Source organism: Erpetoichthys calabaricus, chromosome 12 (genome assembly GCF_900747795.2).
Source record: "Erpetoichthys calabaricus chromosome 12, fErpCal1.3, whole genome shotgun sequence".
Taxonomy (NCBI): domain Eukaryota; kingdom Metazoa; phylum Chordata; class Cladistia; order Polypteriformes; family Polypteridae; genus Erpetoichthys; species Erpetoichthys calabaricus.
Window position 1 is genome coordinate 17,456,910 of NC_041405.2, and position 69,043 is coordinate 17,525,952.

At 40.9% G+C, this 69,043-nt stretch overlaps 2 protein-coding genes across 2 annotated transcripts; both read left to right on the top strand.

The window, feature by feature from the left end:
- Positions 1 to 3,157: 3,157 nt before the first annotated feature.
- On the top strand, positions 3,158 to 20,344 carry LOC114662971 (tripartite motif-containing protein 16-like). The gene is made up of 6 exons (XM_028816720.2): positions 3,158 to 3,794; positions 5,562 to 5,657; positions 7,464 to 7,697; positions 13,064 to 13,223; positions 13,327 to 13,386; positions 17,615 to 20,344. Exons 1-6 carry the CDS (start codon positions 3,207 to 3,209, stop codon positions 18,175 to 18,177), a joined length of 1,701 nt encoding a protein of 566 aa, XP_028672553.2. The 5' UTR covers positions 3,158 to 3,206; the 3' UTR covers positions 18,178 to 20,344.
- A 10,318-nt stretch (positions 20,345 to 30,662) lies between these two features.
- On the top strand, positions 30,663 to 59,674 carry LOC114662977 (tripartite motif-containing protein 16-like). The gene is made up of 6 exons (XM_028816727.2): positions 30,663 to 31,540; positions 35,149 to 35,244; positions 40,317 to 40,550; positions 40,645 to 40,804; positions 40,937 to 40,999; positions 59,012 to 59,674. The coding sequence occupies exons 1-6, from the start codon at positions 30,950 to 30,952 to the stop codon at positions 59,536 to 59,538; spliced, it is 1,671 nt and encodes a 556-aa protein (XP_028672560.2). The 5' UTR covers positions 30,663 to 30,949; the 3' UTR covers positions 59,539 to 59,674.
- The last annotated feature ends 9,369 nt before the right edge of the window (positions 59,675 to 69,043 follow it).

Below are 69,043 nucleotides of genomic sequence, written 5' to 3' on the forward strand. Positions count from 1 at the left end.
TGTTCCTTCACTGAACTGGAGGTGCAAACCGAGTTCCAGGTCTGGATCTCAGCTTTGAGATTCTTCCTGAGGTGACACTTCATAATGCTTCTACAATCTGCCTTGTACTTTTCCAACACATTTTTATTACCAGCCCTGCTTCTCACAGCCTACTTAGGATCAGTGGCAACTCAATCTGCTACCCAGCTCCATGAGCCTAAAGCTCTGCCGGTGTCTGTGCACCCAGGGTAACAGACCTTAGCAGATTTAGAAGTGGTGGTGGTGGAGATGCAGAGGGAGCAGTCTCTCAGCTTTCTCCCCTCCTGTACTGCTGCTTCAAAAAAGCAGATTACAGATGTGAGCTTCAAAACTCTCCAGCAGCTCCTCCGAAGAACCAAGCAAGTCCATTGTAAGTCTACAAGTCACTTGGCACTCTGCTAAGTCAGAGTGTAGGTCGGCTCATCCCACTGCTGACACCAGTGCAGTGCCTGTGCCAAGCACCACTACGGATAGACTCCCAGCTTGTCACATTGCTCTTTGAGGTGGCTCACTCCCTTAAAAGGACTGCTTGCCTTTTGCCGCTGTAGTTGGAAAAGCATGCGACTTTGCAAACTCGACATTCATATTGGCACCTCAGCCACTGGTGATCTAATACCAGCACATACTTGGTTAAATCATCTCTGGATAGCAAAACTTGTCAGCACCATTACCATATGAATCATAATTGTCTCTCTGTAAAGTGTAACATGTTTCCCAATTAAGTACTGTAGAAAATACAAAAGAGTTGATATTTGTCAGTCATTATGTACCCATTTAATCTTAATAACCAAATTAATCCAACAGTCATCAAAGCATATTTAATACCTAATAAGAGGAGGAATGAAATTTGCAAATAATGTTTCATCTCAGCACAAACTTCAAAATAGAGCACAGGCACCATATAATTCATTTTGTGGAAAATCTCATGTCAGATGTGGAGAACACTCACAAAAGATACTATTAAGACACTTCAGCATGGAAGACAATGGCAGCATCTTTCAATGTGCTCTTTGTGAACCGAAACCCAAGCGATTTCTTAATTAGGGAAATAGAGTCTGCCTCTTTTTGCTGAAGATTAATGGTTAAATGTACGTTGATCCATATTTTTTTATATTATGCAAAATAAATATTTCCATGCATCACTTGTATTTTTCTGTGGCACTGAGTTAAATATATTTGATTCAGCAACATGATGTACTTCAGTTCAAATATACATATGAAATATTGTTTCCAGATTTTGTCAATGGCATATTTGTGCTTATTTATGTCCATAATAGTCTTTCTGATGCGTGTGGGATTTATTTTTTTTTTTATTACAACTGCTCATAAGGTGGTCTATGCCAGTTTCACACAAAAATAAAAAGAAAATTGATATTACAAAAAAAGGAAAAGTTCTTGTATAAGATGTTTAAGGCTTAGGTATCTTGCTACATTTCTTTAATTCCAATCCTACATCTGCAGGACATAGAATAGGTCAGGACTTACATTGATATGTTGATAAAATGGTCAGAAAAGTTTATGCCATAGTTTTATTTTTAACCTAATCTAACCTAACAATCCACATGTTTATCAGACAGGATGTGTTCCAAACTGGCTAAGTAACATTCTGTTATTACAGATACAGCTGAGACAGTCCCATTACATATTAGCTTACAGGGGGTAAAAGATTATACCATTATCTAAAAAAACTAGGTGAAACTTTTATTCTATTCAAATTAAGCAAACACATGAATTTTAACATTAACATTAATCTCACTAAGATTAACTGCTACAAATCTGTTAAACTATTATTCATTTACATCTTAATTCTCTCCATCCATGTGAAGTGTCTTCTGTCCTAGCAGTGCAGGGCTGTCTTAACATATGGGCACAATGGGCACTGGCTGGGAGCCCCAGGAGTACAGAGGCCCACAATGTTTCTGATGCCCATGTATGTTTCTGTTTTGCTATTAAAACAGGGGCCCCAGTGCAACACTTTGCCTGGGGGCCTATAATGCTATTAAGATGGTCCTGACTTCACCAGTAAGTTAATTCTTGTGTTTCCAGTGTTAAGATACCATCTAAATCAAGAAACAGTGAGTACGTCATGCAACAGAAGGGCTACTTCAGCTTGGAGAAATATACTGTTGTAGTCAGAATGATACTATTGTTATATTATACATCTGAACCATATTATATTGAATAAATTAGACTCAGTATTTAGTTATTTATGGTTTATTTCACCTATGTTAATGAACACATCACCACCAAAAAAAAAAGTTTAGTAATTTTCAAATCCTCTTAACATCATAAAGAAATTCTCTCATGTCATTCTCCAACTGACTAAGTCCAATTCAAAGTCGTGATGGGGCACAGCCTATCCAAGCAGCACAGAGCGCAAGGCAGGAAAGAGCCCTGGATAGGGCATTAGCCCATCACAGTGCCCCCTCACAAGCACACCCATGCTTATATGGGGGATAATTTGGAACACCAGTTAGTATAAAAAAACTGGTTTTGGAAATGTGGGAGTAAACTAAGAGCAACTGGAAGAAAACGCATACAAACTCACACACCTGCATACACACGCACACACAATGTGAAACTCTATGTAGACAACATGGAGATGCACTATAAAAAAACAGAACAAGTAAAGCAACAGTGCTAATCATTACCATACAGCTCATGAATTCAAATAGCTTACTTAAAATTATGTTTTTGAAATATCCTAAAATATGTCTAAAATGTCAAACTTTAAAACTGATCATCTGGGAGAATTACTTTGCATTTGGTAACTTCTAGAAAAATCCCTTTACTAGATAGATAGACAGGCACTATATCAGAGATAGATATTAATTTTATTATAGCAGGAATTATAGTATAGATAGATGGATATTCATTTTAGCATAGCAGGCATGGTAGATAGATAGATGGGCAGTGTATCAGAGACACAGATAGGCATTGATTTTAGTATAGATAGATAGATAGATAGATAGATAGATAGATAGATAGATAGATAGATAGATAGATAGATAGATAGATAGATAGATAGATAGATAGATAGATAGATAGATAGATAGATAGATAGAATTCACTTTTCTCTGCAGTGTCAGGAGCTCAAACTCCTCCTCGAAATCCAGGAAGTGACGGATGGTAATTTCACTTTCGGATTTTATTAGGTTTCCGTCACGTTCTTCTATTCACCATTCACAATGGCAGAAGGTAGACATGCTCTGTTTTCAGATAAGTTCACCTGCTCGGTGTGTCTGGATGTGCTGAATGACCCGGTCACTATCCCGTGCGGACACAACTACTGCATGAGCTGCATTAAGAAATATTGGGATCGGGAAGAAGCAGCGGGGATTTACAGCTGCCCTCAGTGCAGACGGAAGTTTGTTTTAAAGCCAGAGCTGAACAGAAATGCCTTGCTGGCTGAAGTTACAGAGCAATTTAAAGAAATGACGCCTAATTTACCACTGTTTAAATGTTACGCAGGACCCGACGACGTGCCTTGCGACTTCTGTATTGGGAGGAAACTGCGAGCCATAAAGACCTGCGTCACCTGCCTTGCCAGCTACTGCGAGACGCACTTCCAGCCTCACTTAGTCTCCGACGCTTTCATGGCTCACAAGGTGGAGGAGCCGACAGGAAACCTCGAACAGAAACTCTGCTCAAAGCATCGAAAAGTGCTGGAAATTTTCTGCAGAACCGATCAGACCTGCGTCTGTTTGCTGTGTGTAGTGACAGAGCACAAGAACCACGACACAGTGACGCCTGACGTGGAGAGAGTTGAGAAAGAGGTAAGTATGAAGCAAATTAGCTAGAAAGCGCCTGTGGAACTAATGTAGGCATTATGTTTTGCATAGAAGTAAAAAAAGTACTTGAATATGTTACATGGATTCGTGCTGCTATGTCTCACAATCTCTAGAAACTGGATCCCAATGCCAGTTCAGCAATTACAAAATACCGTTACATTAACGAGTTGTTAGACTTACATATTGGAAATATGTTGGAGCGCTTCACAATCCAGGGCAGCGCAGTGGTAGGTAGTAAAATACCAGGTGGATCACAGCTTCCCCTCTGGCTTTGGCACTATGGAGCCTTTTAATTACCACAGTGATCTCAGCCACAGTGATGGACCCAACCCAACTCAACCTATTTGAGGCCAACCAAAAATCATTCTTCATGGCTACTTTAAACTCCACCAACAAAGAGGCCTTTGCTTTGGCCATTAATGAAGCATTGATTTGGCTTGTTGGTACCTCTTATTCATGACCTCTGGAGTCCCTGCAGCTATCATTGCACGGAAGACCTCCTTCTTTAACTTGAAAGTTTTCTCCACTTCCTTTGCGGTCCACCACTGAGTCCTTGGATTACCACCATTATATGCACCAATAACCAATTGACTACAGCTTCTTGTATCCTCTTCTAGTACTAATGTCTTCAACTGGTTTCATTAGGTTTTTTACAATTCTGATCTCTCCTCTGATAAAAGCAAACATATGCTCCCACTATTTATTCCCAATATACCCTCACTATAGTTCTACCTATCAGGCCTTCCATTTATCTGACCCAGATCATCACCTAATGGTAATCAGTTGACAGTTTGATACTTCTCTTTACCCATGTGACTGGAACATACGGCGTCAGGTCAGATGTACCAGGTACACTTATGAGCAACGTTCTCTGTTGCTTGTTATTCGTTATGGATAATCCACAAATTGCTCAAACATCCAACAATTCACCGCTCAGACAGACAGTTCCACCCTGGTATCTTTTCATTGAAGTCAGCAGTGAGCACTGAAGTCTTCCTGTTAGGGCTAGAGAGTCAATAGTTGGTCCCCTTTTGAGCACTCAATCCAATTACTCTAAAAATGCCAAGTACTCTGAGTAGTTATTTGGGGAATAGACATTTGGTTCCATGCATACAGAGGTGAGTCCAACTCGGTGTAGCCATTTTTTTTTTCACCTTTCCACATATAGTACCTATAGAAAATATTAACCCCTTGGATATTTTCACATTTTATTTTTATACAATATTTTGTCACAGTGGGGCTTTTGACACTGGTGAACAGAAAAAGACTTTAAATTCAATGTGAAAACAGATCTCTGCACAGTGTTCTAAATTAATTACAAATATAAATAAAACTAAATAAAAGAGTCATCCTCTTCAGGTCAGTATTTAGTCAATGCACCTTTGGTATGCATTTGTGCAAATGCAGTAATTGTTCAATGTATATGCCATGCAATGGACAGACAAATCATTTAAGATTCTCTTCCCATTTTATACCAGGGATGGACTCTGGCCTCTTGCTACCCTATTATCGTTGAAGTAGGTTCATAGATTGGATGGATGAATAGGTTTGCATGCATGGACATACTTGCACATGGTGTTTGTGTCTGTCGTTGAGGGTCTGGGTGATGTGAGCATTTGGAGAAGACCATAAAAAAGTGTGTGTGTGTCATTAGTGCAATCTCATTTTATTCATGAAAGTCATGATGAAGTGAGTAAAATTGTATGTTACTCTCGGTTAAGACTTCCTTCGTCCATTCTGTCTCCTCAAAAGGGTCATCTGGAGATTAAAAAAATAGAAGTGAAACAGAAAATTCATCAAAAACAGAAGAAACTTGAAAAGATAAACCAAACTGCAGAAATAATTAAGGTAAGTCTCAAATTCTTTTACCAGTACGCTTGACCTAGTATTAAATTAAAAATTTGCAGCATCAAGTGTGTGTAAAGAAGGTAAAAAATGTAATAGTTCATCCCCATCAATGTTTTAGAACTTCATTCTGTAACAATTCTAGCTTATTGACAGTACCACTTTACTGTGAAAATGATGTTGTAAATAGCATTTATTTGCACACAAGCATCAAAGGCAAGCTAAACCAATAAGGTATTGATAATGCTTTATATACAATTATCACCCATTTGAGGCACTCTTATTCTATTTTATAGCAAAGATATTTATTATACTGTAACAAAATGACTCCCAATATGACAAACACAAAAGCAACTCTTATGTGTACCATGTCATAAGTTTAATTTGTTTAACATTTAGAATTATACAAAGGTGAGAACAAAAAATCTGACTTGCTTTATCATTCAATACAATTTTATAATAATCTCAGTTTGTTCCAAAACTGGCTTTACACCTTCTTGATTACACGTTATTGTGTATTGGTTGAAGACACCACACCACTCGTGTACTATTTACCAACTTTGAGTGGTAAAACCCATAGAAATATTCATGATTTTTTGTAGCATAATACTATATCAATAACTAGATGGCAGCAGAATATTGTCCTGATGTTATTCGGACTTAACACTGCAAAGTGGATCATAACATGTCACCCAAGTGTGTCTCGGGCTTAACCACATTTACATAAAATAGGTGTCTCAGACCCAACCCCAGACCACAACAGCATGACCCAAGTGTCTGATTCAAGTAAGACATTCATTTTTCTTTTTTCCTTTAAAACCAGCTTAATTTCCACAATATTAATCCATCCATCCATCCATCCATCCATCCATCCATTCATTATCCAACCTGCTATATCCGAACACAGGGTCAATTCCACAATTTTTTTTTACCTTTTTCTCTACCTATTTTCCCTTCCTCCTCCACAACCACTCCAGGTGAGCTTTGTCCTACTCCACTCATACTGTGACTCAACTGACTGAAATACAGAGACTCATTTTAAAATCAGACTCATGACTACTTCCAGCACTTTAGAGGTGTAGCTTTGAAGGGCTTCTGGATCAGACTGAGCTCCTGGATACAGGGAGATTCCCCTTCCAGTAGTTCACTCTGGGGCCTCCAATGGACTCTAACAAAACCAAATATCATGACTACAACTTCCATGTAGCCCAGCCAGTATCCACATGATAGATGATAGGGATGCTACCAGCTAGTGTAATGGGAGTGTATGTCCTTGAAAGACAATCTTCCATCGTCCTTTCTTCATTCTGGCCTAATGACCAAGAAAGGGAACACCAACTGTTCCAATTAGAAATCCCATTAATTCAAGTTGTCCATTCATTATAGTGACCTCCTGGCTGAGTAGCACATCTTCATCAATCCACCCTTGCTTTCTGTTACAACATCTACATTTAATTATTGATCAGCTTTGGGATAATTAATGAGCCTTAGTGAGCCTTGAGCAGGTGTAAATGTGGACCTCACAACAGAATAGTTTATTGGCCTGAAGGTGAACCCAACATATACCTGTTAAATGCAGGGATTCATCATAGCTCCCCAAAACTCCACATAAAATCAAACAAACCTGTGGAAATCAATGAATCTTGAATGTTTTACTGTATAAACATTATTATGATGACAGCTTTATTTACATACTACTTTTATTTCATATTTATTTTTTTTCATTAATAGGTAGCAGTGCCCTTCTTTACCATCCTTGCAAAGTAAATAATGTATATCTGAAAAGATTTCTAATCTTTTTCTAATCAGAGCACTGCCAATGCAAATATTGAAGAATATCATGAGATCTTCAATTCTCTAATTCAGTCCATTGAAAGGATGAGGTCAGAAGTGACTGGGGTTATTACAGGTCATGAGCAAAGGGAAGTGAGAAAGGCTGAAGAGTTCATACAGCAATTGGAGAAGGAAATCAAGGAGCTGAAGAGGAAAGATGCTGAGCTGGAAGAGCTCTCAAAGATAGAAGACCACATCCACTTCCTACAGGTAACTTCACTGCTTCACTGGTTCAGGACAAATTGAAAATAAATCTTGAAAGTTTTCACACACATACATCGTCCACCAAGGCAGCTCTGTTGAATGCTGTCAACAAGCTATGTACATCTTGCTAGAGCTATCAGCATGTCATCCATCTTCATCATTCTTGATCTTTCCTCATTTAACACAGTTAACCATCAGATCCTCCTTGCCAACCCCTTTCACTTTGGCATCACCTGGACTGCTCTCAGGTTTTAATCCTACCTCTCAGGCAGATCCTGCTGTGTGTCCTGGCAAGGAGAGATGCCACGGGTGTGTCAGCCAAGCATTGGGGTGCCCCAAGGATCTGTGCTGGGTCCTCTCCTCCTATTGTCTCTGTTCACTACTTTATTAGGCCCTGTCATCTGGTCTCATGGATTCTCATATCAGTATTATCTAGATGGTATGTAGCTGTACCTGTCATTCCCTTCAAAGGACCACATGGTGTCAGCCAGATTCTTGGCATATCTTATTGATATCTCTGCTTGGAAGCAGGAGGTCCTTCTCCAGTTCAACCTGGAAAAGACTCTTCTCCTTGTGATCCCAGCTTGTCCATCTATTCCACACCACATCTCTGTACAGGTTACCTCATACAACAACAAAATTTATTTATGTAGCGCATTTTCATACAACAATGTATGTGAAACTGCTTTTCATCCATCCATCCATCCATCCATTGTCTCCCGCTTATCCGAGGTCGGGTCGCGGGGGCAGCAGCTTGAGCAGAGATGCCCAGACTTCCCTCTCCCCCGGCCACTTCTTCTAGCTCTTCCGGGAGAATCCCAAGGCGTTCCCAGGCCAGTCGAGAGACATAGTCCCTCCAGCGTGTCCTGGGTCTTCCCCGGGGCCTCCTCCCGGTTGGACGTGCCCGGAACACCTCACCAGGGAGGCGTCCAGGAGGCATCCTGATCAGATGCCCGAGCCACCTCATCTGACTCCTCTCGATGCAGAGGAGCAGCGGCTCTACTCTGAGCCCCTCCCGGATGACTGAGCTTCTCACCCTATCTTTGTGAATTATAATGTGAATTTCCCATTGGGATTAATAAAGTATCTATCTATCTATCTATCTATCTATCTATCTATCTATCTATCTATCTATCTATCTATCTATCTATCTATCTATCTATCTATCTATCTATCTATCTATCTATCTATCTATCTATCTATCTATCTATCTATCTATCTATCTATCTATCTATCTATCTATCTATCTATCTATCTATCTATCTATCTATCTATCTATCTTTAAGGGAAAGCCCAGACACCCTGCGGAGGAAACTCATTTCAGCCGCTTGTATTCGCGATCTCGTTCTTTCGGTCACTACCCATAGCTCATGACCATAGGTGAGGGTAGGAACATAGATCGACTGGTAAATTGAGAGCTTCGCCTTGCGGCTCAGCTCCTTTTTCACCACGACAGACCGATGCAATGCCCGCATTACTGCGGATGCCGCACCGATCCGCCTGTCGATCTCACGCTCCATTCTTCCCTCACTCGTGAACAAGACCCCGAGATACTTGAACTCCTCCACTTGGGGCAGGATCTCGCTACCAACCCTGAGAGGGCACTCCACCCTTTTCCGGCTGAGGACCATGGTCTCGGATTTGGAGGTGCTGATTCTCATCCCAGCCGCTTCACACTCGGCTGCGAACCGATCCAGAGAGAGCTGAAGATCACGGCCTGATGAAGCAAACAGGACAACATCATCTGCAAAAAGCAGTGACCCAATTCTGAGCCCACCAAACCGGACCCCCTCAACACCCCGGCTGCGCCCAGAAATTCTGTCCATAAAAGTTATGAACAGAATCGGTGACAAAGGGCAGCCCTGGCGGAGTCCAACTCTCACTGGAAACGGGTTCGACTTACTGCCGGCAATGCGGACCAAGCTCTGGCACCGATCGTACAGGGACTGAACAGCCCTTATCAGGGGGGCCGGTACCCCATACTCTCGGAGTACCCCCCACAGGATTCCCCGAGGGACACGGTCGAATGCCTTTTCTAAGTCCACAAAACACATGTAGACTGGTTGGGCAAACTCCCATGCACCCTCCAGGACCCTGCTAAGGGTATAGAGCTGGTCCACTGTTCCGCGACCAGGACGAAAACCACACTGTTCCTCCTGAAGAAACTGCTTTTCAAGATGAAGAAAAGAAAGTTACAAAAAAAGAAAAACAAACTTTAGCAAAAAAAGAAAAACAATTAACATTAGGCAATAATATTAAAGTAGTAACAACAAAACAATGTAAGGTCAGATGGCTAGGAGGACAAAATCTGCAGGGGTTCCAAGGCCAAAAGTCATTCCTAAGTCAAACCTCTTAGTTTTCATGCTTCACATGATAGGATTTGATGAAGATGGTCTCATGGACAGCTGAGACACCCGCCTTCATTCCATCATCTCAGGGGGCTGTTGTCTTGATCAGGAATAGTAGAAATTAGTACAGATTGTGGATCCCTGAAGAATATGATAATTCTGTGTCCATATAGTCAGTTAGGAATACAACTGAAAAGTAGCTATGAAAAAGCCAAATTGAAATAATGGATTTTTAGCGGGTTTTCAAATGATCCACATTATTATCCTGGTGAGTTTCTATTGGTAAAGTATTCCAGATTTTGTGTTCATAACAGCTAAAGGCTGCCTCACCACTTCTTTTAAATTTGGCTCTTGGAATTATAAACAGACCTCCATTTGAAGTTCTAAGGTTTCGACTTGGAGTGTAGGAGCGAATCGTTTTCGCACCGAACTGGAATCGTCCCCGCATAAATCAAAGTCATCCAGACGATCTGGATCTGCATAATTAGATCTGGACCACCCTGTATAGGACGAAGTGAGATTATTTAAGGCTTTATAAACCATTAGTAGTATTTTAAAGTCAATTCTGAATGACACGGGTAACCAGTGTAACAATGCTAAAATTGGTGAGATGTGCTCAGATTTTCTTTTTCTAGGTAAGATTCTTGCTGCTATATTCTGCTCTAACTGTAATCAATTGATGTCTTTCGTAGGTAGTCTTGTTAGGAGTGCATTACAGTAATCTAGTCAACTAAAAACAAAAGTGTGAATTAATTTTTCAATTTCAATCTTTACAATTTTTGTAAAGTTGCAAGAGGTGTAACTTTTGCTATATTCCTTAAGTTAAAGAATGCAATCTTCTTAATCTGGTTAATGTGTGATTTGAAGTTTAGGTCAGAGTCAGTGATTACCCCTAAATTCTTTACCTCTGCCTTAATTTTTAAACGTAAGGGATTAAGTTTATTTCTAATGTCCTTGCTATATCTACATTTGCCAATCACTAACATTTCTATTTTTTCCTTATGTAGTTTAATAAATGGTAATCATTCAACCTTTGGGCTGGTGAATGATGACCAGCTCTCTTTCACTAACCAGATTGCAACTGTGTCTTGTTTCATGCAGATTCACTCTGTATAACATCCACAAGATCAGACCATAACTGATGGGAGTATGCCGCTAACTCCTGGTCCAGACACTGGTCTTGTCAAATCTGGACTACTGAATTTCACTACTGTCAGGAATATCTGCATATGCTGCCAAGACTTTGCAGATGATTTGGAATGCTGCGGCATGTCTCGAGTTCAACTAGTGGAAGCAGACACATGCCACTCCTCTTTACATGTCACTACATTGTCTCCCTGTAGATTCAAATCCTTGATGCCTGCTTCAGAGTACAGTAATCCCTCCTCCATCGCGGGGGTTGCGTTCCAGAGCCACCCGCGAAATAAAAAAATCCGCGAAGTAGAAACCATATGTTTATATGGTTATTTTTATATATTTTAAGCCCTTATAAACTCTCCCACACTATTATAAACATTTCACGCACAATTGTACAGCATAAACGCTTTGTATTCTTTTAGATATTAGGTAAGATTCGTTGAAATTATGTATGTAAACACAGTTTACATACAGTAAAACCTAAATATTATTTTAAAGATATCGAGCGTCTCCGATATCACATATGTTACAGCCATTACGACAGACAGGCCACCAGCAATAAATACGTACAATGCAAGAAAAATTGTATACAGTGACACTAAACTATGTACATGTAATAAGTACTGTACGTAAATAATTAATTATGGTTACTCACCAACAATGACACGACAACTTGTCCGATAACGATGAGTTTAATTTTACTGCACTACAAAGGATAGCGTTACAGCTCTTCTAAAGGAGCCTCTTCAGGCGACTGTTTAGCACCACCGTTGTACTTCTTCCATCACTTCTCAATCCAAATCCCTAAAGCAGATTCCATCCAGACTACTGCCTTATCACGTCCACTTGCAACTCGTTTTGCACCCTGGTTAAAGGACACTGCGGCCGTAGATCTTATATGCTTTTCCTCCTTCTTAAATAAAAAGAATCGTGGACTCATTAATGCTGTAATGGTGCCCTGCAGCGGTGTAGCTGTTTCCTTCCTTCAACATATCCAAAACTTTTACCTTTTCTGCAATCATTTGCATCTTCTATTGGCGCTTGGACACGGCTCCTGCAGCAGTAGCAGTAACGTGCATTAATGCTGAATGAGTGAGGTTAGACTTCCTGGTTAATGCAGCACTCCGTCGCTGAGCTAATCAGCAGCACACAGGAACTTAACCGAAGGCTCTGATTGGGTATCTTCTCAGCCATCCACCAATAGCGTCTCTTGTTTGAATTCAAATGCGTCCCTTGTTTGAATTCAAATGGGCAAATCAACTGAGGAAGCACACGTACTGTAGACCGCAGACATCCGCGAAGCAGTGAAAAATCCGCGATATATATTCACATATGCTTACATTTAAAATCCGCGATGGAGTGAAGCCGCGAAAGACGAAGCGCGATATAGCGAGGGATCACTGTAGTCAATAGGTTAGCAACTATATATATAGACACTTGTGAGGCCCTATACTACTTCTCATCCACTCAGATCTACTGATGAGAGATGTCTGATGGTGCCACCTCTGCATGGCATCAAATCTCAAACCAGACTCTTCACATATGGCTCTAGGAATGAGCTGACCACTTACATCAAAACTCCTGATTACCTTAATGTGTTTAAGAAGCATTTGAAGACTGTCTTGTTCTGTGAATATCTGTCTAATTGATCAATGGCTTTGATAAGTTCTTGAAACTAAGGAAGGATTAAAATGTTTTGTGTTCTGTTCACTCTAGTGCTCTTCACTTGTAATGATCAATTTAGTAACCTGTCCTATAACTCTTGTTGACCTCTTTTGTAGGTTGCCTTTGATAAAAGCATCTGCTAACTAAATAAATATAAAATGTTAATGTAGAGTCTTTATTTTACAGTTAAGATTCTCTCTTCCCTCTACTCTCAATTTGTAGAAGTTCTCACCTCTGTCTCCCTATCCTGAAGATAAAAATGCATCAGATATCGCTGTCAGCAAAGAATTCCTTCCTGAGAGTCTGAAAAAAGTGCTTAATGATTTGAAAAATCATTTGAATGAGACAAGCAACTTTAATATTGTGAAAACCAGTGGGACTGGTGAGTTATGTGTCTTCATTTGACTTGAAGCCTTGAGCAGAAGCAAAACTGATTTGTCTGCAAGGTTTTCTTCACTAGTATATTTTTCTTCTTTTTAACTCAGGACTTGCAGCTCCACTATACACCCTTCAGAATTTAATGAGCCGAAAATTCCTTTTAAAATGTAAGTTGGATATATATATATATATATATATATATATATATATATTTGTTTTTGGTTGAGTCTAAATATTGATGTTTTAATGCTTTACATTTTTTATGAGAAAGCACTGTGTCGAGTACAGTCCCAAGCAGACTGTGATTAGACAACTTATGTTCTGTCTTGTTTACCTGAAAAATCTCAGAAGTTTCAAGGAAAGGTGGTTATACTTATTTACCAACTACTTTTTAATTTTATGAGCACATGCAAGTAAGAATTTTCCTGCAACAATAGCAACCCTATAAACATAGTATATACAAATGCTGCAACATATATTAGAGTATCTGTAAGAGCCATTTTCCTAGTTATATAAGATTCATAAATATTTTACTAGATGACAAAGCATAATCCTGTGGTGGGCTGGCACCCTGCCCTGGGTTTGTTTCCTGCCTTGCGCCCTGTGTTGGCTGTGATTGGCTCCAGCAGATCCCCGTGACCCTGTAGTTAGGATATAGCGGATTGGATGGATGGATGGATGGATGGATGGATGGACAAAGCATAATCTATGGGAGGTTCCTATAACCCCCATAAGTTGAGTGAAATTGGTATATTCTAGCTATTTCTATCTGCTTTGACTAAACATTATTCTTTAGTTAGTGTCCAGCCTTGCCATGTGTAAGGTGTAGAGGGCATATGGTTTTTAACCGTGCCACTCGTGTCCGGGCCTACGGCATTTTGAGTGTGTGAAGTAACTCGTAAAACAGCACTTATTTAAGTGCATAGCTGTAGATTTAAAGCATACAGAGGAACAAGCTAAGAATCTTTAAGTACTGTATGTAAGAAGTTAAGAATCCTTAAGTATAGAAGAAGTAAAGAACTTTTAAGTACAGAAATGACTAAAGTTTCTCAAGTAAAGCTAAGTTTAGAGAAGATACATTTTTCCTTTTTTTTGCCGTTTACTCTACGTGTGTAACTACTTTTTTCTTTATTCTTGTATGGGTTATTTGCTTTTAACTTTCACTAAATATTTTTAAAACGAACTTTTGGACTGAGAGATTTCTTTCAGCACGTGTTTTACCTGTCCTCGATCTCGCCTTATACTTCAGCGGCTACAGTAACAACTTTTATTTTAGTACTGTTTATACCTCCTCTGCACAGATTTGATTTTTGTGGTCGCCCCCTTTCTTTTTCTCATCGATGAATTTAGTCTTTTCCAATCCAACCCTTTTTGGTCACTGTGTAGGTGTTTGTTTCAAATTCACCTTGATGCCAGCCTGAAGAGCCCACCTCTGGCCTTTGATTTTCTTTTACTTCACTGTGGTGGGTGATGCCTGCATCTGTGCTTTCCGGCTGCCTACTGTTATATTAGCTTCATGGCTGAGAAAGTATTGTGGATCTCTGCCTGAAATAAGAGGCTCTGAAACACAACACTGGATTAGAATTTTAGTATTTTCATACAGTGGACCCAGAAAAACATTATGACTCCTTCACTTTCTGCACACTTTATTGCGGCATAGATTTTGTTTTAAATGGGTAAATGTACATTTTTACACAATAATTTAAACTCAGTAATCCATAACATCAGAGTGAAAAAACATGTTTTCAGAAAGTTGTGCAAAATTTTTAAAAATATAAACTTTAATCTCTCGTTCCTGGAAGTATCCAGACCCTTTGCAGTGGCACTCCAGATTGTGGTCAGGATTATCCGGTTTGCTTTAATTCTTCTCGGGATATGTTTAGAACTTGACTGGAGTCCACTTCTGGCAAATTGAATAAACTGGACATCATTTAGAAAGGAACACACTTGTGTATATTAGAGCCATTATATTAAATGAATAACAGCGATTTTTATCAGTCTTTTCATGTCAGTTCAGTTTTTTGAATCGGCGTGTTGAATATCAATTTTCAGGAAACTAAACCAGTTGACAAATCTCCTAATTCGTGAAGTATGTCGATAGGGTTAACATCCATCTAGGCTTCCCTTAAAATGTTCTCCTTTTAGGCTCCTATCCAGGTGTCAGGGCATTTTTTGAGATTTTGTTTTTTAACAATAAAGTACACATTGTATCACATACAATAATAGACAACACGTGTTTATAAATAACAATACAAATTATATATTCAGCTGGCAGTTTGTCAGAGGTTTTCGCTCTGCCGACCACTGTTTCCTACCAAGTTTTTTTTTCTTTTTTTCCAGCTCATGATTTGTTTTACAATTATACCTACCATGTAATTTTCAACATGTATCCAATTTATGATGGAGGCAAATAAATAAATAAATAAATAAATCCTTGTGAGAGACAGCGGAATGCCTTAAGGAAAATAAAGAGTAGTTATGCTGCATTCCATTTGAAGTGGGAATTCGGAATTTCCGATGTCTAGTTGGAATTTTCAACTGGAACGTCCCCTTATGTCAGATTTCCAACTCAGAAACTCGGACTGGTTTGTCAAGTCTTGAGTTTGTCCATCTTCAGAGTATGATGTTAGTCTAAAATGGCGACGTACACCACAAACCTTTGGGAAAGCTGTCGTATACTGTCTATTAGCACTTCTGTCTATTTGTGTCTCATTAAGTCAGTCACACATACGCACACAATTCTGCCCAACTTCTATCTGTGGACATGTCGTTACAGTGTTTGGATACGCAAAGTACAACGTAGTGCATTGTTATTAATTGGTATTTATTCTGATGGAGCACGCACAGCAAAGGTTTTCCTGGGCATGTCCATGTTGGTGTTCTAAATGTTTTATTGGAACGTGATCAGGTGTAATGTCATTCCCAGTTCCGACATCCAAATTCCAAGGTAAATAGAATGCAACATTAGACGAGGAAATAATATTGTATAAACGGGAGCTGGCAAGATCTAATTTAGAAAATAGAAAAGTATCTAAAATATGTCAGGGGATTAAAAAAGAACAATTCTGTAAACAAAATGAGCTAAACCCGAGTCCACATCCACCAAAAAGTTTTGAAACTAAACCATCCTATCCCTATTATGTATTAATCTCCCTTGACTTAACTACCACTTAGAAAGATAATTTTCAGTAACAATAGTATAGCTTAATTAAAGTACAAAATAACAAGTAGCAAAACCTCAAATCACCATAAAAATATTCTAGAAGCATTTATAGCCTTTTTAGTCAGATTCTTAATGTATTCTAAAGTTATAAATCTGATTCTTAATGTTTTCAGAAATCTTTGCTGAATTAGTGTGTGAAATCACTGCTATTACAGTAATCCCTCGCTATATCACGCTTCGCCTTTCGCGGCTTCACTCTATCGCGGATTTTATATGTAAGCATATTTAAATATATATCGCGGATTTTTCGCTGCTTCGCGGGTTTTTGCGGACAATGGGTCTTTTAATTTCTGGTACATGCTTCCTCAGTTGGTTTGCCCAGTTGATTTCATACAAGGGACGCTATTGGCAGATGGCTGAGAAGCTACCCAGCTTACATTTCTCTTTCTCTTGCGCTGACTTTCTCTGATCCTGACGTAGGGGGATTGAGCAGGGGGGTTGTTCGCACACCTAGACGATACGGACGCTCATCTAAAAATGCTGAAAGATTATCTTCACATTGCTATCTTTTGTGCAGCTGCTTCCTGAAACGACATGCTGCACGGTGCTTCTCATACTTAAAAGCTCGAAGGGCACATATTGATTTTTGTTTGTCTCTCTATCTCTCTCTCTCTCTCTCTTTCTTTCTCTGCTCCTGACGGAGGGGGTGTGAGCTGCCGCCTTCAACAGCTTTGTGCCGCGGTGCTTCGCATACTAAACAGCCAAACAGCCCTATTGATTTGTTTGGTTTTTTCTCTATCTCTCTGACATTCTGTGCTCCTGACGCGCACTCCTTTGAAGAGGAAGATATGTTTGCATTCTTTTAATTGTGAGACGGAACTGTCATCTCTGTCTTGTCATGGAGCACAGTTTAAACTTTGAGACAAATGTTTGTTTGCAGTGTTTGAATAACGTTCCTGTCTCTCTACAACCTCCTGTGTTTCTGCGCAAATCTGTGCCCCAAGCATGACAATATAAAAATAACCATATAAACATATGGTTTCTACTTTGCGGATTTTCTTATTTCGCGGGTGGCTCTGGAACGCAACCCCCGCGATGGAGGAGGGATTACTGTATTGTACAGGCTATTTAAATCCCAACTTTTGAACTCTTATTGCCCTGCAGAATTTGATCCAATAGGTTTATACATAAGCTCATTTCCTCATTTTATGTTTCTCCTTCATTCCATTCAGACTTCTGTCATCTCACACTGGACCCCAACACGGCACACAGAACCCTCTGCCTGTCTGAAGGAAACAAGAAAGTATCACGTACGTCAAAGAACTTGCATGCTGATCATCCTGAGAGATTTGACTGTTGGCTTCAAGTTCTGTGTGGGGAGCTCCTGACTGGGGCCCAATGTTATTGGGAGGTGGAGTTGAGTGGTAGCAGCATGGAGATTGGGGTCGCATATAAAGAAATTGGCAGGAAAGGTAGGAGTACTGCGTGTTGCCTTGGACGTAATAACAAGTCCTGGAGTTTATGGTGTTCTAATTCACGTTGCTCAGTGTGGCATGATAACAGGGAGGTGAAAATCAGTGCTCCCTGCAGTGCCACAGTTGGTGTATATGTAGACTATTGCAGTGGCACTTTATCCTTTTATAGTGTCTTGGATTCAGTGACTCTTCTGCATAAGTTTAATGCCAACTTTTCTCAACCACTCTGTGCCGGGTTTCAGTTTTGTGGAAATTCTCCTTCAAGTATAACAATCTGCCAGGTGCACAAATCTGTCCACTACCTACGCTCCTATCCATAAAATTTCACTGTTATTCATGTTTTCCTGTTATGAGATTATTAGAATTATAAGTTATTATTTGCTCAAAAACTAGGCCAAGTATTGAATTTATACACTTAAAAGAATTTCTCAGTGTGATAAAACAAAATTTTGCCAACTAAACTGTAACCACAAGACTGAAATGTGGCTTTTGTAGGTCACCTGTCCATCAGCACACAAAATGCAGTTTGGATCTGATAACTTCCCATCAATGGGCACCCAAATATAATATGTAATGTTCATTTTTTTCACATTGTGTTTAGATCCACCAGTCAGCCAAAAAATCTACAAACTCTAGTTAACATGCTATACCTCCCAGTACAGCATGTACACTTACAGAAATAAATAAACAACTCGTGTCCTTTATTTTGTTACTTTCTTCCTTTAGTTTTAAAAATATTTAACTTCATGTAAATCATGGTGTGTACTGTTTGTATGCCTGGTCATCTAGTATAGTCATTAGATTTTGGTATGGAGTCTACATGCTCTCATTTTTACAATGAACATTTAATTTCTTTATGCAGTCAAAGATGCAACCTGTTCTTAGCCCGTTCATGTGCTCTGTGTGGCCAGCAATTGATTGCCAGATAACGCAAGGTGTATAAGCTGCCCTGCCCCAGAGGATCCATTTTCTGACCACGGAAGACAATTAACAAGAACAGGTTTCCCTGTACAACCCAAAGACTCTAAAGTTAGGTTGACTGATAACTCAAAACTGGCCCTGTGCTCTGTGATGGACAGGTGTGTTACTTAAGCTATTTTCTTGTCTCATACTTAATATTACTAAGATAGGCTGGAGCACCCCATGACCAAGAAATTGCAAAAACCTTTTCTAAAAGGGTGATGGATGGATTGAGAATCTTACAGTAGAGTAGTGAATTGGGATGCTTCATTGCATACTGGTGGGATGCTAAAGTGATGAATGTCCTACTGAAATCTGACACCTCTGCTAATCCCTCCTTCGATTCTGTTGACCATCATGAAATCCCCCATAAAACAGAGTCAGACAGTGCAAAGTAGTGGCTTCAGGAACCAGCTTTACATCTCAGGCGTGCTAACTCAACACTATTACTCTCACTGTCTGATCATTATCAAATCGCTAAGTCTACCAGTGCTCTCGTTGTAACAATTTGACAAGTACACATTTTTGATTTCTAAACACAAATCTGTCAGTTACATTGATTAGCTAAATGTAAACATTTTTAAGTCTCCATTTAACTCTTGTTCATTATCTCAAGAATACATTGACAAAGAGCAAGATTTTTTCCAAATCGCTATCTTGATGATCACTGTTAATTGCTGTAATAAACATATTTTATACTTATGAGATAGTAAACATTTTTGTTTAGATGAAAAAATGGAAAACTAATAACATTCTCTTAATGGTTTAAATAAGAGACATTAGTAACATAATCCTTCCTGTGTGTTAATTAGTTAAATAAATGCTGAGTATCTGATTCTTTCTTTCTTTCTGGATCACATAATAAAATATAATGATATCGGACTGCGGTGGGTTGGCACCCTGCCCGGGATTGTTTCCTGCCTTGTGCCCTGTGTTGGCTGGGTTTGGCTCCAGCAGACCCCCGTGACCCTGTGTTTGGATTCAGCGGGTTGGAGAATGGATGGATGGATGATATCAGACTTCAATAATGCTGAGTTTACTACTGGAGTTGAACTGGACTGGTTTTGGTCCTTCATGCTGACAGAATCCACAAAGATGCTGAGTTTTGTAAAGCCATAACAGTTACTGTTATATTTTAGTCAGAGTTCCTCCACTGGCTGGGATTCAGTCCTTTGTTTAATGTCCTTTTCATTAATTTTTGTGTCATTTATTTATGTTAATGTTACTTTTGTTAATTCTATACTTTATTTTCTATTCCTATGTCATTTGCCTTGTGTCTTGTGTGTGGTTCCCCAAGAGGCGGGATCACCTGCCCATCACTGCCTGGGTCCACAGTTCTTGGCACTTCGTTGTTAAATGTGGTCTGGAGTGAATTAATTCTTTTGCCTTTTGCTGTGCTTTGTGCTTTTTGTGATTTTATTGATTTTTGACATTCTGCTGAGTTTTTTTTACTTTGCCCCTGCAAATATTTGTTACTCTGTTATATGATGTATAGGTGACAAAGCCAATGATTTTGAATCAAAACTCTTGGAAGCTCTTACATCATGCCATACTAGCCAACTACAGAGATCTGGGAGTTGATTATGTAATGACTAAATATAAAATAATTAGTTACTATGTTTTAGCAGGCACTACGCTCCCCTCATAATCTGTTACCCTACCCTGTGAACCCTTGTGTTACTACTGCTATTATTACTACTATTACTTTGCAGTGTCATTTTGGTAGTTTTCCATGTATCTATCTATCTATCTATCTATCTATCTATCTATCTATCTATCTATCTATCTATCTATCTATCTATCTATCTATCTATCTATCTATCTATCTATCTATCTATCTATCTATCTATCTATCTATCTATCTATCTATCTATCTATCTATCTATCTATCTATCTAAAATCAATGCCTATCTCTGTCTCTGATACACTGGCCATCTATCTATCTACCATGCCTGCTATGCTGAAATGAATATCCATCTATCTATACTATAATTCCTACTATAATAAAATTAATATCTATCTCTGATATAGTGCCTGTCTATCTATGGTTTGAGGAAGTCACCTATTATGTTTGATCCTGCAAAGATGATTTTTGTTAAAATACCAGTTTTCACTGCTCTGTTCCTTATCCTAAACATATTAAGACACAAGCTAATGGTTGAAGTATTCAACATATTTATAATAAAACTGAATCAGAAATTTATGCAATTCTTCACCATCATTTTGCTAGATGAAACTGATGCACCCTACAGATATAGATAATGTGTATTTAACAGTTTTCTTTACTTAGTATATTACTATATCTCATGATGAGGTACATCATTATACTGTAAATATATTTGTAAGACTAAATATTGTATGTGTAATATTTACCTTTTGAAAATTGACTGTTTTAAGGAAATAAGTAAACTACAGTATATAAAGTGCTGAACATTGCGTTACCAATCTTAATAAACTTTTTTTTAAGCTGAATAAACACATATACAATGTTCAGTGGGTTTCATGGTGTCATTCTTTTTTAAACAGTGATTTATGTTTGGTGTAAGAGATACTTATTAATATTAATAAGGCTGTTGCCAAAAAAAAAACAAACTATTGTGTGTAAGATTAAAGCAGATGAGACCTTTGTGGCCACGGACTTCTAGAACATCCTGACTAAAACTTTTTGTTTCCACTATATATATACTTCCATTCCCAGATACAACATGAAAAAATATCCCCACCTAATGAAGTGTTCAAAAAAAAAAAAAAGAGAAGGAATACTAGTCATGGGGGCGCGGGCATAGCCATTGCCGTGTAGCTGGCTGAGGACGTGGTACCGCCAACCCATCCACATCCTGTCAGCCACCAGCAGCAAGACGTGGGGTCTCATGTATAACGCCTTGCGTAGAATTCACACTAACACATGGCGTATGAACAAAACTAGAAATGTGCGTAGGCACAAAATAATTCAGATGCATAAAACTGTGCATAAGCAAAGTTCTGTGCACTTCCCCTTTATAAATCCCAAACATCATGAATTTTAACACAAATGCATAAGCTCACAATCCCACCCCGATTCCTCCCAGAATTATGCGTATATGAATATGCAAATCAATAGAAATAGCTTTCCCTTTCCGTTCAGTGTTTTGTTAAAAGACAGTGGAAAAAGCACATGTTAAAAAGAATTTCAGTAAATGCGAAATGGAGGTCCTGCTCAGTGAACTGGAAGCAAGGAAAGACTTATTATTTGGTGGCTTAAGCAGAACTATAAGGAACAAAAGGAAACTGGTCAAGTGGCAGAGCGTAGTGGAGGCACTCAAAAGTTAAAGTTCATAAAGTGTTACAATAAAAAAAAGTGGTCAGATATTAAAGTTGACGTGAAAACACGAGTTGCAGCTCACAATCTGAGTGTCATAGGACCACAGAAAGGAATAAAAAAGAAATAGGGACATGGTGATGAAAAAAAGGTCTGTGTCGAGGTTAGAGTTAAAATGTCAAGTTTAATCTTGAAATTTCCACTTTAATGTTGTAGTTTATTTTGTCATTAAAGTAGAACATCGTAAAATTCATGTTCAAATCTATGTTTACTTTTCTAGGGTTTCTCAAACCCCATCATAACTAAAATAGCACCTTAAATGCTTCGTATACACTGTGTTTTCCGCAACTCAGCCATTAATCGTCACATGCTTTTTAAACATGCTTTCTCTTACGCCGACAGGCAGTGATCGCAATACAGAATACATTACATTCATGATATTACAGCTCTCTAAACATTTTAGAATACAAAGATGTATACTTCATATCATTTTCATGATGAAATGCATTAAAGCATATATGGGGGGCACGGTGAGCTGGCATCCCGTTCAGAGTTTGTTCCTTCCTTGTGCACAATGTTTGCTGGGACAGGTCTTTTCTGCCCACTGCTATCAGGCAACTCAATGCCTTCACCCAATGTACTCGTTAAGTTTATATTAATTTATTTATTACTTATTGATTGTTTGGCTCCAGCAGACCCTCGTGACCCTGTGTTAGGATATAGAGGGTTGGATAATGACTGACTGACTGACTTATCGATTGATTGGCTGTATTATTTGTTCTGTGAGTCTATATTCTTGTATTTCATGTTTTTGCTGCTGTATGTATTTACATTTCCACATGGGATTGATACAGTATATTTTTATCTAATCTAATAAGGTGCTGGTACTGCATATCGGTGAGTACCGGACAACTTCTAGCATTGCTCCTCGGTTTGCTCAGCAGGCTGTCTGAATACCCATTAATGGCAGCACTCCAGAAATTAACGTCTTGCCCTTCTCTCAATTAACGATGTGCCACTAAACTTTCATCTCAATTTAAAGGGACAGAGCACAGGAAAACTTGTAATCTGCTCATAAACATATTAAAAAATAATTATAATCATTAAGCAACATTAGATCAAAATGAGTGTTGCTGTGTTTATTGTAAACATTATTCACTTCAAGTGCAACAAAAAGCCCTGAAATCCATATATGGAAACTGGTGACAATGAATGGCAAAGCAGAATTCTATATGAAGCATAATTATCTCTCTGTAAAATGTGACTCATTTCCCAATTATAAACATTGTATACAGAAATATACAATATATACAATCCATATTACTAACCGAGAATGCTAAACCGGATGATGGACGCAGGCACATCCGGCCATGGGCCGTAGCTGCAAAAAGACGTACTGCGCAGGCGCAAAAAGAGTCCGCGAGAGTCGGCTGAGGAGCCGAGAAAGGCGGACAAAAGAGGGTGAGAGAGGCGGATGAGGAGAAAGGCGGATGAGGGGCCGCGAGTGGCGGACAAGACCACAGAAAAAAGGAGTGAGCACATACAAAAAAGAGAAATGAGGCGCAAAGTCAAACGCAGGAAAAGCACGAAACACATTGCACACGAAACTAGACCCGAAAAAAAAAAATTGCACGAAACACATTGCACACGAAACTAGACCCGAAAAAAAAAAAAAAAAAAAGAGGCTCGCGCACAACAGCAAGGCACCCCCCCCCCCCACAGGCACCGGACGGGACACACACCAAGAGGGGGATTCAACAAGCCCATGGAACACAAAAAAAAGAACACAAAACCACCCCACAGACCCTACAAGCGAGGGACGGGACACACACAAAGAGGGGGATTCAACAAGACACAGGAACACAAAAAGAAAGAAAACGCTCGCGCGACAACAATCCTCAACAATCCCCCCCCCCACATCCATAAGAAGTCACACCCAAAGCCACATATTCTAAAGTGAACGTCAGCACCTTCACACTAGACAGCATAGGTGTCAGCATTGGTGGATCTCCTTACAATAAAGCACTATTAACCGTTCAACTGCAGAAAAGGAAACATATTAACAGTGACTGCGACCCTCCTTAGAAAGAAACAAGTCATGAATACACGGTCACGGGTACAAAACGAAAAGGAAATGATAACAGGAACAAACACACGAACACGAAAGAAACAACAAAATAGACGGCTATGCGGCATAGGTGGATCTCATTACAATAAGGCACTATTAACCGTTCAACCGCAGAAAAGGCTCCATATTAACAGTGAGTGCAATACTCCTTATTACTTATCCATATTTCTAAAAGAAAAAATGTCTCGACTCCAAAAAACGCAAAGCTCAACTAAAGCTTCTAACTAACGATGTACCTAAAAGTAAAAACTTTATGAACTGCGTTAGATCCTACAATAGTTCATTTGCTTTTAGTAAATATCAGGCCACCAAAAGGCAATGGCCCATACTGCTTTCCCATATGTGCACAAATACTGCATCGCATTGGAACAGTGCACCCTGAAACAAATCAACAACGCAAATATGCACAAATCTACATCCTGGATCCACATGACGCAAACTACCAATCAAAGTGCTGCATCGCAACAGGCACGGATTCAAAACGAAACACCTCCCGTCTCAGACATACGTTAATGGCAGCGAAGGCTACAACGGGCTTCTCACACAGCACAGGCAAATCGATTACAGCTCCAAAACAACACGTCCCAAATACCACACATGCAACAACGCGCCTCTCAAACGGCACAAGGAAAACATACACCAGGAAAATTCATTCGGATTAATGAATGTCATTTGCAATCATTGTCATTCAGTTCACTTCCCTGAAGAAACAACTGGCAATACAAGTAATACATTTAGACGTTGTCAAAAGGGTCAAATTAGACTGCCTTCTTTACATTCATATACTGAATATCTACAGAAGATTCTAACTGACGATGTACCTAAAAGTGAAATCTTTATCAACTGCATTAGATCCTACAAATCGGTATCCACTATGAACATTAACGGTGGCACTGCACGTGACATCCGTCTTGAAAAAATGTTGTTTATTGATGAATGTTCAATGGCATGAAGTCACTTACTCAACACCATTCATAAACTTCTACAAACGTTTATGAATAATAATATTCGATTTGGAGGAAAGGTACTTTTATTAGGAGGAGATTTTAAACAGTGATTAGCTATTCTTCCAGATGCCATGCACTCAGCTATTGTTCAGTGCACCTTAAAATACGCAGACAATTGGCATTGCTTTCAAAAGATACAGTTAGTAAAAAAGATACGATGTCCAGAACCAGATCATAACAATTACTTATTACAACTGAGAGATGGTACACTCACCAATACAGATGGACTTCAGCCACATATTATTACAATTCCTCAAGCCTTTATCTGCGACGACTTAGTTACAGAGAGATTTGGAACAGCAATCTCATTAGACCAAATGCCCCTTTTAACACAACGCACTATATTATGTCCAAAAAATATTAATGTGGAAAACATAAATACCCAAGTCATTCCATTACTTCCTGGAGAGACACAACTCTTTCTAAGCTCTGACAAAGTTGACTCTGATCACGATAATAACCATCTTAAATGACCTTACAAGTTCTGAGCTGGAATTACCTTTTACACTTAAACGGCGTGTACAAAGAAATTTTCCAATAAACCTTTACACTGTGCCACACACTTTATTGTTTGCTTTCTATTTGCATCATCTACACCGTCACACTATTCTATATCTCATTCATACATCACGCTCTTTGTCATTCCCAACACCAGGGGTTGGCGAGCGAAGCGAGCAGGGGGCGGAGCCCCCTAGTTTCCACAGAATAGTCCTCCATCTACATTGAAAGTAAAGCCAGAAACCACATTAATAACTATTTAATAAATACACTAACACGACATCTGATTTGTTACTACTTGGGATACTCACACCTTAGTATAAATCTCAAGGAGTATCTTCTGAGGTTTTGCTTCTGTGATTTATGAAACCCTGACAGGTATGATCCCAGAGACGGAACATTGTAAATCTCTTCCCACTTCTCTTCCATAGCTATTGTGAGAAGCAGCCCGGACACAGACAGACGGACATCGTTTGTTTACCCAACACACGTTTATTTACACTATTTACAAAGTTCATTGTTGCACAAACCCAGTGCCTCCTGCACCAATTCTCCAAAGTCCAGGCCTCTCCTTCCAGTGCCTCACTCTTCAGGCCGCCTCCACTCCTTTCCAGCACAACTCTTGTCCACTTCCACCTGACTCCAGTCTCCTTGTGAAGGGAGGCGGCCCCTTTAAATAAGCACCCGGATGTGCTCCAGGTGCCTTCCCGACACTCCTCCGCCGACACTCCCCTGTGTGGCGGAAGTGCTGGATGTATCCCCGGAAGCACTCTGGTGTGGCGGAAGTGCTGAGGTCCAGGGCTCTCTAGGCACTAGGGCACCCCCTGGCGGTGACCACGGGCCCCTACAGGGTTGAGCTTCCCAGCTCTGTACCCGTGGCCCCCAAAGCAACCAGGGCGGTCGCCTTCTCGTGGTCTGGTGGAGGCATAGGCCCTCCTCCGGTCCTCCTGGGGGTCCTGGCTGGGTACCACCCCCATCCGGGTACCACACTATGCACATTCAATCCTGGCATTCCACTGTGGCTAAAGGTTTTTCACTCAAAGCAGTCTGATAATTACCAAATCATTCTCATTTAGTTAGATGTCCCCCTATTCTTAATTTAATTCGATGAGTCTGTATGAAAGTTACATTTAGAAAAAACAAAAAAAAAAAGCATTTTTTTCATAAAAGTCTATTTTATTTTTTCCTTTATGATTCACTATTTTGCGTTCACTTGCTCGCTTAATTGCATCCAAATGCTCTCAACAGAAAACCTGAACAAGCATACATACAAATGACACCAAACATTGTTCTGCGTTCAATGTGGTGATTACTTACAGTAGGCCATTGCTTTCTAATGAGCACACGTGGGCAAAGTAGCTATAGCATTCAATGTTATTTGTACCTGTAATCTGTCTTACTAAACCACAGTTAATTTATGCACAGCAGACGCACCAAGGCGAATGCGCACTGCGGCCTTGGCGCCCGCCCTAGTCCAGAGTCAAACGCACGCATGCGCACTGCGGCCTTGGCGCCCGCCCTAGTCCAGAGTCAAACGCACGCATGCGCACTGTGGCCTTGGCGCCCGCCTCAGAGTCCAGAGTAAAACGCAGCGGCTTCCCAAAACACAGCGGCGCCCGCCCCAGAGTCAAACGCAGCGGCTTCCCAGAGTCAGTAGGTGGCGCCCAAATAACACAACGTGCTGCGCCGTGGCGCCCGCTTCAGAGTCAAACACAGCGGCTTCCTGAAACGTGGCGGCTTCCCGGAGTCAGGTGGCGCCCAGACAACACAACCTGTACAGTCATGGATACAAACAATGAACGAAGGCGCCCACACAAAGAAACCGCTTTAGTTCAAATACGGTTAGTGAATTAAATGGAAACTTTACCATGCCTATGACCTATGAACTACACCTGAGGTAAAGTGTACACGCTAGTGATGTGTCGTTCGCGAACGAGCTGGCTCTAAGAGCCGATGCTTTGAAGCGAACGAGAGGAGCCGATGCCCATCGAGCAGAGCCGAAGCTTCAGCCGCTCCTGCTCAGCTCTGCTGAAAATCCATTCGGCAGGGGTGGGACTTTACTTATATGGGCACACAGAACTTTGGCTCATAATGCCGGCTCGTTCACGAACAACACATCGGGCTAGGATCGTACCATTGTGTGAAAGAAGGAAGGGGGACAGACGCTCCGAAGACAGCAAGTGTTGGTACAGGCCAGGTACACAGAGTGACACTGTCGCTCTGTGTACCTGTCGCTGCGACAGACGAGGAGCCAGATTTAAATGCAAGCATATCATGAAGAAAAAAAGAAGAGTGAAGAAATGAATGAAATTTCAGTGATATTGGAGACTGCAAAGCTAAGTGCAGAATTTGTAATATGAAAATATCCATTAGAGCAGGGTCAACAACAAACCTGCACAGACATATAAGAACCACCCACCCATCCATGCAACTGGAGGACAGCGTGCCCTCTCTCCTGCCATCCACTGACCCTGGAAAAAGATCCATGTACTTCTGCTGCAGCATCCACTGTCTTACCGAAAACTGCAGGTATAACACGGTCTTCAGTTCAAACCAAAATAAGCACATTTATTCCAAAACAAATGACGCCAAACAAACAAATAAGTGTCGATGAGGAGCTGGCTAAAATGATAGCTGGCGACTTTCAACCATTTTCCATTGTGGAGGACAGAGGATTTACAACTTTTGTACAGGCCTTAAACCCCATGTATGTTCTCCCTAGCAGAAAAAACTTTGTCCCAAACAATTATTCCATAACTATATATCTGAGGATGGAGTACAACACTGTGCTTTCAGAAACCACTGCTCTGGAAAAAAAAGGTAGCATTTAATGACAACAGAGCTGTGGATGGGGCATTTCAAAGAATAAGTGCAGCAGCAGCAAGATGCAACCCCAGCAGCCTGTCTGCTCCTCCATCAGACGGCCAAGAGGAAGAAATTGGAGCGGTGGCTTGTTCACAGGAACCACAAGCTTCTGCTGTGTGGAGGCTCTTTGACGAAAGAGCAACAGGAGACACTGCAAGGAGAAATCCCACAGCTGATGCTATGCTGGAGTTGAGGTCCTATCTTGAGGAGCCCCTCATGCAAAGAGCTGAAGACCCACTGAGCTGGTGGGAGACCAAGGCTGCAGTCTACCCACGCCTGGTTAAGGTAATGGTAGGAAGACTTTGCATTGTCGCTACATCGGTCCCCTCAGAAAGAGTCTTCTCAAAAACAGGACAAATAATCACGGAGAGGAGAAATCGCATCAGCCCATCTAAGCTGAGGCATCTGGCATTTCTGAATGCCAACCTGGCCTAAAAACTTTTATTCGAAGAGTCATAGTGTTGTGTTGTTGTTGAGTTTGGCCTTTATTTAATTTGTTTGCTGTGGTTTTGTGTTAAGTTGTTCATTTAAAGCTTTTGTTAAAATGTTAAACAATAGTAACTGTGTATTTTTTGTAATGAAAAAATACATAAAATACGTAATGTCTGAAAACAATGAATAAGAAATTGCTTATACACAAACCATTCATAATTGCTTAATTAGGCTAAAATATAAGCATCCAAGTGATACTAAACGAAGAGCCATTCGGGAGCCGTAAGAGCCGGCTCTTTAAAGGGAGCCGATCCAAAAGAGCCGAAGCTTTGAAAAGAGCCGGAGTTCCCATCACTGGTACACTCCAGGTTGTACAGCCGCCCGGACGCGATAGCCCACACCACCGCATATACCCTCCATGATATTTCATCACGCAGCGCAGGCCCGGCCTTAGGCATAGGCGAAGTAGGCGACCGTCTAGGGCCCCGGATTGACTCCTTGGTCTAATTTTCACGCATTTCACAGAGCTTCCAGGGGGGCTCTGCCCCCCTCAGGGGGCCCCTGGACCCCCCTTTCGCCTAGGGCCCCATAATACCTAAGACCGGGCCTGCGCAGCGGCTTCCCACCGAGGGCGCCCGCCCCAGAGTCAAACGCAGCGGCTTCCCACAGTCAGTAGGTGGCGCCCAAACAACACAACCTGTTCGCTACACTTGCTCTAATCAAAGGCAACAGAATCACGTCTCCACAAAACGAAACCGCTTTAGTACAGATATGCTTATTGAATTAAGCATGATATGTCATCCAGCCAAATATCAGACGGAACAGAAACTGATTGCCATTCTTGGATTTCCGAGCGAATCGCTGGCTTACTTGTTCCCTTTAATTGACAGTTTTTGGATGCAATTAACTGTGCAAACACCTTGCATTTTTTTTTACTTCTAACCCTCATGCTGCTGCACCAATTAAACAGTTAAGTGTAGAGGGGGAAAAAAAAGACTATTTAGTATGAAAAATCTGCACCCACGGGGTACTTCAGGACTGAACTGTAATACCTCTGTAGTAATACATTCAGGTATAAAAATATCCAGCAAGTAAGCAAACAACAATGCAAACTGGTGGATAACATCAGAAATGTCCACATTAAATGAACCCTTACACCCTGTGGCCACTTCATGAAATCTACCCACACAATAAAGAGAAAAGTAATTGTTTGCAAGAATGAAATTAAGTAAGAAGGAATTAGAAAGTGTAAAGATACATGCATGTAGCAAGTCAGCTATAATTAAGGTTTAACTATTTGGATAATACAACAAAAGAAAAAAAATTGAATGATAAAATAACTTTACTAGCAATTATAAACGTAAGAGAAAACATGTCTCAATTACATAGCCAGAGCGAGACAGCACACGAAACCAAACTTAAGGGAATAGAAGAAAGTCGGTCACAGACAGCAGGTAAACCGTTAACAGGCTCCATCAAGCGCGCAGATAAGATGAGCAAAAACTCCAGACAAGATGTCAAACAGCCCGCTACTTAGTCAAGCCACAAGATTCGATGGGCGTGTTACTAAAACCACAAGGAAACGTGACGTAATTGCGATGTGAACACGCGCAGTAATCACTAGCAGCACAGCGCGATAAATAGCTTATTTCGATAGAACTGTTCAAGATCGGTTCACAGACAGATAGCCATTTAACTGCGTTGACAGCTCACTCTACACCTCAGATTTCAGGAAGTGACTGAAGATAATTTTCCTTTCGTTTCCGAATTGTATTGCGTGCACGTGCTAACGTTAGGACTAACGGGAAATTTGCCTTTCTCATTCGAAACTGACGGGAACGTCCTTTGAAGTGGGAGCTCCCTGCCGGACCGCAGACTTGGTCTCAGTTATTTTCTTGATCCAAATGCTGCAATGGCAGAAGCCCGTGTCTCCCGATCAGGTCACCTGCTCGGTGTGTCTGGATATGCTGAAGGACCCGGTCACTATCCCGTGCGGGCACAACTACTGCATGAACTGCATTAAGAATTTATGGGATCGGGGAGACGCATCGGGACGTTATAGATGTCCGCAGTGCAGAATGGAGTTTAATCGAAGGCCCTTGCTCAACAGAAATGCATTGCTTGCTGAATTAACGGAGCAGTTAAAAGAATCAGCAGTCGGTTCTTCTCTGCTTCAGACGTACGGAGGACCTGACGACGTGCTTTGTGATTTCTGTATCGGGAGTAACCGAGGGGCTGCGACCAAGACCTGTGTCACCTGCATGGCCAACTATTGCGAGAAGCACCTCCAGCCGCACAAGAAGTTTCAGGCTTTAAAGAGACACAAACTGGAGAATCCGACTGGAAACCTCGAGCAAAGAGTCTGTTTAAAGCATCAAAAAGTGCTGGAAATCTTCTGCAGAACCGATCAGACGTGCATCTGCTTAATATGCGGGATGACGGAGCACAGGGCGCACGACACGGTGAACCCTGACGTAGAAAGAGCCGAGAAAGAGGTAATGACGTTGAATATTTTAATGTTGTAAATAAGCTTCTTATCGAGATATAGTTATACAAGTTCATATTTTTATTTAGCGTATTTCACCTTCAGTCGATGTTGACACGCAGCAGCCGTACAGCCCCAGAAGACTGGCCAGTCACTATGGACCGTGGGCGCCTTAACTATCCATCCATCCATCCATTTTCCAACCCGCTGAATCCAAACAGGGTCACGGGGGTCCGCTGGAGCCAATCCCAGCCAACACAGGGCACAAGGCAGGGAACCAATCCCAGGCAGGGTGCCAACCCACCGCAGGACACACACAAACACACCCACGGGCCAATTTAGAATCGCCAATCCACCTAACCTGCAGGTCTTTGGACTGTGGGAGGAAACCGGAGCACCCGGAGGAAACCCACGCAGACACAGGGAGAACATGCAAACTCCACGCAGGGAGGACCCGGGAATCGAACCCAGGTCCCCAGGTCTCCCAACTGCGAGGCAGCAGCGCTACCCACTGCGCCACCGTGCCGCCCGCGCCTTAACTAACGATACAAAAAATAAAAAGCTGAAATATCATATTGTCGTCAAGTATTCGGAGCCTTTGCTGTGAGTTAAGTTTGTAAGCAAGAGTGTTTTCTTTCCAAGAAGAGCATCCACTGAAAGTAAAACTGGTGCTTCCCCAGTCAAAACTGATATAGTTAATATTCATAGTCATATCTTTATATTATACTGCATAATTAATAATACAAACTTTTTTCCTTCAAAATAAAGATATTTTCTGCAGTAATCATAGCTAGGCATTTATCATGGACAAAACAGGTCAACATGGATCATCCCACAGGCTCTTTTCATAATGCTGTAGCATTTCCTAGCAACCTGAGGAATTTGCACTGACCTCTTTGTAAGTCTCTTCTCATTTCTTGTCAACATGACTTTTATGACGCCAGATACAACTATAGTCCCTACTATGAAGTCAAGTCATATTAATTTTATTTATCTCTTCGATTGTTTAGTCGAGTCCGACTCTTTGTGATCTTATGGACTTTTAGCACGCCATGCGTCTCTTATCAGCTACTGCTTCTTTAACTTGTTGTATGGTCATAATCGTGGCCTCACAAATACTGTCCAACCATCTTGCCGCCCCTTTCTCCTTTTACCCTCATGTTTACCCAGCATCAAGATCTCTTCCAGTGAGATTTCTTTTTCATATTATGTGGCCGAAATATTGAAGCTTTAGTTTCAGGATGAGCCCTTCCAAGGAACAATCAGGGTGTGTTTCTTTAAGTATCGACTCATTAGACCTTTGTGCAGTCCAGGGAGCTTTCAAGGAGTTTCTCCAACACCATAATTCAAAGGCATTGATTTTATTTCTACGTATAGCCTTGTTTTATGGTGCAGTTTTTCGCAGCCGTATTTTACTAACTGAAAGATCATAGCCTTAACTATCCTAATCTTTGTTAGTAAAGTAATGTCTCTACTCCTTGTTATGTTTTGTAAATATGTCATTGCGTTTCATCCAAGCAGCAAACGTTTTAATTTCTTGTTTGCAGTCACCGTCTGCAGAAATGATTCTTTACTGTGAAGTCAAGTCATGTCATTTTTATTTATAGAGCACATTTTAAACAACAGAAGTCAACCAAAGTGCTGTACAGCTTTCATAAATACATCAATACATAATAAATAAATACACTAAAATACATATAAGTTTAAAAAACTTGAGCAAAAAGGTAGGCTTTCAAGCAGGATTTTAAAGGTGCTAACCTAATATTAAAAGGTAGACTATTCCAAAGCTTAGGGGCAGCTACTGCAAAAGCACCGTCTCCTCTAAGTTTACGTCTAGAACTCGGCATGACCAGTAAGTTCTGGTTAGAAGACCTCAGTGATGATGGAGAGTAAGGTTGTAAGAGGTCAGTAAGATAAAAGGAGGTTAAACCATTTAGGGACTTAAAAACAAAACAGTATATTTTTAAACTAAACCCTATAGCAGGCATGCGCAACCTTTCCGCTATTGACGGCCGCACTACAGACTTTTTACTTTAATAACGGCCGCACTACAGACTTTTTACTTTAATAACGGCCGCCAGTAAGTCCAAGTAAACTTAATAATGTTTTATGATTTATGTAAAAATTTACAGATTACACATTAAAACAGAGTATGATATATCTGACAATATTCAATTTACTGGTCTACATATGTAAAAAAATGTCTACGAAACGTCATATAGGACAAAAAACCTTTACAGCAATTGTTTCAGGAAGTTTGGAAAACATCGCCATTAATGGCTTCCTTGCTCTTGCATGTTTGCAGACAGACTTGCAAAGTCAGGGGACTCGCTGGAGACCATTAGCCGTATTCCAGACTCTAGATTGCTGTCTACCAATCGGGTTCGGTACTTGCGGTGTTTGAGATTCTACACTTGCAGGAGTCTAGAGACCCCAGAGTCCAAATCGGCTTTCGGCGTCACCATACCGACCCGGCCGACAAAGATTCCGCGGCGTTGAGACCCCTTACTCGCTGGAGTCCAGAGACCCTACACCTGCACGGCCGCCATTACGTACACTTTAATATACACGTCCACGGCCGCATGCAGCCGTACGGCCGCAGGTTGCGCACAGCTGCCCTATAGTGAACTGGAAGCCAGTGAAGACAAGCTAAGACTGGTGTTATGCAATTCTGTTTTTGTGTGCCTGTGTGCCCACAGGTGTTTGCTGTTTGCCCGCATTTATGTATAGACAGGTACAATTACAGCAAGTTGCCATCTTCTTCTTCTTCATATTTTCCCACTTCTGTGTGGGGTCGATGTGCCTGACCAACGTTCTTCATACAGCTCGGTCCTTCACCTCCTCAGTCGGACCCTTTTCCTTCAAATCTTCTTTTACTTTATCCATCCATCTCCACTTTGTCCTCCCTTACTTTCTTTTCTCCTGTGGTGGGCCCCGTGTAGTGAGTTTTTAAGAATGTCCTGAGGAGGGAATATGTATTACAGGAGAACTGTGATTTATGTATTCTCTATTTATCTGAGCACCCGAGGTCCCTGAGTGGTTTTTATGGGACAGATTTGAATAATTTATTTACTCAAATATTTATCGAAATGCGGCTGCTTAGCGTTGCACTTTTGGAACACTTTAATTTTTATAGTCTTAATACATTTCTGCTATTCCTTTGAATATAAAGTCTTGCTCATCTGTTCACTTGCCATAGTCCATCTCTGTCATGACCATCGATGTCCCTAAACTGAGGGTTGTGCCCATGGCTGTGGGCACTGGGGCATCACAGGGTGCAGAATGAGAAGAATAAGCATGGTGCTTGCAGTGCTTGGAGAGGCAGTGTCCACACACGAGTGTAGTTCTGTTTCCTCACGGTGTAAAGGAGCCGCTTCTCAGGGCCTTTGTAATCCAAACTTCACAGATCTGCAGCTGGCCATCCGCAGTTACAACAGTGCAGGTGTCCAAATTGGGACAGATCGTGGTGTGTTTCCATGATAAAGCATCAGGAAAGAGTTAGTGAATGTGAGTTTAACAGAAATTATTTTGCTTCAACAAGTCAATGGTTCTGTTTAGACTCCCCTGATTTAGTGAATTCTGTTGAGACTTCCCTGATTTGTTCTGTCTCCTCCACAGTTGCAACTGGAGAGTACAAAGAAAGACCTGAAACAGAAAGCTCAGGAGAGAATGAAGGACCTGGAGAAATTAAGAATGAAAGTCAAAAGAATAAAAGTAAGTTAATTTTACACTTCATACCATCATGCATGTAAGAAAATATTATTTTCGAAAAGCCTTTGGTTTTTGTAATGTTGCATTACAATCAATGTTGTCAGCACTTTATATTAGCGCACGTCAATGAGAAAAATACCTGGAAAAAGTACACATGAATGTCAACAGTGACATTCAAAATTTAGTTTGGTGATACAGAAACACACAAGAAATGCGTCTGTGGATATCAATTAAAGCTGAATATGGAGGTGAAACAAAGGTTAGCAGCGGTCTTGATTTTATGGGACAGGATTTACAGGAACTTAGAGACTTCAAACTAAAGCCAAATCCAGTATCCCTCACAGATAAAGCAAATGCTTTCCATCTCTACTTTGAACACCTTTGTTATGGTACTTCCAGGGTTGTTGCCCTGGCTCACGTTTATTTTAGAATTATTGTTTAAACTTTATGATTATTAGTTTTTAATTCTGTTTTTTCTGTTTGGATTTGTGTCATATTATAGTTTTTATTATTATTATTATTATCATTTTTATTGATTAATAGCCACAGTACAGATTAAAGACCGGTGATTAGAGTACATATCTCTTGCCCTTTACATATATACCATCAGTGCTTTCTCTCTATATCCATGTGTGTTGGAACTAGGGAATCCCGGACATTTTTCATTCCTGTAATTCCCAGGAAAATGGGAACGGCTAAGCTCACATATATAGCGTGTAAAAGTGTAAAAATCGATCAAGAAATAATAGAGTTATAGTTGAAAATAATTAAGGTGGCGCCATTGCTGCAGCTTGCACTTCATCAGACAACAGCTTTGAACAGCAACTTGAAATTGAAATGCGTCAGTCTGTAGCATCCGCATTATCTGTGCCAAGAAACTTGCCATCACAGAATGATGACAAGAAACTGGATGCATCAGTAAAAGCTGAAATGGCGGTGTTTCAGAGCAACAGCAAGTGCGGGAGTTGTTTAGAACAAGTGTATCGGTATCTGATGACTGTGCCGCCTACTTCAGTGGAGGCAGAGCGTGCTTTCTCAGCGGCTGGCGTACTCTGCACGAAGGTGCTCTCTAGCCTGGACGACCGCACGCTCGACACGTTGTGCTTTCTACGCTCTTATTATTGCAACTAACTAGATACACGTACTTATATGACAGCAAGAACTGCTTGTAGATAAGGTAAGTCTTTTATTTGTGTCAACATATTGCAGTAGTTTTATTAAAATAAGTGTCGGTCATTCTAAAACCATTCACATGTGAGATGCCCATGTACTGTGTCATCCCCGGGTGCCCAGGATTCCTGGGAATGAAATGCGGGATTCCCAAATTCCCTGGATTGAATAAATCCGTCCGGGAATGGATTCCCTAGTTGGAACCTCTCTTGCCCGGTGGTCCCTCTTTAACACGTTCCTCTAAAGCCTCCTCCTCAGACTCTGTCGTTATTCTTGTGGCGCCTTTCTTACCTCCTATCCAGTATTGTACTTCCCACCTTCGAAGGTGACTCTCGGTGTGTGTCCTATGCCTTCATTCCTCCTTGTGCGTCTCACACTTGCATTTTCCTTTTCGATCACATCATCCAGACCACACACACAGAGAAACCTTAATATTTTATTATATAGTAGATTTTAATTAATTTAAAAAATGACATTTTTTTATTATATTAATACTAGCTGTGTAAATAGCAAGGGGGTCTTAGAAACTATTGAAATTGTCGGGGGAAAAAAATTGAAATGTCGAGATGTCAGGTAGTTGAAAGTTTCCTCTGAGTTTTTGTTTTGCCAACGTGCTTGCCTCGCTTCTGTATTAGCGGCTGGAGGAAAAGTAAAACGCATACCGGTTGCCGATGTGCTCGCATCGCTACTGTATTAGCCGCTAAGCGAGTGACTCTTTCTTTGGAGGTTTCGTTTTGCGGACATGCTGGCATCGCTTGTGTATCCTCGGAGGTGGAGCCCTTTCCCCCGACTCTACCTCTCACTTCTGGGCCGGATGGACAGAGACCCACACTTCGACACGTAGACGTTTATATATAAGATTGGATGTTTTAGTTTTGCTTATCTGCCCTTTCTCCTTAAAGTGGAGATCAAGGAGGTCAAGCCACCAGATTTATGTAGCTAGAGGGCTGTCCCAGCAGTGTAAATGGATTTTTTTGATTTATGGTTCTAATTTGGATTTCTTGGTTTTGGGACTTGCATTAAAGGCAAGGTGTCAGGACTGGGTTTCTTGATTTTGTTTTAATTAGTTATTGGCTTTTTAGGCAAAGACCTATTTTTGCTCCTGTTGTGCTTGTATCACCATTTTTTGGACATGCTTTGATTTTGCTTATTTTATGTTTCTCCCCTCACTCCATTGGCCTAATGAAAATTTAGTTGGAGCCTCATTTTGGTGTCATTGCGGGGCATTGACTTGCCTGTTAAGTTTCTGAGGCTGAACTGTGTAGTTCTGGGCAGGCGTTTTGTTCATTTTCAGGTCATTGGCGCTCCTTTTTTTGCCATTTTTGTGTTGATACATCTTATATGACTATACGTGCTCCATCCCTCTCTGGTTAAAAAACCTCTAGTGACTTAGTGGGTGACATTTTCACTGATAATCTTTAACTCTGTGGTGTATGAATGCTTTAAATTGCAACAATTATCTCTGTGCTAAAGAAAGCACAAATGTATAGTGGACGGTCTGAATGACTAAAAGATCTTTGGTACTAACTCCATTATGACCAAATGTGTTAAGAGACTGGTGCTGGGACACATGAAACAAAATATGACTAGGTGAGGGTCTAGTTGACAGTTTTGATGAAGACCACTGGGACTTTTTATCCCAATGATCAGCCTTACAGAATTAAATGTGTCAGTTAATAAGTGCTCCCTCTAAGACAGGGGTGTTGAACTCCTGGCCTTCTAATCCTTTTCTTAATCAGTGACCAGTTTTCACTGCTAATTAACTTCTAGCCCTGTTTTTAAGGATTCAGTCCTTGGAATTGATTCTTTTCTTCATTAAATGACAGCCAAACAGAAATGAGATGTGAAACGAGCCAACAGATGACCAGCTAAACTGGGATGTCAAACTCCAACCAATTCTCTTAATGAGAAGCCAATTCTTGCTGTTAATTAAACCCATTATTTAATTGCATGGCTTGTTGCTGCTCTCATTCTGCCACAGCAGACATTTTCAAAACTGTTGATTTTCTCTTTTCTAAGGACACCATCAAAATATCTTAATGACCTGAGAGTTCAGCCTTACTGACACCTGCACCTTTCTTTATTTTCAGATATTTGGTGATGGGCACAGTTGAGCTGGTCTTGTGTTGGCTTGCTTTGGGTCTCATTATTGTTTGACTGCTAATTAAGGAAAAAGAAACAACTATGGGGCCTCCTGAGTCAAGTTAATTAAAACTGAGGCAAAAAGTTAATTAGCAGCAAGAACTGGTCTCTAATTAAGAAGATGATTAGAATGAAAACCTGCAGCCACTGCGGCCCTCCAGGATCGGAGGTCGACACCCGTGCCCTAAGATATTGTTTCTCAACCTTTCGCAGTCCAGATTTTCTTTTTTAAGATTACTTAAGACCAATTAGTGTCTGTGGAGTCCCTCTTGGTGAAATGAGCATAAACGTTGGGATGGAGGTTAAAAAAGGAAATCCCTGTACTACATTTTTGGAAACATTAATAATAATAATTCTTTGCATTTATATAGTGCTTTTCTCACTACTCAAAGTGCTTAGCAATTGCAAGTTAAGGACCTTGCTGAAGGGCCCAACAGAGCAGAGTCTTGTATGGGATTCAAATCGGCAACCTTCAAATTGCCAGTGCAGATCCCTAGCCTCGGAGCCACGACTCCCCCAATAAAAAAATATCTGCATTGCTTTTCAAGTCTCTGAACATGAAGTCTTAAAATTTTGTGGAGCTTATCCTTTATGGAAATAAAGGAGTACTTCACCCATAAATATATATATATATATATATATATATATATATATATATATATATATATATATATATTTTTTTTTTAATGTTACTCAACCCCCAGTCTTTGTAGTGGCAGCCGTGATGAATGTTTAATCTCAGGTTTTCATGCAGAATGGAGAAAAAGAAGTTTATGGTATAATTGATGGCCATAGTGACTAGTCTTGTACAATGTCAAATGATGGAAAAAAGAAAAAAAAAATCTCACTTTAGTTGTGGTGCATGATTCATATGTGTATTATACAGTCGTGATATTAAGAATGGCAAAAATGGCTGCTTTTGTTTTGATAAAATAGTGGTGTATTGTTATTTCAGCCTAATGGGATTGACTTTTGGACTTTGGTCTTCAGAAAACTAGCAGGTGGTTTATGACTGGGTAATGGGCATAATGACTGGGTAATGGACTGTGGATTATGTAACAGGAGGTAATGCGAGAGTTCTCCCCCCCCCAAAATGTCACAACTGGAAAGTATATGGGTAAGTTACATAAAAAATCATTTTTGGTTGAAGAATTATTCATTTAAATGTAGAAAAGGGACAGTCCGATCCATAATAATAAAAATGTGTGATGGGCTGACCTTAGTCAGCCAGAGAACATCCTGTGCAGTCAGTAAACCAAGAGGTTAGTGGAGTGTGGGCAGGCGTGAACCTTGTATTGGAGGAGAGCTGAGAAAAGTCTGGTAACGACCCTTCAAAAAAATCATCAAATGATAATCCGTAGGCAGGGAAAATGATGTTAACCAGAAATCAAACCTGGAGGTGCTTACCGGAAATATCAGTAATAGACAACAATTACCAAATGTCAGATTAAAGCCACAGAAGGACAGATTGACATGAATGTGGTTGAAATCAAGAATGCAATGATCTCTGGCTTCCTCCCACTTTTCAAAATCATGCAGATTGTGTTAATTCTGGATGTGTACACAAGTACTTCTGGTGATGAACTGGAAATAAGCCTGGGGATGATGACCAACTTGTGCTTGAGGCTACCAGGGAATGGACTGAAGGATGGATAACTGGAAATTATTTATAACTTGATTAACACTGATATTCAATGTCTTATTTGTTATTAACTGTTTAAAGAAATGGTCACTAAGCAGTATTATGCTTCTCTTTTAATCAGAACTCTGCTAAGGTAGAAATAAAAGAATATGAGAGGATCTTCACTTTTCTGGTTCAGTCCATTGAGAGGCTGAGGTTAGAGTTGATTGAGGTGATTAGAGTGTATGAGAAGGGAGAAGTGGGAATGGATGAATATCGCATAAAGCAACTACAGAAGGAAATCGAAGAACTGAACGGGAAAGACACTGAGCTGGAACAGCTCTCAAAGACAGACAACCACATTGACTTTCTTCAGGTAACATCAATGCTTCTGAATAACTTGAGAGTTCACCAGACATGTCATTGTCTTTCACAAAACCTTTTGTGTTCCCTTTGCTCTCTTCATGTAGAAGTTTCCATCCAAATGTGTCCCATGTGAAGATGAAGTCCAACCCTATATTGACGTTGACAAAGATTTCCTTCCTGACGATCTGAGGAAAGATCTTGATGTACTAATATCTAGTCTGAAGGAGACCAGCTGCTGGGAGCTTGTACAACTCAGTCAGTTTAGTGAGTTGTGTGCTTTTGCGTGTTCCGGTGTTCTGGGGAAAAGGAAGAATGAACTTATCCCAGGGTGGGAGACAAAATGTTTTCTGTACCAGTGAAACTTACATTATGCTTTTCTCTCCTTGATATTTTCAGCTCCCTCTTACATCTTGGAGAACGTGAGGAGCAAAAGTGTGAAGAGAAGTGCTCTTTTAAAATGTAAGTCAGTTTGTTTTTATTGAGTCTAAATATACTGAAGTGTCCGTGCTTTAATTTCTACATGAGGAGGACTGTCCCTCTCTACTGAGTTCAGTCCCAGGGAGCTGTCATTTGACAAAGGGAGACGTGGTGGTGTGGTGATTAGCACTGCTGCCTCATGGATCCTGCATCTGGACATTGTCTCCCTACATGAGTCTCTTCCGGATTTTCTTGTTTTCCTCACACACTCCCAAAGACACATTTTTTAAGTTAATTGGCCATCCCAGATTGGCCCGTTTGTGTCTGAAGGGATGCTGTGTTAAGCTGGTTTCCTGACTTGGGACCCAATGCTGATAGGACTATTGGTTTAAGTAGCTGTGACAATATTCTGTCGTGTCAGTTTAAAATGCAATACAAAAGTGTATAGCATTTTAATTCATGTCATAGATGTTGTGTCAAAACTAAGAGCAAAGCAAACATATTTCATTTCACTTGGTGGCTGCTCAGAGTGCATTGCATTTGGATTCAAGACCAAAATTGAATATAATCAAATAGCCAATCAGTGTTAAAAGATGGAGGTGTTAATAGTCAAGGTAAAAGGAGTTGCAATCACAAATGTTCAGCTAGTACTAATAACGACAAATGGGGAGGGATCTGACGTCTCATTGAGTAGGTGGAACCTGGCAGTGTTGATTTCATTTTCTGCCGTGTCGACTGGTTGCTGGATTGTACCAAGTCTAATAGAAGCAGCAAAAGGAGAAGAATTCCTAACTTCTACAGTAACATCCATAGAATGCATTAAAAAGTTAATGTCCCAAAAAGCTGCAACATGCGATTATGTAGACCATTAACCAGGGTTTCCATGCACAAGTATTCCCCTAAATATGATTTGTAAATTCCTGCAGATGGGGTTGACAGTACCTATTTCTAAACTTCTTGATGTACTGGTCAGAACTATCAGAAGAAGAATGATATATATATATACACCAGAATTAGGGCGAAACACATGTCGCGTACTCTTTGCATTATTTGACAGTAAAACTATTTCAACCATTCTATGATCTGCTTCTCGCAACTGAAAAGAGGGCACCGTGGCGGATGTTAGCCGACTTGCTGACCAACCACAAGCGTTACCTGGTAGGTAACCACCCATACAATCAGATTGTGATTTAGACTACGAATGCCGTGAATATAATTACCCCGATCTACATGCTGTCAAATAAACGAACCACACGCCGTGGCGCAACGTTAGGGGCATCGCCTCTGGCGCTGATGTCCGAGGTTTGATTCCTGAGAGGGAGTGCAGTGGAGTGTGTACGCCTGATGAGCCCAGAATGAGGGGCGAAACACGTGTCGCGTACTCTTTGCATTTATTTGACAGTAAACTATTTCAACCATTCTATGATCGATGCCCCTAACGTTGCGCCACGGCGTGTGGTTCGTTTATTTGACAGCATGTAGATCGGGGTAATTATATTCACGGCATTCGTAGTCTGTGTCACAGTCTGATTGTATGGGTGGTTACCTACCAGGTAACGCTTGTGGTTGGCCAGCAATCTGCTAACATCCGCCACGGTGCCCTCAGTTTGTGAGGAGCAGATCATAGAATGGTTGAAATAGTTTACTGTCAAATAAATGCAAAGAGTACGCAACACGTGTTTCACCCTAATTCTGGGCTCATCATGCGTACACACTCCACTGCACTCCCTTGCGGGAATCGAACCTCGGATGTCGGCACTAGAGGCGAAGCCCCTAACATTGCGCCACAGCGTGTGGTTCGTTTATTTGACAGCATGTAGATCGGGGTAATTACATTCACAGCATTCGTAGTCTGTGTCACAATCTGATTGTATGGGTGGTTACCTACCAGGTAACGCTTGTGGTTGGCCAGCAATCTGCTAACATCCGCCACGGTGCCCTCAGTTTGTGAGGAGCAGATCATAGAATGGTTGAAATAGTTTACTGTCAAATATGCAAAGAGTACGCGACACGTGTTTCGCCCTCATATATATATATATTAGTTTACTGTCAAATAAACGAACCACACGCCGTGGCGCAACGTTAGGGGCATCGCCTCTGGTGCTGATGTCCGAGGTTCGATTCCCGAGAGGGAGTGCAGTGGGGTGTGTACACCTGATGAGCCCAGAATGAGGGCGAAACACGTGTCGCGTACTCTTTGCATTTATTTGACAGTAAACTATTTCAACCATATATATATATATTTATATATATATATATAAATATATATATATATATATATATATATATATATATATATATATATATAAAATATATAAGTCAATGTGTGTGTGTGTGTGTGTGTGTGTGTGTGTACGTATGTTCCAGCATCACTTCCGAACGGCTGGAGCTATTTTCATGAAACTTGGTACACATGCTTCTCATTGGTCGACTAAAAATACGGTAGGGTGAAATCAATCCTAACCCACCCCCTTCTGGGTAGGGTGGCGGGTGATCTTTGCAGTCTTGTATTCATGTTGTCATCCAGTTGACACTCGGAATGACCACCAGAGGGCGAACTGGAGGTGACTGCCAACATTCTTTATGTTTGAGCACCACTGCGCCCCTGTTGCTTTGGATGATAACATACAGTGCATCCGGAAAGTATTCACAGCGCATCACTTTGTCCACATTTTGTTATGTTACAGCCTTATTCCAAAATGGATTGAATTCATTTTTTTCCTCAGAATTCTACACACAACACCCCATAATGACAACATGAAAAAAGTTTACTTGAGGTTTTTGCAAATTTATTAAAAAATAAAGAAACTGAGAAATCACATGTACATAAGTATTCACGTTGTCATTATGGGATGTTGAATGTGGAATTCTGAGGGAAAAAAATTAATTGAATCCATTTTGGAATAAGGCTGTACTGTACATTCAAGACCGCAAAACAAGCACATTAATGAGTCTTCATTGTTTGTTAATTTATTTTTAAAGTTGTGTTTTTTTTAAATGATATTTTTCTGAAACAATTAAAAAAAACAACAACTTTATTTTCCTCCTGGGCGAGGCCGGGTATTTCAGCTATGTTAGCTAGTAATATGATATAAGGCAAGCATAACCCATTATTTACAAAGCTTAACATAACAGTAAACTTTTTTTAGTGAAACGTAAAGCACACTTCTCACTTTTTCGATGAATCAGTCTGCATTAACCAAATGTATGCTTGCTGATGGAACAGAGAAATACCCCAACTCTTGACACCCCTTGCTCCACCTTTTTAACCTGATTGGTCATTTGATTTCATTCAGTTGTAGTGGCCAGCTTAATTGTCCGGACCGGCAACTATACCGCCAAGACCTGTGGCCTGGCAACCTGAGGGAGCCTTAGATTTAGACAAGCCATACTTCTTCCAATTATTTCCCCAATCAGTGATGAAATAGGCAAAAAATAAAACAGGTAGGTAAGTTAATAAAGGAAATATATTAATGAAAGGAAGTGTAACAAAACACCAAACCGTATAAATCACTCGCCTTGGTCCTCGGCGTGTCCTGATAGTTCTGAACCCTGGCGTTTTTTGAGAATGCTGGTATCGTTACAGTTCTGGCATTGAGGGCAGCAAGCTGTGGAAAGCTATGTGACAACCCGGATCGGCATTTCTCTGTCTCTTGTGATGCGTTTCGGCATTGTTTTCTGGTTTGCCTCCTTTTCCCCTCCATCTCCTTTTCTTCTTTCCCTACTCACGTTTAATTAGGGAATAACCCAGTTGGACTTGATGGGGAGACAGGAGAATTACCTTATTAATTGGTCACGGTTCTGCAGCGTTCTCCTTCCCCCGTTGGTTCCATGGGGACGACATTTACACAGACGGATCATAAACTACATAAACGGGTCAACACTACGAAAGACGTGACTCGGCACAAAAACACATTAAGACGTTCCCCTTCATGTAGCACCGTTACACAGTTTTGTCCTGATTCATGTGTTGTCTTGAATTGAAAGTCAGTATACTACTAGGACCACTAAGTGAAATGGAATTTGCTTGCTTTGCTTTAAGTGATGACACACGATCCATGGATGTAAATTAAAATGTAATACGCTTTTGTATTGCATTTTGAACTGACATGAAGATTGTGTACCTTATTGCAAAGCAAACAATCATTTGGCTGATATGAGTTTAATTATGACACATTAAAACCGTGCATAATTTCAGTGTATATGCATTTCATTACAGTAGTTGATATATTGGATTGCATTTCATTTTGGCACGAATATCTTCCATAGTGTTTGACACAGAGTGATTTTACTCTGCAAAGAGTGTAATGAAGTTGCTTTCCAGGCCTAAATCAAATAAAAGGGGTATCTTATTGGGACACAGTGAATACTTTGACTATTGAGTTACTTTGCTATGATTTCTATTGAGGTCAAAGATACCCAAATATTAATCAATCTCATTTAAAATGTTTTTACCTACCTACACACAATTGAAGTCTTGTTAATTAAAGTAAATATAATTCATCCTGAGAAGGTGATAGTAAGACACCAATGTGTCCATATGAAAACATTGAAAGAAAAGAAGAAAACAGAATAATAATTAGGTTATGTGTGTAAAAGAGTATTAAGACAAATTTTGGTAACCTTACTGTCTCAGTCTGGCATCAATGTGCCATGAACCATAAACTTTGCCAGTATTCAAGAATTATAAAGAAGAAAATGTACAGTCTGTTCCACATAAACCAGCAGGTGGGTACAGCACATAGTGTAGGGCAGGTGGGATGAGGTTACTGGGAGTTCAGTTACCTTATGGTCGTGGTGGAAGAAGCTGTCCCTGGAGAAGCAAGTGAACAGAGTGTAAAGGTTCCAGTAACATTTCCCAGAAGGCAGAAGTGAAAACTGGGAATGAGCTTCAGGGTTGTCTTTAGAGACGATGGATTCAGTTCTCTTTAGACATCTGCTTGAGTAGATGGTATGAAACTGTAGAAGGTCAGACCTAACAGTTTTCGCAGTTGTAAGGACAGACCTTTGGGGGAGTTTATGATTTCGGCGAGACAAGTTGCTAAACCACACCATGATGCATCTGGTCAGCATGTTTTCAATATTGCAGCAGTAAAAGTTCACGAGTGTTTTGGTTTGCACTCCAAAACTGTTTAGCCTACTCAGGAAAGAGAGCTTTTGGTGCTGAGCATTCCTCTGAGCCTTTTTTGAGTATGAGTTCTGTTAAATGAGTGATCATTAAGGAAAAACGCAATTCTAGACTCCACTAGCCTTTTTCCTTTTTAGTTTATTTAGCAAAATAATAAAAAGAAGCCAAAATAAAACCTCTTGTGTAGTTAGACATTTTCTGCTCATATGTTCTTCACCTGGTGGTTGTTACTTGTTGATTTGTGTGTGTCTGAACAAAAGAAAACAAAAAGTTAACATTTTGCGATGTCTCCCCATCCTGGCATAATTTAATTTATTTTTTTATGGGTTTCCCTCCCACATCCCCAAATTCCTGTACCCCAGGTTAACTGGATGTGGATTGGTACTGCTAATTTGGCCCTAGTGTGCGTGTGTCTGTGTTCACACTGCAATGGGCTGGCATCCTATCCAGAGACAGTTCCTGCCTTGCACCCGATACTTGTTGGGTTAGGATTCAGCTTCCCTGCGTCCCTGTGTCCCTGCTCTGGATAAGTGGATTTAGAAAATGAGTGGGTGGATGGTTCTGAAAAAAAAAAAAAAAAAAAAGACAAACATAACATTTAACTTAAGACCCAGAAAGGAGAAAAACAAAATTCCCAATTACAGAGTTTATATCTGGCTTTAGCCAACTGGTCATTTTATGCTTACCTGAGTAGTAACTTTAAATGAAGTAAATAAGTAGCCTTCAGTTTGATTTGTGACTTGTCTGTCATCTTATTGATTTCCTTATCAGGACAGATGATCACACTGAATGGTTTGTTTAGTGTTTACTGCTTTGGCTACCTGCGCAAGTAATCATTCCAAGTGGAGTACCTCTGAATTTGAGTGGATATGGAAAGAAAGAAAAAAGGAAGGAAAGAAAGAAAGAAAGAAAGAAAGAAAGAAAGAAAGAAAGAAAGAGAATTTGGTATAGTAGGCAGGATAAGAAAGAGAAAGAAAGAAAGAAAGAGAATTTGGTATAGTAGGCAGGATAAGAGAGAAAGAAAGAAAGAAAGAAAGAGAAAAAGAAAGAAAGAAATGAGAATACTTGTATTAAGAAAGAAAGAAATGAGAATACTTATATTAAGAAAGAAAGAAAAGAGAATACTTGTATTAAGAAAGAAAGAAAAGAGAATACTTGTATTAAGAAAGAAAGAAATGAGAATACTTGTATTTAGAAAGTGTGGAAACAAAAAAAGATGTAATTGAACAAAATGTATGTGTGTATAGAAAATAAGACAGAGTGATGAAACTTGTTTGTGTTTTGCGTACGTGACAAGAAGCATGTATACTTTCTAGAAGTTTCTTTTGATAATGTGTGTGACAAGAAAATATACCTTTAGGGTAATGACTTTACAAAATTGGAAAAGTACAATGAGTCAGGATGCTATTTTTTGCTTACATGGTCAACGATCAGGAGATTAGAAAGGTATAAAAGAACAAGGACATCTGCGCTCGAGGCAGATGAAGCGCGGTGTCCTAGGACTGTGTTTCTCTGACATTTTACCCTTGCCTGGTATGTATTAATAAAAGGTTTTGACTAATTTTTAATTTTCTTCTCTGTCTTCAGTCACAAAAAGCGTCCACAGTTTTGGCGCCCGGACGTGGGGCAAGAGACGGCCGGTCGACTCCTCCGGCAAGACCATTTCAGTGATCCGTCTTAACAGCGGACTGCCGTTAACTTGAGATATCCGGCAGCAGAGCATGCAGCTCCGGCAAAAGTTAGGACTGCCCTGTCCTGAAACAGTTCTTGCGTGAGGAGCCCCTGGTCTCCTCTTTGCTACATCCACGGTGACTGAACGGATTTCCAGACAGAGCTTGCACACTTCCAGGCTGGGGTAAGCACCGGGGGATTTCCGAATATTTTTTATTTTCTAAATAACGGGAGGGCGAGTTTCCTGTTGACCGTCTAGTCATACTCATATCTCAACGGGTTGCTTAGGGTGATGGAGACTTGAACCGAATCGGACACGAAGTCACCTGAGCTGGAACCCGGGGATGTGAGCGGACAGGCTAACGGGACGAGTAACGGGGTGGTATGGAAATATAAACCGAAAAGAGCACAGATTGCAGGATTGCTGTTAGGAAGGAATAAATAAATCTACATACAGAATAAGCAACAAAACCGTGTTCTCCTGGGAACTGGATCAGGACCGATAGTTAGGTGTCTCCCCTTGAAACTAAGAAGGGAACAGTTTAGGTTTAGTGAGTGGCACACTTAATGCCTTGCTGATTCATACGTACAAGGGATTAGGCGAATCAGTATATAGTTGGAAAATTAAATACAGAACCCGGGAGGGCAAGGGAACATAATGGGATCACTAATAAGTAAGCCTGTTAATCGCCGCACAGGGGGATCAAAATCATTAGTGCTGGAGGGATTATTTTCGGAGGATCAACAGACGCCCCGTAAAAATGGGTCTCCTAGAAAATTTATAGAAAAGAAGACAGGTTTAGATTTATCCTATTATTTTTTTCCCCTCCTCAGAACCGACCTCAGACACCTCTATTATCCCCTCCTCTATTCCCCATTCCGACTGTCCCCCCCCTGCACTACAACTAGCAGAAGTTTCCACTGATGAATCCCCAGGCACAGATCACTATGACCCCTCAACCCATCGTGATGACTCACCCTGTACTAGACAAACCCCCGTCTCCAAATGCACTCGAAGTCAAACCTCCACTCACAAACCAGCTCCAACTTTTTTCTCCTCTAATCCTTCACTTACTTGCCCTTTAATAGAAGTTCCCAATCCCCATTATAACCCTGCCCATCCAGCTGGACCCCAAAATCCCACAACAGTTATGATAAATCGGAATTGGGACATCCAAGAACTAATAGATGTCGTGAATGCACTTCCAGATCCAAAGGAAGTAGGAGGACTAAAATTTGTTGAACAACTTGATCAATTAGATAGCATGTATAAGCCTAATGCTGCTGAATGGACCCAGGTACTTCGTCGAAAGTTTGGGACCACATGGGCCACTGTTAGCAGGGGTGTCCGCAATGACATTCCATGGGTATGGAACCCAGCTTTAACTCGAGGACAGGGGATAGGTGGAGAAGGCGAATTTATTTCTGCTGCAAAACAAAAGAAAGACGAGACGGTTGATGAATGGGCACATAGGATTCAAGACCTGATGGCTAATCACTCGGGCTTGGGAAATGCTGATGACCGCACCCGAGCTGCAGTTCTACCTTTTGTTTCCGGCTTGCGCCTTGATATACAAAACAAAGTCCGCACTTCCTGTATTGAATGGGAAAGTGCCACGTTTGATGAAGTCAAACGACATGCTGAACAGGCCGAATCGAACTCTCATGCCAAATTATTGGCAGCACAGATGAACTATTATACCAGGAATGCTCCTGACCAAGGTCGAGGATATGGCTTTAGAGGAAGGGGACGAGGACGAGGAAAGAGGACGAGGTGGTTTTAGAGCTCCTCCTGTTGACCACACTAAGAATCCTTTTATTCCCTCTCCCTTTAATTCCAATGCTAATTCCTTCTCTTGCTACGCCTGTGGTGAAACTGGACATTTTCGTCGGGAGTGCCCTCACAGACAGCAACAGCCCCCACCTCCCCTTATTCCACCTGTTTCCTCTGACACCCCTGACTAACAATACTGGCCATAGGAAAACGCTGGGACCTCCAGCCACTCTTTTCAACTACCTTTGCTCACTCATAATTCAGAGACTGATCCTTTACTGACATTGTTCGTTGATGGCACTGAGACTGTTTTCTTAATCGACACTGGTGCCACTCGCTTGCTGGCAAAGGTCCCTACCTCGAACGAAACTGTTACTGTGCTTACTGCTTCTGGACAACCTCACCTTTTTTCAAGTATCAAAACCTCTTCAAGTCCAGTCACGTCCTGGCGGACATACCTTACTGCATCGTTTTCTTTTGAATCAGCTTTGTTTTTTCTGTTCAACCCCCAAGTTGTTGTGTCAAATTACCCCTTACCCCAAACCCTCTTTTGCAGCATGGACTTTAGATATTTCCCCACACACCATTCTCCTCAAAGCCCTACATTCTTTTTCCCCTTGTCTTTTTCCCAATTTACAGGCCCCTGACATTTTACACTGTACTGCCCAATACTTCCCTATAGAAGTAGACACCACCTGGCTAGAATTTTTCCTTACTTCTGGTATTTGCCCCGAAACCCTTCACATCTACTGTGTTTTTATTTCATCCACAAAGGCAGCTGCTTCTGTTCATTTTACATGCTCACAGCACATATATTATCTTGGCAAAATAGTGCCTCATATTTTTTCCTTAGCTAAATCTCACACTGTTAAATGGGGGGAAATAGGACCATGGGTGGAAAAATGCCTTGAAAGAACAGACTGGTTACAAGTTACTCCAGGTATTTTTGATACTCCTGACCATTTAATAACTAAAGTAGTGTTTCAAAGGATAGCCCACTGTGAGCCTCTGGTGATCCATCCAAAATCCTCCTTCCGCCCGCACCGTGCCCAATATCCTTTGTCTCCCGAAGCAGAGGCTGGCATCTCCGCCGTACATCCCGATCTCGTCAAACGCGGTACCGCCGATGGACATGGACCGTCATGCCTCAGGGATACAGAGAAGCCCTTTGTGTTTCTGGTTAAGCTCTTGCCCAAAAATTTGGACGGCGTCTGGCCGGAAGTAGTAAATTTAAACGGCGTTTGGCCGGAAAACAGTATGTAGATGGAAATCGCGACGGAAGAAAATTGTACAATAGACACCCAGAAATTGTTGCTGTTTCTGTGGGAAAATGGCCATAAAGTTTCTAAAAGTTAAGCTGCAGCTAATCAAAACAACTGTAAAATCGCATTACAGCCACTGCAGACAGTGGGTTCTAAATTTTACTGAAAGAGCACAGCCGTTGCAACAACTGGCTGAGAAGGCTCTGTAACCTCAAAGCTACTCTTTTATCTGCGCCCGCGCTAAGTTGGCCTGATAATTTCTCGTCCATTCACTTTGTTCGTGGACGAAAAGCAGGGATTTATGAATTCAGTACTGACGCAACAACATGGAGATAAACAAAGACCGGTGACTTATTTTTTTTCTAAAAAAAAAAAAAACTGGATCCAGTGGCCGCAGCACTTCCTCCGTGTCTTCGTGCTGTGGCTGCAACAACAGAAGCTGTATTAGCAAGCACGGATGTAGTTCTCATGAAATTTCTTCTGTCCTTTTCTTTTTTCTTATGTTTGTTTGTCCTGAAGAGTTGAACTTGCTTTTCTTTAGAGTCCATTTGTTTCTGTTTCCTTTGCTGCATTGTTTCCAAATATAGTGTAAATATAGAATAATACTGGGGTGAAGTGTGTTGAAAATGCTTTGGGTGATTTTGTGTGTTATAGAGTGTATTAAAAGGGATCCCTATGAGTATCAGAATGTACTCTATACTTTGTCAAATGCTACAATTGAAAAATGGAGCGCCCTCAACCAGTTACGCAGTGGTCCAAGGGGACCGCCTGCTGGAAGCAAATCAAATTTCATCAAGCTAAGTGCACAAAACAGCTGAACTCGTAGCACTCACTCAAGCATGTCAGCTGTCCGAAGGGAAGATCGTAACAATTTATACAGATTCCAGGTATGCTTTTGGAGTCTGCCATGATCATGGAACACTATGGAAACTAAGGGAATTTAAGACCAGTCCTGGAGAGCTCTAACTAAAAACTGAAAAAGATAATTATCGATTTGTGTGATTGGTTTAGCGCAAATGAATGTCTCCACTTTTGTTTAAGGCTTGTAAATATACAAAAGTATTTTTCCTTTTAAACCCTGATCAAGTTTGAAGGGAAAATGCTCTTTTAATAATACATGACAACAACAACAACAACATTTATTTATATAGCACATTTTCATACAAAAAGTAGCTCAAAGTGCTTTACATAATGAAGAAAAGAAGAATAAAAGACAAATAAGAAATTAAAATAAGACAACCTTAGTTAACATAAGAAGGAGTAAGGTCCGATGGCCAGAGTGGACAGAAAAAACAAAAAAAAACTCCAGAAGGCTGGAGAAAAAAATAAAATCTGTAGGGGTTCCAGGCCACGAGACCGCCCAGTCCCCTTTGGGCATTCTACCTAACATAAATGAAATAGTCCTCTTTGTAGTTAGGGTTCTCACGGAGTCACTTGATGCTGATGGTTATACAGACTTCTGGCTTTTAATCCATCCATCATTGTTGGAACATCATGGTGCTTTTGGGTAGATGGTGGTGGCACAAGCCACCACCAATAGGACACCGGAAAAGGAAACAGAAGAGAGAGTAGGGGTTAGTACAGATTTTGAATGGTTATTATAATGAATTGGATATACAGAGTGTCAGGATTAAATTACAGTGAAGTTATGAGAAGGCCATGTTAAAGTAATGTGTTTTCAGTAGTTTTTTAAAGTGCTCCACTGTATTAGCCTGGCGAATTCCTACTGGCAGGCTATTCCAGATTTTAGGTGCATAACAGCAGAAGGCCGCCTCACCACTTCTTTTAAGTTTTGCTCTTGGAATTCTAAGGAGACACTCAGTTGAGGATCTGAGGTTGCGATTTGGAATATAAGGTGTCAGACATTCCGATATATAAGACGGGGCGAGATTATTTAAAGCTTTAAAAACCATAAGCAGAATTTTAAAGTCAATTCTGAATGACACAGGTAACCAGTGTAGTGACATCAAAACTGGAGAAATGTGTTCGGATTTTCTTTTCCTGGTAAGGATTCTAGCAGCTGCATTCTGCACTAACTGCAAACGATTGATGTCTTTTTTGGGTAGTCCTGAGAGGAGTGCATTACAGTAATCTAGTCGACTAAAGACAAACGCATGAACTAATTTCTCTGCATCTTTCGATGATATAAGAGGTCTAACTTTTGCTATGTTCCTTAGGTGAAAAAATGCTGTCCTAGTGATTTTATTAATATGCGATTTAAAATTCAGATTACAATCAACGGTTACCCCTAAGCTTTTTACCTCCGATTTGACTTTTAATCCTAATGCATCCAGTTTATTTCTAATAGCCTCACTGTATCCATTATTGCCAATCACTAAGATTTCGGTTTTTTCTTTATTTAATTTGAGAAAGTTACTATTCATCCATTCTGAGATACAGGTTAGACATTGTGTTAGCGAATCAAGAGATTTAGGGTCATCAGGTGCTATTGATACATACAGCTGTGTGTCATCAGCATAGCTGTGGTAGCTCACGTTATGTCCCGAGATAATCTGACCTAATGGAAGCATGTAGATTGAGAAGAGCAGCGGACCCAGGATAGAGCCTTGTGGAACACCATATAGAATATCATGTGTCTTTGAGTTATAATTACCACAACTAACAAAGAATTTTCTCCCTGCCAGGTAGGATTCAAACCAGTTTAAGACACTGCCAGAGAGGCCCACCCATTGACTAAGGCGATTCTTAAGAATATTATGATCAATAGTGTCAAATGCGGCACTCAAATCTAAGAGGATGAGAACAGATAAATGGCCTCTGTCTGCATTTACCCGCAAGTCATTTACTACTTTAACGAGTGCAGTTTCTGTGCTGTGATTTGTTCTAAAACCTGACTGAAATTTATCAAGAATAGCATGTTTATTGAGGTGCTCATTTAACTGCATAATGGCTGCCTTCTCTAGAATTTTACTTAAGAAAGGCAGGTTAGAGATGGGTCTATAATTTTCAAGAGAAGAGGGGTCGAGATTATTTTTCTTAAGTAGGGGTTTAACTACCGCAGTCTTAAGACAGTCTGGGAAGACCCCCGTATCTAATGACGAATTTACTATGTCAAGAACATTATCAATAAGCACACCCGATACTTCTTGAAAAAATTTGTTGGTATTGGGTCAAGGGCACAGGTGGATGGTTTCATTTGAGAAATTATTTTATGCAAATCAGGTAAATCTATCCTAGTGAAAGACTCTAATTTATTTATTATGGAGTACTGGGGTTTCGGGGGATCCTTAGTGTTGGGGAGATATACTATGTTATTTCTAATATCATTAATTTTTTGATTGAAAAATACAGCGATAGCCTCACAGGTTTTACTGGAAGTACTTAGGAGGCATTCCTTTGAGTTACCTGGGTTTAACAGATGATCAATTGTCGAAAATAAGACTCTGGGATTACTAGCATTGTTATTTATAAGCTTAGAGAAATAGCAGCGCCTCTCAAGACGGACTGTGTTATTGTATTCTGTTATTTTAACTTTTAATATCTCATAGTCAATAGTTAGTTTAGTCTTCCTCCATTTACGCTCAGCTCTACGGCATGTTCTCTTTAAATCAGACACTCTTTGGGTCTTCCAAGGTATAACAATGCTAGAAGATTTTTTAACTGTCTTTTCAGGTGCAACTATGTCAACAGCAGCCCTCACTTTAGTATTAAATCTTTCCACCTTACTATTTACATTCTCCTCGCTATTATAGTTGGCACTATAAACGGACTGATTGGTTAGAATGTTTGTAAGTTTTAAAGTTGCTGATGAGTCAAAGAAGCGTTTTTTAACAATATGCTTCTCATGAGTGTTTTCTATCATTATTTCTATATTAAAAAGTAGAAGAAAATGGTCTGAAAGACCCGTATCAATGACCTGCTTTATATCAACTTTTAGTCCTTTAGTAATTACTAAGTCTAACGTATGACCTGCTTTATGTGTAGGCTGATTAACGAGCTGTCTCAAATCAAAAGAGTCCAGGAGGTTCATAAATTCTTTTACTTTTTGGTCACATTGATTATCTACATGAAAATTAAAGTCGCCGACTATTAAGAGTGCGTCATAGTTCGTAATTAAGATTGACATCAAGTCAGAGAATTCCTCAAAGAAAGACGCGTTGAATTTAGGAGGTCTATACACGGATAATACTAGAACGTGAGAAACTCCCTGAATAACAATGGCGAGATACTCAAAAGACTTGAACTTACCAAAACTGATATTTTTACATTTTAACCGGCTAGAGTAAATGTTTGCTAGCCCTCCACCTCTCTTTCCTTGGCGATCAGCACGAGTAAAACTGTAATCCGGAGGCGCAGATTCGATTAAAACAGCTGCGCCATCTGAGCTAAGCCACGTTTCACTTAGTGCAATAAAATCTATTTTTTTTTTCACTAATAATGTCGTTGATAAAAAACGTCTTGTTAGTTAAAGCTCTAATATTTAATAGTGCCATATTCAATGTTTCGGAGGAGCAGAGATGAATACTATGTGCGTTATTGATATAGGGAACAGGAATTAAGTTATTTTTATTAGCGCCGCTCTGTGTGTATTTTTTATTTAATCTATGATCTGTTTTTACAGTTTTAATACATTGTTCATCTAAAGTAGTAACTTTAATTAAATTATTGGCGTTTATGCCGTATTGCCTAGATTTTCTATGTGCATTAAGATTGGTTATTACAGTATTTATGTTGCGCACTTTTATGGAAGATTTTTTTAAACAATTATCATGACCAAACACAGGAGTGGCATTTCGGAAGGGGTTAAAAGCAGAGATAGATAGTCAAGATAAACGAATTACCTTCGATATGTTTTCGGAGAGGACCCGGGCGCCGAAGCTGTTCGGATGCAGGCCATCTCGCTTGAAGAAACGCGGTCTTTCCCAAAAGAGGTCCCAGTTGTTAATGAACCCGATGTCTTGATTCTTGCAGAAGCCCTGCAGCCAGTTGTTTAAACCAAGCAGACGACTGTAATACTCGTTTGATCGTCTGACGAGAGGGAGTGGACCCGAGATGAAGATCTTTGCCGATGGGGTCCTCTCCTTTGTGTCTTTAATTAATGCAGTGAAGTCTGCCTTGAGGATCTCCGACTGTCGGTGCCTTATGTCGTTTACGCCAGCATGTATAACAATGGCTCCAACTGCCCATGAGAAGGGAGACAAGTTTTTTGGCGATAAGCGGAATGTGTCTAATTGTGATATGAATGTGTGTCTAATTGTGATATGAATGGAAGTTGTGTATTTTAGGTACTATAAAGGAAGAGCATGGTGACGCAGTGGTCAGCACACTTGATACGAATAAAGGTTCAAGCACGTATGTTTTCCTTGTTAATAATAAGCATGAAGGAAAAGACGCGTTTAAGTATGTTGCATAAATAACCTTTAAGCACAACTTAAGACCAGTACTGGCAAACCCATCCAACATCAGAAATTGATCGAATCCCTTTTAGAAGTTATAACCAAACCATCGGAGCTAGCGATTGTTAAATGTCAAGCTCACACAGGAAAACAGGATCCTGCTAGCAAAGGGAATGATTTAGCTGACCACTTTGCTAAAGAGGCTGCATATAATAACACACCAATTTCTTTATTCCAACAGAGAAATGACCAGGACCCTGATAATTAAATTATTTCTTTACAGAATGCAGCCACGGATATCGAAAGGAGAAAATGGTCCAAAGAAGGGTCCCTCTCTGATGGAGTCTGGACTCATAAACACACTAACAAACCTTTTCTCCCAATGATTTTCTCTCTAGTCTTGCAGGTTTGCGAACCTCGTTGAAGGAAATCCACCAGCAGGTTGATCAAGCCTGGAGGACCAGCCCCCTTTCCAAGGATTTACCAATTCCTTTGGGCACCTGGATCCTGGTTCGAGATACTCGGAGGAAACACTGGCATCAGCCTAGGTGGAGAGGATCATTCCAAATTCTTCTATCCACACCACACGCCGTGAAAGTTGAAGGACTGCCTGCCTGGATTCACGCCTCACATTGCAAGAGATGGCACCCTTGATTGCTGTGCTACTATGTTTTTCTTTTCCCTTGTCTACTGCCCTGGTCACCTTGACTTTCCCGTTGGGAATTACCACATCAGTGCAGTTTGATTTCTGCTCTATTATCAACTGTGGGACTGGTCGACAAGCCCAGTGGACCGGATCTGACAAATACGTGTGTATGAGGGGAAGTGACTGCGACAACTGGCAATGGGTTTTTGCTAACACTGGAACTGAGGACTGGGGTTATCAACCTTTTGAGGCCCAAAAATACGGTTTGAAAAATCGGTTTTCTATCATAAAAGGACATGCCTCTCATTGTATGTGCTGACAACCATTGTAACTCAGGTATTTATGTATTAGGGGTATATGTATCTGGAACAGACCCTTTAGGGAGATTTCTAATTAAGATTGACGATCCTGTTACTAACATACCCCTCATTCTCTGGCACACACACCCATCTCCCCAACTTTTGGTTCAGATGAATATTTCCACCTTTTCATCCATTTTTTCAGTTGAAACTGGTTATGGGGATCAGAATAGATGGTTGCAGTGGGTTCTCTATTCAGCTAAGCAAGTTAATCGTTCTCATTGTTATGCGTGTGCTGCAGCCCGTCCTCATTTAGCTACAGTCCCTTTCCCATTATCTAACATTTCTGACCCCGTGGGGTTGCCCTGCCTTCTGTATTTATTCACTACTTCCAAGAAACCCCTCTCTAGTTCAAAGTGTTCTAATCTATCTATTCTTTTTTCCCCCACCCGTCACATGGATACCCCTATGTTTCTAACTCACGAAGGAAATTATACGTTTCAAATCTAATGGAGCGACATGGGTAGGAGATTTACCATTTTCTTTCTGTTCTTAAACTTTTCAGGTTACCTTTTCTCTGAACACCGTTCTGTCTTCCTTTCTTCTCTCCCAAACCACTCCTAGATCAGATATTTGGTGGATGTGTTGTAGGTCCAAATTATTTGCCACCTTTCCCCCTAATTGGTCTGGTACCTGTGCTCCAATCCAATTAGTTATGCCTTTTAGACTTCTATGCCTTTTAGACTTCTATCCTTACCTCCCTCTCCTTACATGGCCCTGGAGTATACATAGATGCTATTGGAGTCCCTAGGGGTGTCCCAGACAGATTTAAAGCTAGGGATCAAGTCGCAGCTGGTTTTGAATCTATCATACCCCAAATTACTATTAATAAGAATGTAGACTGGATTAATTACCTTTATTATAACCAGCAACGTTTCCTTAACTTCACCAAAGACGCTATTGAAGGTATACATGAACAGCTTGATCGTACTTCTCTGATGACTTGGCAAAATCGTCTAGCCCTGGACATGTTACTTGCCGAAAAGGGAGGTGTCTGTGCTATGTTTGGTGATGCTTGTTGTTTGTATTATTCCTTTGGTTCGCAATATAATATCTAAGTACTTTACTGCCTCTATAGAAAGGGCATATATGCTACATGAGGAGCGCATGTCTCGTATAGCTTCTTCCATTTTCTCTCCCCCTTCCCCTTCATCAACCATTTCAAGATAGAATTATATAGGCCCACATCATTTTTGTTCAAAAAGGGAGGAGTGTGGAAACAAAAAAAGATGTAATTGAACAAAATGTATGTGTGTATAGAAAATAAGACAGAGTGATGAAACTTGTTTGTGTTTTGCGTACGTGACAAGAAGCATGTATACTTTCTAGAAGTTTCTTTTGATAATGTGTGTGACAAGAAAATATACCTTTAGGGTAATGACTTTACAAAATTGGAAAAGTACAATGAGTCAGGATGCTATTTTTTGCTTACATGGTCAACGATCAGGAGATTAGAAAGGTATAAAAGAACAAGGACATCTGCGCTCGAGGCAGATGAAGCGCGGTGTCCTAGGACTGTGTTTCTCTGACATTTTACCCTTGCCTGGTATGTATTAATAAAAGGTTTTGACTAATTTTTAATTTTCTTCTCTGTCTTCAGTCACAAAAAGCGTCCACAAAAGAAAGAGAAAGAAAGCTGATTGCATATTAAAAATAGTTTTATCTTTATGTCATGATTTTCTAAATGTTACCTATGTGTCCAGTAAACTGCACTCAACTAGAGTGTGTGACATTGTGGCAGTTATGTGGGCTACAACATGGCTAACCATCTGGATTTGTGCTTTGTGAAACTGTCACCTGCTGTGTGTCTATGGTAGAACACACTTCCTCACCGTTTTTCTTTTTCTCTCCATTCAGACAAATTTCAGCTCACCCTGGACCTCAACACAGCACACAGAAGCCTCCATCTGTCTGAAACAAACAAGAAAGTTACACGGGAGTGGGGTATGTCCTATCCAGATCACCCTGACAGATTTGAGCGTCTCCCCCAAGTTCTGTGCAGAGAGACTCTGACTGGGAGTCGCAGTTACTGGGAGGTGGAGTGGACTGGAAATTGCATTGAAATTGGAGTCACATGTAAAGGAATTGGCAGGAAAGGAGAGGGTAACGAGTGTCGCTTTGGATGCACCAAAATGTCCTGGAGTTTATGCCATTCTGGTTCAGGCTGGTGTGTGAGACATGATAACAAGGAAACTAAAATCAAAGCCCCCGAGTATGAGAGAATTGGGGTCTTTCTGGACTGGCCTGCTGGCATTCTATCATTTTATTGTGTGTCAGAAACAGCAACTCTCCTGCATATGTTCAATGCCATCTTTACTGAATCACTATGTGCAGGGTTTAGCTTGAGTTCACGTTATAATTCTGCAAGTTTAACAATTTTATAGATGAACACATGTGCCCAGTAGGTGCTCTCTTATCCATATTACTTTATTTCAGTCTTCACTTTTCTTCCATAGCAATAGAAACTAAACTGTTAATTGGAGACAAGTGAATCTTTCATAGTGTGGACGAAAAAGGCACACTGACAACAGGCAGATAATATTTCTCAATTCTCTTTTTTATTCATTCGGAGTCACAGTAAGTAGAGATTCAAAGGAGCATAACTTATTGCCGCAAAGCTCAATTTGAACACCGAAAAAAATTAGGAGGGGTTTTTATAGTTCAGCATCTCATGATTAATAAGACAGAAAGAACATCCTTATCAAAACAGTAAAGTTAAACAATATGTCTGTTGAGCTAAGCATTATCTGTGTTCTCAAAGCTAAGCACAGGAGAGACGCCTTTGCATAAACTCCATGTACTTTCTGCAGCCTTGTGACATTGTCCCTGAAACATTCACTCTGAGAAGGGGAAAACAAGAAACAGCTTAGATTTTATTCATGTGGACACTATTTCTCCTGAACCCTGGAATAACATATTTTTTGTTAGTTCATAAGCCAAAGCGTCTCTCACTGGCAAGTTAGAAAAATAGTTATTATAAAAATTCTAATTTACTAAACACACAAAATACATGGTGCTGAGGAGAACATTCTTCTTCTACAATAGGCAGGTTCAGCGTATTTTGAAACATACTGGCATGTGTATATAACCAGTGTCGTTCACTTTGATAGTAACCAGTCAACCAAAAATGACTACAGACATCTACACTCCGGAAAGGCAGCAACCGGACAAAACTGAGATCTGGAGCAAGACGGCGGTGAAGTGGCTTGTCCACCTGTTTTCATGCCACTCTGTAAAGGCCGTACATTAAAGTCTTTCCAACAGATGTGTAATTTGTTTAGATTTTGTTTTTGTTTTTTTTTCCTTTTTCTATCATATCTTTGTAAACTACTATATATTGCCTCATTAAAGTTACTGTGAGCATCGCTGTTGTTCTCTTCTTGCTTCTGTCCTCTAGTTACAGATGGGAGTTCGTTGTGAAGTGTTTGTGTTGGGTTTCTCCCATCTCTTTCATTTGTCATGGAGACTGAAACTACACCCTGCTGTTAGCCTCTGTACTGCACACTAACATCTGGAATATAACCTGCCCTACAGCAGAGGTTTCATTTTTGTCAGAAGAAAGAAAATGAGGGGAAGGTTTCCCTTTCACGGGTTAGGCCAACTGATAACTCTGAATTGCCCCTCGGTGTGCCCTATGATGGACTGGCGGCCATCTCTTGTTACATAGATACACTCTCAGTCAAATGTTTTAGAGAACCTCAGTGTTTCCAGTTTTGCTTCAAATTTAATCAGTTAAAATGCAATGAATGATCTAAAATAGTGACAAAAGTGAGCAGTAAACTGCCAGAGATTTACATTTAAAGTTTTGGTTAGCAAAAAATGAAAATAATGAAGTTTTTCCAAATACAGGCAGTCCCCGGGTTACGTACGAGATAGGGACTGTAGGTTTGTACTTAAGTTGAATTTGTATGTAAGTCGGAACAGGTACATTATTTTAATAAATGCTACTGTTGACTGACTGTAACCAAGTGCTCTGCCAATGAATGGTGGAGTTTCACCTCTCTCTGACCTTTTTATTATTTCTACTTTATTTTCAATGGTGATGGTTTTTCTCTTCTTTACTGTATCACCAGCACTTGCATCAGATTTGTGTTTCAGAGACATTGTTGAAGGGTGAAGATAAAAGGTTAAGATTAGCTCTTCTGCACAGCACTGTACACACTATCACAGCAGGATGGCACCCCTCATCAGCACGTCTGATGTACTGACAAGAGACAACTTCCTGCTATGTGCGTAACAGTACAAGCAGGCTTGCTATTGAGAATGAATGGGGGCGGCGAGGGGCGGTTCACTACCTGCCCACCACACAGTCACCTCCACTACAGTATGCTGCCTGCAGCGTCCTCCCACCGAGAGTGAACACGGTGCGGCAAAAGGCGGGTAGTGAATCGCCCACCACCACTCCCATTCAACAGGCAGCCACCCTACAATGCTACCCCCCTGCCGCCCCGTTCAGCCACAACCGGGTCACCACTTGCAGCATTACCAGCCACCCACCGAGAATGAACGAGGCAACCGTGTGTGGTGGGCAGGCAGTGAAACGCCCCCCTCTGCTCCATCTAGCCTGCATCCAGTCAGGAACAGTAGCTGCGGTGGCATAGTGGGTGAGCAGCAAACCGCCCCATCAAGCCTCCATCCTGCACACGAGCAATAGTTGTGGCCCCGGTGACTATGGACCACGGGTCACCGCTTGCAGCCAGGAGCCGTCCAAGGGACACTACACTGCGCAAGCAGCGAAATCGCCTCCGTCCAGCCACCGCTTGCAGCGTCCCCTGACCAAAGATGACGGAGCGGCAGTTACTGAGGTGCATGCATCGCAGCTGTGGCCCTGTGCGTAAGTCGTAGGTCGGATGTCCGTAACCTGGGGACTACCTTTATTACAAATGGGCCTTCCTCAGGGAACAACTAATAGGTTACTAATAGGCAATTAAAGTAAATTAAGCCTTGCACTTTGAAGTAAACAATTTGCACAAGTGTCCCAACTTCGGGTGATTACTTAAAAACCCTCTTGTCTGTCTTAAAGCAGAGTTGGAGCGGACTGTGCTACTACACCTTCTGAAGTCCTTCTTTGACTGTATTACACTGTAGAAAGGCAAGAAAACAGCAATTTATACAAATTAAATGAGTCTGAGCATTACCAACAGAAGTGTTGGCCTTTCATTTAGAGAAACTGCAAAACAAATCAAAGTGTCAGTGAGTCCAGTGGTGTCCAACATAATCCAAAGGTAATTGGAAACTGCAACAAACTCTTGATAGGAAGAGATCTGGCAGACCCAAAGTCACTACCCAATGAGAAGACAAGTTTCTGAGGGGTCACCAGCATGGCCGGATTAAGGTGGGTGCTATTGATCCTGAAATAGGCCCAGATGAAAACAGACGAGAATTTTCCGGAAGCTGAACAGTTTTCCTTTGCTGTATTAACCTCAAAATAATTATTAGAATGAAATTTGGAGTCCGACTTTTGGACGCCTAGACACAGCATTAATTATTATACAGTTATTATTGTTCTTTGGACTGTGACGTAACTATAACATCGTTGTGTTTATTATTAACTGAAGATTTCAAGTTAATTCTATCAATTTTACGTTAAACAGTTTAGTTAGTAATTTAGCTGCGTTTTTTGCAATATCTTGGGGATTCTTGCCACTTTATTATTGTTCGTAAGTGCCAAGTAGTACATTTTTCACCTTGAAAGTTAGTTGTACAGTAAAAATCGATGGCTATTTAATGGCGAGAAAAAATAGGCCTTTTTTTGCGCTGCAGCATCAGGCCCAATTTCGTCTTAATCCAGTCCTGGTCACCAGCTTTGGTGATAACAGGCAAACTCACAGCACAACAGCTTCACGCACAGCTAAACAGTGCAGGTCTTAAAATGCAAGTCTCAGTTTCTACTGTGAAGAGGAGACTTTGTGCTGCAGGTCTGACAGGGTGAGTGACAGGAAGAAAGCCATTCCTTAAAGGACAAAATACGGCCTTGAAATGCCAGCTGTGGACAACTGCAGACTGGAAGAAACTCTTTGGACCAAAGAGTCCAAATTTGAAATCTTTGGTTCACCACGCAGCATGTTTGTATGCTGACGAGTTGGTGACAGGACAGTTACTTGGTGTGTGACACCAACTGCCAAACATGGAGGAGGAAGTGTGATGGTCTGGGTTTTTTTTTTTTGCTGGAGGCAGAGTTGGTGACTGGCACAAAGTGACTGGCATTCTGAATTAAAAAGGGTTACCACAGTCTGGCTGTAATATCAGCCAAAGGTACACTTTCATGAATCAAAAATTTGAATACAATTTTGTACACTTAATGATTCCTAAAGGTAAAGTACAATAAATATTAAGTAGCCCTGCAGTGTCAAATTGTTGGAGTCCTCCATTCAGTCCCATTGCTATAGGGCCAGTTTCTAGAAATCTTCAAAGGTAGCAATGAGCAGGGCTGACTTGACCATAATATAAATAAGCACGTGTTTAGAGCATCATGGGAAGTGGGGGCACCACAGGAATTTTCCATTGCCGGATTTACCATTGACCATATGGTGCAAAACTGCAAATGGTGCACATTCCACACAATGAACCACATTCCACAGAAAGGGGCTCCCACATTTAATGAAAAAATTATAGTACAGGTGCATCTCAATAAATTAGAATATCATCAAAAAGTTAATTTATTTCAGTAATTCAATTCAAAAAGTGAAACTCGTATATAGATTTATTACACACAGAGTGATATATTTCAAGCGTTTAGTTCTTTTCATTTTGCTGATTATGGCCTACTGGTAATGAAAACACAAAATTCAGTATCTCAGAAAATTAGAATATTACATAAGACCAATAAAAAAATTATTTTGAATACAAAAATGTTGGCCTACTGAAAAGTATGTCCACGTACGCACTCAATACTTGGTCGGTGCTCCTTTTGCATGAATTACTGCATCAATGCAGCGTGGCATGGAGGTGATCAGCCTGCAGCACTGCTGAGGTGTTATGGAAGCCCAGGATGCTTTGATCGCGGCCTTCAGCTCGTCTGCATTGTTGGCTCTGGTGTCTCTCATCTTCCTCTTGATAGATTCTCTATGGGGTTTAGGTCAGGTGAGTTTGCTCCCCAGTCAAGCACAGTGATACCACGGTCATTAAACCAGGTATTGGTACTTTTGGCAGTGTGGGCAGGTGCCAAGTCCTGCTGGAAAATGAAATCAGCAACTCCATGCAGCTTGTCAGCATAGGGAAGCATGAAGAGCTCTAAAATTTCCTGGTAGACAGCCGCACTGACTTTGGACTTGATAAAACACAGTGGACCAATATCAGCAGATGACATGGCTCCCCTAATCATCACTGACTGTGGAAACTTCACACTGGACCTCAAGCAACTTGGATTCTGTGCCTCTCCACTCTTCCTCCAGACTCTGGGACCTTTGATTTCCAAATGAAATGCAAAATGTACTTTCATCTGAAAAGAAGACTTTGGACCACTGAGCTTTTAACGGACCAGTCCGTTTTCTCCTTAGCCCAGGTAAGGCACTTCTGACGTTGTCTCTGGTTCAGGAACAGCTTGACACAAGGAATGCTGTGACAGTTGTAGCCCACGTCCCGGATACACATGTCTGTGTGTGGTGGCTCTTGAAGCACTGACTCCAGCCACAGTCCACTCCTTGGGAATCTCCCCCAAATTCTTGAATGGCTGTGCTTCACAATCCTCTCAAGGCTGCCGTTATCCCTGTTGCTTGTGCACCTTTTTCTGCTATCACGTTTTTTCCTTCCACTCAACTTTCCATTAATATGTTTGGATGCAACACTCTGTGAACAGCCAGCTTCTTTAGCAATGACCTTTTGTGGCTTCCCCTCCTTGTGGAGAGAGAGTCTCAATGGCTGTCTTCTGGACAACTGTAAGTCAGCAGTCTTCCCCATGATGGTGTGGCCTACTGAACCAGACTGAGAGACCATTAAAAGGCTCAGGACCACTTTGCAGGTGTCTTGGGCTTATTAGCTGAGTGGAGTGTAACACAAGGAGTCTACAATAGTGAACTTTTTCACAATATTGTAGTTTTCTGAGATATTGAATTTTGGGTTTTCATTACCTGTAGGCCATAATCAGCAAAATAAAAAAAATAAATGCTTGAAATATATCACTCTGTGTGTAATGAATCTATATAATATATGAGTTTCACTATTTGAATTGAATTACTGAAATAAATTAACTTTCGATGATATTCTAATGTAGTGAGATACACTTGTATACTATAATAAAATAGTAATGATAGTGGTTAATGATATTCATTAATCTTTGGAATATAACAAAATTAGAATCAGAAAACTGTAAGATTAGTTTTGAGGATCTGATAAAAGACTCTGCAGTTAGTAAGGGGAAACTTTTCAAATATAAATAAAGTAGAAGACGTATGCAAAAATAAACTTTATTTTCCATCTTACCGTAAGTTTTATTTCATTCCGAAAAATAAAATTTTATTTTATGGTTTATTATTGCTTGTATTTTGAATTTGATATACAGGTGCTGGTCATAAAATTAGAATATCATGACAAAGTTGATTTATTTCAGTAATTCCATTCAAAAAGTGAAACTTGTATATTAGATTCATTCATTACACACAGACTGATGTATTTCAAATGATTATTTCTTTTAATGTTGATGATTATAACTGACAACTAATGAAAGTCCCAAATTCAGTATCTCAGAAAATTAGAATATCAATTAAGACCAATGCAAAAAAAAAGGATTTTTAGAAATGTTGGCCAACTGAAAGGTATGAACATGAAAAGTATGAGCATGTACAGCACTCAATATTTAGTTGGGGCTCCTTTGGCCTGGATTACTGCAGCAATGCGGCGTGGCATGGAGTCGATCAGTCTGTGGCACTGCTCAGGTGTTATGAGAGCCCATGTTGCTCTGATAGTGGCCTTCAGCTCTTCTGAATTGTTGGGTCTGGCGTATTGCATCTTCCTCTTCACAATACCCCATAGATTTTCTATGGAGTCAAGGTCAGGTGAGTTAGCTGGCCAATCAAGAACAGGGTTACCATGGTCCTTAAACCAGGTACTGGTAGCTTTGGCACTGTGTGCAGGTGCCAGGTCCTGTTGGAAAATGAAATCTGCATCTCCATAAAGTTTGTCAGCAGCAGGAAGCATGAAGTGCTCTAAAACTTCCTGGTAGACTGCTGCGTTGACCTTGGACCTCAGAAAACACAATGGACCAACACCAGCAGATGACATGGCACCCCAAACCATCACTGACTGTGGAAACTTTACACTGGACCTCACGCAATGTGGATTCTGTGCCTCTCCTCTCTTTCTCCAGACTCTGGGACCTTGATTTCCAAAGGAAATGCAAAATTTACTTTCATCAGAAAGCAGCAGTCCAGTCCTTTTTGTCTTTAGCCCAGGTGAGACACTTCTGACGCTGTCTCTTGTTCAAGAGTGGCTTGACACAAGGAATGCGACAGCTGAAACCCATGTCTTGCATACGTCTGTGTGTGGTGGTTCTTGAAGCACTGACTCCAGCTGCAGTCCACTCTTTGTGAATCTCCCCCACATTTTTGAATGGGTTCTGTTTCACAATCCTCTCCAGGGTGCGGTTATCCCTATTGCTTGTCCACTTTTTTCTACCACATCTTGTCCTTCCCTTCGCCTCTCTGTTAATGTGCTTGGACACAGAGCTTTGTGAACAGCCAGCCTCTTTAGCAATGACCTTTTGTGTCTTGCTCTCCTTGTGCAAGGTGTCAATGGTCGTCTTTTGGACAACTGTCAAGTCAGCAGTCTTCCCCATGATTGTGTAGCCTACAGAACTGGACTGAGAGACCATTTAAAGGCTTTTGAGTTAATTAGCTGATTAGAGTGTGGCACCAGGTGTCTTCAATATTGAACCTTTTCACAATATTCTAATTTTCCGAGATACTGAATTTGGGACTTTCATTAGTTGTCAGTTATAATCATCAAAATTAAAAGAAATAAACATTTGAAATACATCAGTCTGTGTGTAATGAGTGAATCTAATATACAAGTTTCACTTTTTGAATGGAATTACTGAAATAAATCAACTTTGTCATGATATTCTAATTTTATGACCAGCACCTGTATATAGGGGCACCACAATCTTTTAAGCGCTTAGGGTCTCTGAAGGTCTTACTCCAGCCCTGGCCATGAGTGTTTTGTTAAGACTGAGATAGACTGTATCAGGTGAGTCAATTCACTTGTCTGCACTATAGGATGAATTATATGGTCCACTTGATGATTGTAAATCACTTTGATTAAAGGATGAATAAATAGACTGCGGTGGGTTGGCACCCTGCCCGGGATTGGTTCCTGCCTTGTGCCCTGTGTTGGCTGGGATTGGCTCCAGCAGACCCCCGTGACCCTGTGTTCGGATTCAACGGGTTGGATAATGGATGGATGGATGGATAAACAGAATTTTATTTCCAGCAACCCATTCAAAAATATCGAGGAGAAATATTACATGATCCATGGATCATATTATTATCTTGTATAATTATACCTAGGTGCCTCATCTGTGAAGCAACTGGCTGAGCCTCTACCTCTAGTTGCTCCTTTTGCCCCTGACCCCTCCATCCTCCATCCTTTCCCCAAGGGACACTGCTTATGTAGTAGTCACATGGTGTGAGACAGAGGACATAAAAAGAAAGGCAACTGATGGTGCAGCTTTGTACCTATGCAGCAGAAACCAATGTGTATGAATGCGCATGAAGCTCATAGAGGGGGGCTAAAAACCTGACACCTGCAAGTCCTAAAATAAGCCCCTGCTCTGCTCCCATAGCCCGCGGCCCTGGGCCAGTTAAGGCCGGGGTAAAAGTTTGGGGACCCTACTGCTAAGCAAGCAGTGTACCAACTATACTTGTGGCCGTACTCTATGTAAATCTGGAGGATTCCACCAGACGGCCATGTGAGAAATGATCACGGTGAGAAAATAATGTCCTGTTGGAAGGTGCCAAAAATTAAAATAAAAATGGCAACAGCGACACAAAATGTGGTATGCGATGGGGAATATGTGACACTTGTATTGCCTATGAGAGAAATGGATGAAGAAGACTAACATGAACAGGGCCGTCTTAACTCATGGGCATGCTGAGCATATGGGCCCCATGCTAATCTATGTATGTTGTGACTTGCTGAGTGGTTGTGTAGGTAGGGGCCCAGTGCACTGCTTTGCCTGGGAGACTATAATGCTGTTAAGATGGCCCTGCATGTCAGCATTTAAGTTTGATGGTTTGCTTTACCCCCCTCCTTTAACCGCCACCTTATCGTGGTGGAGGGGTTTGCGTGTCCCAATGATCCTAGGAGCTCTGTTGTCCGGGGCTTTATGCCCCTGGTAGGGCCACCCAAGGCAAACTGGTCCTAGGTGAGGGATGAGACAAAGAGCGGTTAAACAAACCTCCTATGATGGAAAACAATTTTGGACGGCGTTTTCCCTCGCCCAGACGCGGGTCACCGGGGCCCCACTCTGGAGCCAGGCCTGGAGGTGGGGCTCGATGGCGAGCGCCTGGTGGCCGGGACGGCACCCATGGGGCTCGGCCGGGCACAGCCCGAAGAGGCAACGTGGGTCCCCCTTCCCATGGGCTCACCACCTATGGGAGGGGCCAAGGAGGTCGGGTGCAGTGTGAGTTGGGTGGTGGCCGAAGGCGGGGACCTTGGCGGTCCGATCCTCGGCTACAGAAGCTGGCTCTTGGGACGTGGAATGTCACCTCTCTGAAGGGGAAGGAGCCTGAGCTAGTGCGCGAAGTTGAGAGGTTCCGGCTAGATATAGTCGGACTCACCTCGACGCACAGCTTGGACTCTGGAACCAATCTCCTTGAGAGGGGCTGGACTCTGTACCACTCTGGAGTTGCCCCCGGTGAGAGGCGCCGAGCGGGTGTGGGTATACTTATTGCC

Bases quoted from the DNA above. Each gene is read 5' to 3' on its own strand.
- LOC114662977 (XM_028816727.2), top strand. From the start codon at position 30,950: ATGCTGCAATGGCAGAAGCCCGTGTCTCCCGATCAGGTCACCTGCTCG. The intron at 40,551-40,644 runs GTAACATCAATG...CTCTTCATGTAG, and splicing joins ACCACATTGACTTTCTTCAG to AAGTTTCCATCCAAATGTGT. The intron at 41,000-59,011 runs GTAAGTCAGTTT...CTCTCCATTCAG, and splicing joins GAGAAGTGCTCTTTTAAAAT to ACAAATTTCAGCTCACCCTG.
- LOC114662971 (XM_028816720.2), top strand. From the start codon at position 3,207: ATGGCAGAAGGTAGACATGCTCTGTTTTCAGATAAGTTCACCTGCTCG. The intron at 3,795-5,561 runs GTAAGTATGAAG...TCTCCTCAAAAG, and splicing joins TGGAGAGAGTTGAGAAAGAG to GGTCATCTGGAGATTAAAAA. The intron at 13,224-13,326 runs GTGAGTTATGTG...TTTTTAACTCAG, and splicing joins TGTGAAAACCAGTGGGACTG to GACTTGCAGCTCCACTATAC.